At 42.4% G+C, this 70,397-nt stretch overlaps 4 protein-coding genes and 1 long non-coding RNA gene across 5 annotated transcripts; 3 read left to right on the top strand and 2 right to left on the bottom strand.

The window, feature by feature from the left end:
* Nucleotides 1-3,027: 3,027 nt before the first annotated feature.
* Nucleotides 3,028-3,936, bottom strand: LOC115796487 (uncharacterized). The gene is made up of 3 exons (XR_004021305.1): nucleotides 3,867-3,936; nucleotides 3,673-3,788; nucleotides 3,028-3,594 (listed from the first exon to the last, which is right to left on the bottom strand). It is a non-coding gene; the product is annotated as an uncharacterized LOC115796487 (long non-coding RNA).
* A 160-nt stretch (nucleotides 3,937-4,096) lies between these two features.
* LOC115796036 (cysteine-rich secretory protein LCCL domain-containing 1-like) lies at nucleotides 4,097-17,127 on the top strand. Its single transcript, XM_030752242.1, has 15 exons — nucleotides 4,097-4,313; nucleotides 4,950-5,247; nucleotides 11,862-11,980; nucleotides 12,324-12,456; nucleotides 12,840-12,955; nucleotides 13,335-13,435; nucleotides 13,671-13,835; nucleotides 13,914-13,974; nucleotides 14,171-14,237; nucleotides 14,326-14,456; nucleotides 14,598-14,641; nucleotides 14,725-14,797; nucleotides 14,972-15,041; nucleotides 15,673-15,806; nucleotides 15,971-17,127. The coding sequence occupies exons 2-15, from the start codon at nucleotides 4,981-4,983 to the stop codon at nucleotides 16,020-16,022; spliced, it is 1,533 nt and encodes a 510-aa protein (XP_030608102.1). The 5' UTR covers nucleotides 4,097-4,313; nucleotides 4,950-4,980; the 3' UTR covers nucleotides 16,023-17,127.
* A 14,495-nt stretch (nucleotides 17,128-31,622) lies between these two features.
* mrpl37 (mitochondrial ribosomal protein L37) lies at nucleotides 31,623-37,429 on the top strand. The gene is made up of 8 exons (XM_030752080.1): nucleotides 31,623-32,121; nucleotides 32,502-32,685; nucleotides 33,581-33,696; nucleotides 33,798-33,986; nucleotides 34,122-34,276; nucleotides 34,371-34,502; nucleotides 36,102-36,176; nucleotides 37,100-37,429. The coding sequence occupies exons 1-8, from the start codon at nucleotides 31,737-31,739 to the stop codon at nucleotides 37,175-37,177; spliced, it is 1,314 nt and encodes a 437-aa protein (XP_030607940.1). The 5' UTR covers nucleotides 31,623-31,736; the 3' UTR covers nucleotides 37,178-37,429.
* A 1,325-nt stretch (nucleotides 37,430-38,754) lies between these two features.
* acot11a (acyl-CoA thioesterase 11a) lies at nucleotides 38,755-53,704 on the top strand. The gene is made up of 17 exons (XM_030750988.1): nucleotides 38,755-38,835; nucleotides 41,848-42,036; nucleotides 42,138-42,207; nucleotides 42,284-42,344; nucleotides 42,547-42,651; nucleotides 42,906-43,041; nucleotides 45,946-46,037; nucleotides 46,872-46,933; nucleotides 47,422-47,541; nucleotides 47,670-47,808; nucleotides 49,124-49,179; nucleotides 49,346-49,412; nucleotides 49,860-49,943; nucleotides 50,044-50,177; nucleotides 52,569-52,736; nucleotides 52,842-52,968; nucleotides 53,046-53,704. Exons 2-17 carry the CDS (start codon nucleotides 41,856-41,858, stop codon nucleotides 53,205-53,207), a joined length of 1,764 nt encoding a protein of 587 aa, XP_030606848.1. The 5' UTR covers nucleotides 38,755-38,835; nucleotides 41,848-41,855; the 3' UTR covers nucleotides 53,208-53,704.
* A 1,057-nt stretch (nucleotides 53,705-54,761) lies between these two features.
* Nucleotides 54,762-70,119, bottom strand: fam151a (family with sequence similarity 151 member A). The gene is made up of 13 exons (XM_030752741.1): nucleotides 70,055-70,119; nucleotides 69,133-69,290; nucleotides 62,684-62,824; nucleotides 62,377-62,526; nucleotides 61,098-61,260; nucleotides 60,876-60,933; nucleotides 59,808-59,897; nucleotides 59,553-59,629; nucleotides 59,237-59,373; nucleotides 57,387-57,548; nucleotides 56,496-56,602; nucleotides 55,974-56,153; nucleotides 54,762-55,422 (listed from the first exon to the last, which is right to left on the bottom strand). Exons 1-13 carry the CDS (start codon nucleotides 70,117-70,119, stop codon nucleotides 55,114-55,116), a joined length of 1,797 nt encoding a protein of 598 aa, XP_030608601.1. The 3' UTR covers nucleotides 54,762-55,113.
* Nucleotides 70,120-70,397: the final 278 nt, after the last annotated feature.

Below are 70,397 nucleotides of genomic sequence, written 5' to 3'. Positions count from 1 at the left end.
TCGGGCTCGTTTCCTGTGGGTGTTGGACTTTGCCAGGGCTGAGTCGGAAAAGGGTGGAGTGCCCATTCTGGCTCAGGGACAAGTTGCTGCCCCAGGTGGAGGAGTTAAAGTATCTCGGGGTCTTGTTCACGGGGAAGGGAGTGGGAGATTGACAGACGGATTGAAGCTGCGTCTGCAGTGATGTGGACGCTGCACCGGTCTGGCATGGTAAAGTGGGAGCTGAACGTGAACGTGAAGCTGTCGATTTACCGGTCAATCCACGTCCTTACCCTCACCTATGGTCATGAGTAGTGGCTGAAAGAACAAGATCATGAATACAAGCGGCAAAAATGAGCTTCCTTCAGAGGGTGGCTGGCCTCTCCTTTAGGGATAGGTTGAGGAGGGCAGACATTCAGGAGAGACTAAAAGTAGAGCTGCTGTTCCTCCACACCGAAAGGAACCAGTTAAGTTGCTTTGGGCATCGGACGAGGATGCCCTCTGGGTGCCTCTTGGGTGAGGTGTTCCAGGCTCATCCTACTGGAAGGTAGGAGATTATGCCTGGGAACCCCTTGAGGTCCCCCCGGATGAGCTGGTGGAGGTGGCTGGGGAGAGGGAAGTCTGGGCTTCTCTGGTTAGGCTGCTGCCCCTGTGACCCAGCCCCAGATAAGAGGAAGAAAGTGGATGGATGGATGGATGGATGGATGGATGGATGGATGGATGGATGGATGGATGGATGGATGGATGGATATTTTATACTGAAATGAGAACATTAATTAGTTTTATTTTCTGATTACTTTTTTTTTTTTTTACTTTGTTTTAAATTTAGTTTCAGTTAGTGTCCAGAGTGGATTTTCTTGTTTCAGTGTAGTTTTTATTAGTTTCAGTGTTTTAGTCTTTTTAATTAACATAGTATGGAGGGCATCAGGCACAATTAAGGAAAATCATCACAGGCATTCAATTAAAAACAAAAAACTTTTTGAAAGCAGGTGACTCACAGTTTGACTCAGTTTTGTGGACGTGCAGGGTCTACTCTGACTTCTGACAGTAACAAGGCAAGCAGTTTCTAAAATAATCCATCTTTTTGCAGTAGAATAAACTTTAAGTAACTTGAGTTACTAAATAAATATCCTGCTATAGTTTTTGTGCCTGGAAATTTTCTTCATTTGCAACTGTGAGCTTTGTGCTGTTTTTTTTTTTTAACCACATGGAGGTGTTTTTGTTTGGAGGTCCACTTCCATCTAGATTGAAATGTACTAATGATTTAACATCATGTCTCCCTCCGGATGGATTATAATACATTTATAACAACACACTTTTACACAAAGCCTTATTTACTTATTGCTGGCAAATATTATCATGCTAACACAAATAATGATCATGGTAAACATTACACAGGTGTGTGTAATGTTTACCCAACAGTGGGGTGAAGTTAGGACAACAAACACTGCTGTTTACTTTAAGTGAGTTCAGCACAGATTACTGGAAGTTCTATGTAGTGCTAAAAGTCCCACAGATAGATGAGCTGTGCAACGTGGTCAGTTCTTCAGTCAGGTGGGGTTGAGCTTGTTTGAACTGTATGCTGAACTAAAGCTGCAAAACTACAATTAATCTAAGAAGTTCCACATTGTGAGATTGTTATTCTAGCAGAGATCCTCAGAAATGAAGGTGCTAGTTCTCATCCCAGATGCATCACACTTGGTTGCAAACTGGTGGCCTATTGCTAGCTGGTGGTCACTGCTTGATGAATCCAACAGAACTGCATCATCTGCAAAAAGCATAGGTGAGATACTGAGACCATTCAACCTGACACCCTCCATCCCATGGCTGCCTCTACAAATCTGCTTCACAAGAAGTGAACAGAATCAGTGGAGTCCAGCGCGCACTGGGAACGAGCCAGCTAACTATCCATCCATCCATTCTCTTCCGCTTATCCTGTTGAGGGTCGCGGGGTGTGTGTGTGTGTGTGTGTGTGTGTGTGTGTGTGTGTGTGTGTGTGTGTGTGTGTGTGTGTGTGTGTGTGTGTGTGTGTGTGTGTGTGTGTGTGTGTGTGTTTGGGGATGGTTGCAGCAGATTACAATCTAGTGTCTATGAGTAGGAGTGTAGAGAGTTCAGCTTCCTGACAGCCTGGTGGAAGAAGCTGTTGCTCAGTCTAGTGGAGGAGGCCCAGAGGCTCCTGAACTTCCTCCCTGATGGAAGGAGACTGAAGAGGCTGTGTGAGGGGTTGGTGGGGTCGCCCACAATGCTGGGTGCTCTGTGTGCGAGGCAGGTGTTGTATATGTCCTGGAGGGAGGGGAGTGGGGCACCAATGATCTTTCCAGTAGCCTTCACTATGCACTGCAGAGTCTTCTGTTCAGAGGCTGTGCAGCTTCTGAATCACACAGTGATGCAGCTGGTTAGGACGCTCTCAACAATGTATTTAAAGGCTCCTGTAAAAAGTGACCATTAATAATATGGCAGCGGTTGGTTGACCAGGAGAGATCATCTGAGATGTGCACATCCAGAAATTTCATTTTACTCACCATTGCTACTGTATTGCCATGGATGGTTAGAGGGGGGTGCTGGGTGTGTGATCTTCTAAAATCAATGACCCGCTCCTTTGTTTTCCCCACATTTAGGGAGAGGTTGTTGTCTCTGCACCATATGGCCAGTCTGCTCACCTCACTCCTGTAGTCGGTCTCGTTGTTGACAAGCAATTTATAGCCAACAGCCTGTGTTGTTTAAGTATTTAGAACAATCCTACAATTTAAAATTATGTGGTTTGTCCAATCACCTCTGAACCTCTGCAGAACAGCCAGTCTGCTGAAGTTCTCCGAGTCATAACATGTTCGGTCTTTGGAGGTTTTTCAGGTCGCAACGCTCTGCTGCATCCAGGAGAGGGCAGCAGACACAAGGAGAAGACAACAGAATGATACTGTAAACTTATTAATACAAACCTTTGTAGTGATGTCATAGTTACTTTTGTGAGTCAACTGAAACAAAAGTCTTGTTTACACAACTTATTATGTTTTGCCCATCATGAATTTATTTTCATATCTATTTAGTCACATTTATAGGTAGTAACAACTTCAGATGTAGACTCATGAGAGAGAATGACAGGCAATATGATGAGTTTATAGACTGACTAGCCAATCAACAGAAAAATCATGGCAAGAGGGCAACTTAACTATACTAATGACAGTCTTCATGTACATGTATTGCAGTAAATCACCTACAAAGAGTCACTTAAATGATTTGCTCATTGAGTTTTAAAATAGTGGAATCGGGGTTTTCAAACTGAAATATGCCACTGATGTTGCAAGCTTCAAACCTAAATAAATATTTAGCATCACTTTACCCAGGTATCAACTCCACTCAACAGCCTTTTTTGTGCCTTCATAACAAATAAAAATAATACCTGTCTCAGGTTTCCCTGATGAACACTCAGAACAGAGAATGTCAGCTTAAAGTAAGCAAACGCGAGGAGCGCTTACACAAATATACACACACAAACTTTCACAACTGCTCTAGTGTGTGTTCAGGCAGATGAATCGGTGCTTTGTGGTCGTGACGCAAGGGGACAGAGGCCACCCTGCTGGCGGCTGCTGCCGCCATTCTCACACACAGCAGTGAAGCCTCCTAAGAAAAGGAAAACGTTCACTTCAAAGTTGGTGCGCTTGCGCAAACAGTGCAGATAATTAAAATCTATTTTCTTACAGTTTTTTGATGGACCCAGATACAAAGAAGAATGTGGTCAGTGTGCGTATAGAAGCCGTGACTGCAATTCCGCGCGTCCTTAAATGCATCATAACCACACAAATCCTGCTTTTCACCTATCAAAGAAAAAAAAAAATCAAAATGTGCAAAATTTGTAAGTGCGTGGGCTGCTCTCCCAACTCCCACACGTTTACCTTCACGTCACTTCTGGTGCGATCAAGTATCTCCTCAAACAGATCAGCCCTGGAGTCCCCACACTCCGTGTGTGTGTGTGTGTGTGTGTGTGTGTTAGGTAAGTATGAGCGAGCGGGTTTGCAGAGGCGTGGTCCGCTGCGTTGCACGTTGTTAAGCGCAAATTTGGCATATAAGCGCAAAATGCGCAGCAGTCCCGCGTAGCCCGCTGCTTACGGAGCCACCTGAGGAATTCAGCAGGTAGCTAAACGCACTTGCGAGCTCTCTGCGCTCCGGAGTGGATGTAGCATAGTTAGACCGGACTGCCTGCGCTCATTCCGTGTGATGGATGGATGTATTTAAAGGCTCCTTGGACTGGAAAACTGTCATTCTGCAAAAAACTACAGACGATTTAGCTCCTGGAATATTACAGCTGGGAGACAGGTTGATCGATTTGGCCCAATTTAGAGGTACACTGGCGCTATACAGTACTTTACTTCTAAGAGTACTTGGCTATTAAAAAAAGTTTTTAATTTACATTCCTATAGCATCTAGAGAATATTTCTCTATTCTTTAATAGTGATTTTCTCTTCTTGTGTTAAAAATAATAATATATCATCTGAATAAATGGATAATTAGTTTTATTCTAGGGTATATTAACACATGCAGCAATACAATAACTTTTTAGTAATGCATGTGCAGAAGTCTGTGAATACATAAGACGTGAACACTGGGTTTATAATGGTCCTGCTGTGTGCAGTGATGCAATGCACAGTGGGCAGACTTCTGGAAATTCTTAATTATATCATAATTGAATTGAGATGGCAGATACACTAACTGTGCCTTTGGGCTCCTCTATTTTTTTATTTTTTATTTTTTAAATGTTCCAATGTAGGTATATTATAGGCATGTGATTATTATTATCTCTGTATTGCACACATTGAGTTTGAGTATAATGAAATGTGCTATATAAATAAAAATGCTGTTGCCATTAATTGGAACTGTAATATAAGAGCTAAAATGAACATCTTGAACAAAAATGCTGCACTCAGGCTTCGCTCTGACACTCAGCCTCTCAAACTCAAACTGCTCTGTTTGTCCTGCAGTTTTCCTTGTAGCAGCACTGTTTTCCCCACCATGAGGAGGTCTGTGGCTCTACCCGGTTTGCTCAGAGCAGTGAGCCTGTTCCTTTGCTTGAACACGACCGTCCAGGCCATCGCCGTCGCCAACTCCACACGGCTCGAGTCCATCCTGAACAAGTACACGAACAAGGGTGAGGAGTGGTGGAGGGCCAGGTCGAGAGGGAAGAGGGCAATCAGCGAGGGCGACATGCACCTCATTCTGGACCTGCACAACAAACTGCGGGGTCAGGTCTACCCTCCTGCTTCCAACATGGAGTACATGGTGAGCACTGAGGACACAGCTGTCTGTAGGCAAAGTACACTGGGGAATATTTAATTGTTCTGTTACTTAAATGGATAAACAGAACCAATATTAGTTACACTTCTGAAGTTAAAACTCATGGATATGGGGTCGTGATTAAAATCAGTTAACCCTTTAAGGTCTGATGACCTCCACACTAACCCTAACTTAAGCCCTAGGCAATCAGGATATGAAATTTTTGTTTTTATTTTTTTTTTCTGACACACATAAGCAACATTCTAGTATTTTATTGATACTGGTACAAATTTGCAGGTGTGTGGGTATCTATGATGCACCCATACAGTTAGTCTGTGGATGGTCATTGCTAAGCAAGCTTGCTAGAGTTACATATAGTCTGTGTACACAAAAAGTGCATCATATAAATGATTGCATCTTTATAGAATAAATTAGAAGCGAGTTCTCTTTCCAGTGATTCTTTCCAGTGACATTAACGTATTTCTCATAAGAAAGCACTTTCCTGACTCTGCCAGTGCAGCTCTGCCAGCTAAAGACATCAGATTAGGGAATGAACGAAAGAAAACGGGCTCTGCAAGCCAAAGCCACCATCTGGCTTGCTCCACCTCCTGCCTCCTGTTTGCCCGCCCTTGCTGACCCTGGCCCAGGTCCAGCTCTCACCCCTGCAGTGTTTTCCTGCCCTCTACCTCAACCATCCTGCCCTCCCTCCTTCTCTTCCTACCCAGCCTCTCCTTGCTCTAACCCTCCATTTCTCCCCTTGCTGAGTCTTTCTCTCACTGTGCTACTCACTTGATCATCAGCCTCACAAACGTTCTGTCGGGCTTTTCTTCAGCGTCTTCCACTTTCTCTGCCAACCTCTCTTTCTCTCATCGTCCATCGGAGATCATTCAACCCCAGGCCAAAGTTAGCTTTGATGAATTGAATGGGTGCCACAGCAGTGAATCAGTTTCACATAATACGACCCTCATCCTTTGAATGGCGGTGCGTGGTGGTGCTATTGTATGTTATGTACACTAATCCAGTGTTTCTTTAGCAGTGGATACAGTTATTTATGGTTGTGATGTGGTACTGTAAGTCAGAGGACTGATGAGGGCCGAGTGTTTTCAGATTGCAGGCTCTGGTGTCCAAAAGCCATGACTCTTTAATTTCATATAATAACTGTTAAGAAAAACAAAACAAAAAAAGCCTTCAAGCAACCGTGTTCATCCCTTAACCTGAAACACATCACTTCCTGTTTAGCAGATTTTGAGAAATAGAGACCCTTTTTGAAAGTTCCCATAATCAAAGCCACTTTCCATACAGTAGACTTAGAAGCATTTACACAGACTGTTTTGCATACTTTGATATACAAAAACAAATTCTTGATTTTTTTTTTTATTCTTTGCAATGATTCATTTTGACCCCTTCTCCCAAATGTAAGAGTGCAGATCTTGCACTCAGCTGTGTAGCAGAGGTGGTCCTGGTGGATGTCTGGAAGCAGGCCTGTAGCTTAGAAGCTTAATGCTCTTTGGAATGAAGACTGGTAGTTGTTACTGCAGCCAGTCTATCATCCCCACTGCTGGATGATCAAGAGGAAAGAAAAACAAGAAAATGGAGAGAATAATGAGGCGGCACAGATCATTAGTGTCTGCTGTAGAAAACAGAAAAGGTAGAAAAATTCACCAAAATGCAGGACAGAAGTGCATGATAGGCCAAATGTTCCAGACCTACTGCTTGTGACTCACTCAGCGTTATGAGTTTGTTTGTTTGTTTGTTTGTTGTTGTCTCTAGAAATGCAAACAGCAGTTCATTGAAAAACAGCTGAAAGCAGAAAGAGGAAACAATGATTTCTGAGCTGCTACCAATACGTCTGTCTGTGTTTTTGTTTAGGTTTAAATTGTCTAAGAGAATAGCATCATCTTTGTGAAGAAGTAAATTACTTCCACCTGCTGTTACAGTATCTTCTCACTAATAAGATGAAATGGATGAAATGATTGTTGCCGCTACACCCTCTCAGTTGCAGTCCCCATTGTATTATAAACGTGATTTTATGCTATCACTCATTTCTGGGCTCATTTCTCATTTCTGGGCTTTGAAGCCTCAACACTGATGTTTTGGTAGCTGTCATGTTTTTTTTGTTTATTTGTTTGTTCTTAGCCATGTAGGCATGAGGCTGGAGCTAAAGCTGCATCCAGCATATATTTATTTTAACTCACCAAAACTGAAGCACCAGAAAAGCAAGCCATGGTGCTCCAAAAGGCACCGACAGCTCTTGACTTATGATTTCTGAAAAATTCCAAGGGTAACACAGTTTGAAAGACATAAAGTAGTATTTTTGCACCAACAAAGTGATTCCCAAAGAGCTGTTAGCTGAAAACCTGACATATCTCAGGATGGTGTGCAGTGTGTGTGCTGAAAAATGGAAACTGGATAAGTGGAGGACAAAATAAGAAATGCCAGACTTAAAAACTATCTACAGCAAATGAACAGTATCTGAAAATCATGCCTGAAGAAACAGGAAAACATCCAGCTAAGACCTGAGAGATGCACCTGGCCCTTCAGTTGATCCAGCTAGTATTCTTCAAAGCCTCATCAGAAACGGTCTCAGTAGAACAGTGGCCGTCAAGAAGCCATTCTTAAGTCAGGGAAACAAGGAGTAAATGCTGAGGTATGGCACATTGCACAAGAACTGGACTGAAAATCAGTGGCAACAGGTCATATGGGGTGATGAATCCAGATTTGACATTTTTGGTTGTAATTTTCATCAGTGTGTATGGAAGAGGTCAGGAAAAAGGTACAACAGTGAGTGTCTGCAGCCATCTGTAAAGCTGAGGCTCTGTCATGGCTTCAGGCTACATTTCAGTCAGTGGTGTTTGAGATCTTGTTGGTGGAATTATGAATGTAGAAAACTACAGTCAGATTTTGATACCATCTGGAAAGCATCTCATTGGAAACAGCTTTCAACACACTGCCAATGCAGTAAAATCATACCTGAATATAAAAAACACACAATGGAACATCATCAGTCATGGATTGGCCTCCCTAGAGCTCGGACCTCAGTGTTATTGGGATCATCATGACCGAGAACGTGACAGAAAGCAGCCAACATCCAAAGAAGAGCTTTGAATGTCCTTCAAGAAGCCTGGAGAACAATTACTGAAGACTACTTAAAGAAATGACAAGAAAGCTGCCTCAGAGAGTTCAGGCTGTGTTGAAGAATAAAGCGTAGCACCAAATTGTGACTTTCAAGCTTGAGTTGTGTTAAAATTGTGTAAACTTTGGGTTTTCACTTTTCAATAAGTCAGTCTATTTGTCATTTTCTTAGGAAAATATAATGACATGAAGGGTGGCTCAAGACTTTTGCACATTACTGGAGCTCATATCTCATGCTTCCAACGTGGAGCTCAGATATTTCATACAATATCTGAACTTTTAAGTGAAAACACATTCAGAATTGGCTTGACGAGAATCCTACCTAACAACTAAAATACAATTTCAAAACCCTTGAAAAATATCACATAGCTGAAATTAAACAATTCTCTACTTTGGTAAATCAGCCACAGCTGCATTATGGACAAAAACCTCCCGTCCAAATAACACTTTTCCACTCAGGCATGGACAGTAAGCAGTACCACAATGTGCAACAGTGTGTTAGCCTTAGTCTAAACATATGGAACACATTATGGTGGTCAAGCAAAGCAGTTGCAACTCAACACTTAAACATTATCCTATTAGTTTTGACGCACGATAGCTGTAATGCAGCTAAACAGTATCCCAACAGGGTGCACACTGCACCTATTCTTCTCCCTCCCCAACAGAGTCAACAGTAAATTAACTTTGCCGCGACATTTAAATTGCTCAGCCCCATAGCCACAGTCTGCTTTCTTTAAAATAAGAGGTATGTGAGTACTGTAAGTTTCAGGTATTTTGACTTGAGTTCAACTGATTTTCTTAAGCTTTTGCAGAAAAATGGCATCAGCCCTTAAAACAGAAGCTCTCTGTGTTGCTGTGCTGCTTTTTTAGTTCTTTATTTGTTGGCTTTTTTTTTCATCTCTCAGATTGTTTTATGAGACCAGAACTTACTGGAAACAAGCTATGAAACAACCGCGCTGTAGCACAAAGCTGCCAGTTGATGTGGTTGTCTCTCGTATACGTGTCTGTGTGTAAGAGAGTGCATAGACCTAGTTTTGACTATATGGTGTCAAATTTGTGAGAGGCATGCATACAGTCGCGGTACTTTCAAGTAAAGACCAAGACCAGGCTGATTTTTCAGGTTAACTTCACTTCAAGTGTGTATGGTTACCTTCAGATTGATTTTACTGAAATTTATAGTTGTCTACAACCCCAATCCCAATAAAGTCCCATTTTACACAAAGGGAGGTTGTGCTTGCAGTTCAGACCTTTTAACAGCTGAAAACATTTAGCATATCAGATGAAAAATACAGCAAAGAAGACTTTTAGCTGCTAGAATACTGTATCAGACAATGATGGGACAACATTCTTTCCTCAAAAGACCAGCAACAAATGCCATCAAATTCAGAATTATTTATTTTTTTAATTTTCTATTGTGAATAATATGTGGCTTTATGGGATTTGCAGATAATTGCATCGTTTTTATTTACATTTTGCTAAGTATATCAACTTTTTTTGGAACTGGGGTTGTGGGGTTCCTTGAAGAGAAGAGATATCTAAAAAGGTTGTAATGAGTAGCAATTAAAGCCACAACTATTATAAGTGGCCAACTTTAATAAGAAAGGTGATGCAGAGAGGAGTGTTTTATTTTCAATTATTTCAAATACCAAGCAGCTCTGGACTCCCAAAATATATCCATCCATCCATCCATCCATCTTCTTCCACTTATCTGGTGGGGGGCAGCAACATAAGCAGGGAACTCACCCCCAGTGATGGGTGAGTCACCCCTCGTCATTCCCAGACCCTGCTTCCTCTACAGAAGGTGTGTCAGTGGGATTAAGGAGGCCCTCAAAGTATTCCTTCCACCACCTGACTATATCCTCAGTTGAATCAGCAGCGCCCTACCTACACTATGCATGTGTGAGTAGAGCGTCACTTTCCCCTCCTGAGTTGCCTGATGGTCAGAATTGCTTTGAGGCAGTCGGAAATTCTTTTTCCATGTCCTAACTAAACTCCTCCTACACCCAAGTTTTTGCTTCAGCCGCAACCCGAGCCACGTTCTGCTTGGCCTGTCAGTATCCATCAGCTGCCTCCACAGTCTCACAGGCTAATCAAGCCTGATATAACTTTTTCAGTTTAATGAGTCCCTTTACTTCCAGTGCCCACCATTCAGTTCAGGGTTTACGACCACGTTAGGCACCAACCACCTTGTAACCGCAGCTTCATGAAGCAGCCTCAACAATATAGGTGCGGAACCTGGTGTTGTCGAAGTTCTGCTAAGTAGGAGCTGAATATCTCACAGACTGGGACCTCTGCAGGGCATTACACCCTCACTATCCATTTAGGTGTGCCAGATCTGTCCAGCATCCTCCCCCGCCAACTGAACTAACTCACCACCAGGTGGTGATGAGATGAGATCAGTTTTATTTATATAGCACCAAATCACACCAAACAGTTGCCTCAAGGTGCTTTATTTTGTAAGGTAAAGACCATATAATAATTATCCGAGTGTCCAGATTATAAGGGGACAGATTTGATGATAAGACCTGTGACCATGGGTATCCTGGTGCCACGTGCACATATGGACATCCTTATGTTTGAACGTGGTATTCGTCATGGATCAGGCGGGCCGTTTTTCCCAATCACACGTCTCCAAGTCTCACTGTTGTTACCCATGTGAGCACTGAATCTCCCAGTAGGACAGCGGAGTCACAGGATTGAGCACCCTCGAGCACCCCACCCAGTGACTCCTAGAAGCTTGGGTAATCTGAACTGTCATTCAGCACATAAGCACAAAAAACAGCCAGGAACTGTTCCCTGACCCAAAGGTGCAGGGAAACGGGTGAACACTCTGACATACAGGCAGCAAGCCAAAAGGATACAAGGATACCCACCCCAGCCTGCTGCCTCTCACTAAGGGCAACTCCACTGGAACAGAGTCCAGCCCCTCTCCAGGAGACTGGTTCCAGAGCCAAGGCCGTGCATTGAGGTGAGCCTGAATTTATCTAGCTAGTATCTCTCAACCTCATGCACTAGGTCAGGCTCCTTCCTCACCAAAGAGATGACATTCCATGTCCTAATAGCCAGCCTTGATAGCTGGGGACTGGTCCACCAGGGCCTCTGCCCTTAGCTGCACATTACACTCGACCCCTACAACGCCTCCTGTGGGTGGTGGGCCAAAGGAGAGCGAGCCCATGTCTTCTCTTCAGACTGCGCCTGGCCAGGCCCCAAAGGCTAAGGCCCAGCTACCATGGTAGTCCTGTCCCTGCCCAGGATTGCTCGTCTGGCCCCTCACCCAGGACCAATTGGAGACCCAAATAGGAGGCCAACGCCCCCAGACAACATAGTCCCTGGGACATACAAACCCCTCCTCTATGATAAGGGGTTTATCAAACCCAATAACAATGAACTTCCTACCCTAATTTTAAAAGTTCATCTTATCCAAGAACCTGTGCATGGTTCTGTGTTTTCATGACCTCTTTGACATGAAAAATGTCTGTGCTCCTCAGGTATGGGATTATGAGTTGGAGAGAAGTGCAGAGCACTGGGCTCACACCTGCAGATGGGAACATGGACCAAGCCACCTGCTGACACAAATAGGCCAAAACCTTGGAGCACACTGGGGCAGGTGCGTATGCACAAAGTGCAGGGAAGTGTAGCAGTAAAACTATTCTATGTTCCTTTCGACAGCTCTAAACTGCTGTATCTTGGTTTGCATTTAAATATAATGTATATATTTTTAGGCTCCAGACATAGTGAATGTGAAATGTAAACACTTTCCTTATGGCCTCAGTCATTTATTTTGGGTTATAATGCATAAAAAAATGAATCTGTTTTGTAAATCTTGGTAAATCTTCATCTCAAGTGCTCATGTTCAGAATGGCACATCAGAAACAAATGATGATGTCACAGTAGCTACAGCCCTCTTTTATACTTATGTTAATACTTTTATGCTTTTTCTGTCACATCAGGGACCGGCCCCCAACCTATCATGTCCAGGCCTGGTATGATGAGGTGAGGTACTACAGCTACCCCTACTCCCAGGAGTGTAACCCGCACTGTCCATTCAGGTGTTCGGGACCTGTTTGTACTCATTATACTCAGGTAATTGCCTTAAAAGTCCCTAGGGATACATTTCTTTCCTTACAAAAAGAAATCATATTTATTGGCATAAAAATATGTGAAATATCAAAAATTATTCTGTCTGATTACAGTTCTATAAATTAGCTACAGTAAATCTAACCAAGAAAATATGTGTCCCTCGGTTGCTTATTTGCTTTAAAAAGAATATCTAATGATAACAACTCACAAAATTGAGTGTAAAATGTGAAATTATCTAACTATAAATGCTGCATGGATTGAAATCCTATAAAGTCATGCTGTATTACAACACATAATTACAGCTGCCTTGTTGAAATTCAGCATCATGCTCTCAGCTCACATTGTCTGTTTTTCTTTGATTTGCTTTTTGTTTGGTTTGTTTTTAGTTGGTGTGGGCAACCACTAATCGCATTGGCTGTGCCATCAACGTGTGTTACAACATGAACGTGTGGGGAATGATCTGGGCCAAAGCGGTCTATCTGGTCTGCAACTACTCTCCACCGTAAGTTTTCAGCAGGGACAACACATGATAACTCATTCGAAAATGTTCTCAAACTCTTTCCGGAAGTGAGAGGAGTGGCATCAAAGATGAAGAGCATCATTTAAATCACTGAGCACCTCAAATTTCTAACAACAGAGTTCTGCCATCGGTGAATACAGCGTTGCATGCAGAACAAAATAGGATTTAGCAAGAACACGAGTCACACAATCATCCAGTCAGTTCTTTCATTCATATCAGTTTCTCACTACCATTTCTTGCATGTAACAAAATTAAAATATGTAAGAAATATATAAAGAAAATCCAGACAAAAGGTTGTGCACATCCTAGCAGTTGTATTAAAAATGCTGTTACAATTTTTTTGGCTTCTTTTTTTCTCCAGGGGTAACTGGTGGGGTCATGCTCCATACAAATATGGGACTCCCTGCTCTGCTTGTCCAGCGAGCTACGGTGGGGGATGCAGGGACAACCTTTGCTATAAAGGTGGGTTAGAAGCTATGAGGTCGTATCTTACTTTTTTTTTGCACACAAATCTTTATTAAAAAGACCCTATATTTCAGTCATTCATAATCACTGTGCAGGTTTCCCACGAGTTTGCCCATTTTTATAGCACCAATGTGGCATTAAATCAAAATTGACTGCTAATACAATTACAGTGATAAATATGCTCAGAAAATTCTCAAATCAACTGGAAAACTACAGTGGAGTGTGTTTTCAGATGGCGGTGTTGACAGGCGTCCAGCTCCTGAGATCGAGGAGACCAACTACATTGAGCCCGAACCAGAACCAAGAGACAGAGAGCCCCAGCCCAGGGCTCAGGCACCAAGCAGCTTGCCTAATGACAACCTAGAGAGAAACAGGGTTGTCAGCACAGAGCAGATGTGTAAGCATGAACCCATATTACTATATCTCCCTGAATGACACACTTAACAGTACTAATACTGAGTTTGTGTTACTTAAGGCCAACAGGTGGACTGTGAAACCAAGCTGAGGGATCACTGCAAGGGGACAACCTGTAACAGGTATATAATTTGTAGGCATTTTTGTTCGTGTTTGTGAAATCTGGCATTGGTATTGCTTAAAAATGTATACTCACAAAAACTCACGTATCAAATAGGATGCACTTAGTGTTGAAGGGTTAACATATATAATCAGTAGAGAAAACAGAATGGCCTGAGCTTCAGTACCACTATACTTTACTGCGGTGTGTATCCACAGATATGAGTGTCCACCCGGTTGCACTGACAGGCCTGGAAAAGTAGTTGGGACTGGATATTATGACATGGTAAAAGCTCACAAGCAGCAGCCATCAATGTGTTCTTTAATTTATTAGTATTCTATATAAAACAATCTTTACTTGATTGATCCTCCAGCAATCCAGTGTGTGTGGAGCTGCGCTACACTTTGGTGTCATTGACAATGATGGAGGATGGCTGGATGTGACCAGACTGGGCAGAAAGCAACATTTCACCAAGTCATACAAGAATGGTATTCAATCCATTGGGTAGGAATCAGTCTCTGTATTTGTGTGCCTTTATTAAGCATTGTACTTTATAGAGGATTGTCCCTTTCGTGTGAAGGCTCTTTAATTATGACGGATGGCCATAATGCATTAGGTTTAATGCCATTTTTGTCAACTTTACAGGAAAAACAGAAGTGCAAATTCCTTCAAAGTTGACTCTGTGCCTGGTAAGAAGCACATTTCACATTGCCTCTGCACAGAAATACTGTAGAATCATTTTTTGCTGTGCGCTGTCAACTCTTTCTTCCAGTCAAGGCGGTGAGATGTGATACCACAGTGGCGCTCTTCTGTCCCTTCAAGAAACCGGCACGACACTGTCCCAGGTAACGTGTGTAACAGAGGTCAGCACTATGACCCTTGTGGCCAGTAAAAAGAAAAGTAGTATCATCTGCACTTATTTTTTATGCATCTTTTTATGCATTCAAGTTTTTTATGGAAAGAACAGGTGCTTAAAATATTCTTTGACCTGATGTTAGCTCTGGGTTTTTTTTCCCCAGGTTGTACTGTCCCAAAAACTGTTTGCATGAGAGTCAAGCTCGAGTTATTGGAACAAAATACTTCTCAGATGTAAGTTCTTACATTATTGTCCTCACTTAGTGGATGGTACCAACAGTACTTTGTGATTGTCTTTGAAGTCAAAGCAGAAGTCAAAGACTCTTGACAGATAAGTCAGCATGATGTCTAGTAACCTACATCTGTTACGCTTGAATTTAATACAGCCTTAATTACAGACCAGCAAACTACCAAAACTCCTGCTTTAGTAGAGGTGCTCACTCTTGCTGATGATCAATTAATCAAGTGCATTTGATTTGCAGCACCTGGCTGCTACTTACCCTCTAATTTCTATGGAAGAAACGAGGGTGTTCTTAATTTTTCAAGACCGCTGCTGCATTTGATAGCATGAACACATTTGAACACTGAAAATAGGGACTGGAGGTATGGTTAGAGATACAGTTAGAGATGAAGCAGTTGTGAGCTAGCATAGCCAGTGTAAAATGCTGTAATTAAACACTATAATTAAACTGTTAAACGTCTTAGCAGAAAGTCACATTCTGATTATCATGTTGCTATAAATGTCCCGTTTGAAATGTTCACATGGCTTCAAAATGATTATATCAGCTATTTGCAGCAGTCATTAAAGGGTTGATAGGTTATAGGTGCCTTTCTCCCTAACCACGCATTGTCTTGGCCTGTCCAGAAGTCGAGTATCTGCAGAGCAGCCATCCATGCTGGAGTGATCCAGAATGAGTCGGGAGGTTACCTTGATGTGATGCCAGTGGACAAAAGGAGGCATTACAGCGGTAGCTATCAGAATGGCATCACCTCAGAAAGGTAGCGTTTCATTCCAGTTAGTATCATTAACTTGAACAATCTACTGTAGAGTTTTAACGTGTGTATTTTGATTGGTATCAAGGTCGATGCTTTGTTTTAGAGGCACATATTTTGCATGTAACATCTTTTTCCTGCATATCTCTCTTTTTCTCTTCCTCTTCCAGCCAACCAAACCCCACGGTCGGAAAAGCCTTCAGAGTCTTTGCAGTCATCTGAAAACCACTTAAAGGACAAAGTACCGTCAAACATGTCCACTTCATACCCGACATCCCTACTAATTATAAATGTACAAGCTATAATTATGTTCATTCCTAGAATGAGTAAGTCAGCGTTACTGCTACTGTCACTAAAAGTGTAACTCAAGGCTTCCCGTCTATCTTTGGTCATGACTGAATCACTGTCCAGTAATAACGCAGCAAAGGATGTTCAGCGAATGATGTCTGCTGCCTCATATCTTTCCCTAAATATCTACAGCTGACCATAGACATGACATCCTGTTTTCTTAACCATCAAAGTTGTATTTAAACGACCAGATTTATCAACTTTCCAACCGCTTTGTGTCATTTTGAAAGGTGAAGGTAGAAGACTAAAAATCAGATGTGTTTGCTGACTAATTCAAGATGTGCATCCTTTCTATATAGAGAAAAAGCAGATAAAACAACAGAGGACTTAATGCTTCAACTGGCACCAAAATGAGAGGCTGAGTTATAATATAATATAATATAATATAATATAATATAAAACACTATCTCTGTGGAGGCTCAAACTGATCATATTAACAAAATATAAGAATAACTGGATTGTCATGGTATATTGGTATATTGGTATACTGTTTTCACATTTTCAGCATAGAAATCAGATGTTTTTCTTCAAACTTACAAAGTAGAGAGTCTCGTTTTTTTTACTTTCTCATGGCATAAATTTATCCCTTTATCACAATAAGTGAGTAACAATAAAATTTTTAATTAATGTTAGAGAATCCCAGCTTTTACTTAAGTACAGGAATTGTTTGGGTTTTCTAATGCCTCTGGTTGGGGTCTCCAAATATTGTATGTCTGGTTATAATGTTAATATTCACAGTTAAAATGCTTGTTGCATATTTTTGTACATAATGTTGTAAATAATACTGAAAACATGCTTGTAATGCTTTCTATCCTCCTCTTTTTAATTTACAGTTTTAACAGCCATGCAAATCAACGCAATACACAGTAAATGGCATAAAAGCTTCTGTATGAAAAGCATAAATCTACCACTCAAGTATATTCATATATTTGTAAATATTGTGTGTGTGTAACAGATATTTTTTATATTTTATTCTGCATTTCCTAGCTTTTTTTTTTTTTTTTTTACGTTTAAATAAATGGACCCTGGCTGGCCAGGAATGCACATTGGCAAAATCCCAGAATTCTTAAAAAATATTAAATAAGTACAAAAGTATGTTTTGTGTCATTCTTTGACTATATTAGAGACGCTTTGCTGTAAAAAAAAATCAGTAGCCTATATGTTTTTTTCTGCTTTGAAAACATATAACTTGAATGACTCAGCAACCTTAAAGTGTTTAAATCCTGCTAACCCCAAGTTAAAGAGTGGAATCTGCGCTTTAGTTTACATTATATTACATTACACTTTACTTTTTGCGCACATATGGTTGTTAACATATGGTTGAGTGGCCACACAATTTTAATATCAGTCCCTTCAGCTTCCAGATAACCTGAGGAATCCAGGCATTAACATTTCAACATCATCTCAAATTCTGAGAAAACTTTGGAGAGAAATTTCTTTCTAGAAAGCTGTGGGTGTTTCCAGGAACTGGAGAGGAAGATCTACTCCCTGTTTCAATTCCAGGGAGTAGATCTTATCTACTGTACCAGTTGGCTTTGCATGTTTAAAGCACAAGAAAGGCGCCAACTGAAATACATTAACAACCTGTGAGTCCGACTACTTTTTTGTGAGGTTTTTGCATTCTAAGAATAAAAAGGAATCAAAATTTTCACAGGTCCAAATGTCACTGAGGAAGCATTTTAATAAAACCAGCCTGACATTTACATTGTGTCAAAGGTTTTATCTTTCTCTCGTGGTTCTTCATCACCTCTGGTTTTCAGAGCATTTGATCTCAGCTCTGTGATGTCTGCGAGCGCTCGGGCCCCCCCGCTGTGCCCGCTGCCACACACACAAAGAGCAACTTTGTGTTTTGCTGATCTTGATCGGTTCACTTCCCAGAGTGCATTTCCGCTCTTTCCTCTGGACTGGCACAGATGTTTTAAGACTCCAGCTAAAAAGTCCCCATAGGCCGCCTATTTACACTCGAGAAAAGCCACACACACACACACACACACACACACACACACACACACACACACACAGAGGAGTGCACGCATATACACAATGATGCACATTCATATGAGGAAAATGTGCCAAACACTTCTACTTTACAACGGTTTTAAATAATGCATGTGGACTGGATACAACAGAATCTCATAACACTGAAGACAGTTCCACAGGACTGCTGCATGCTGCCCCTTCTGAATGTGCATTACATAAATCAGCTATGAAGCAAGATTATAATCTGCTGACTGGGTTTGGTCCAGGTATCCTGGAGAAAAAAGCCAAGCATCACAGTGCTGTCAAAATTCACGGGACTCTGTTGCAGAGGTGGCCACTGGCATTGGACCCCTGTGAACTGCTCAAGTCAGTTACCCAGCCCGTCAGTCAGAAACAGCAGATTCCAGGTTTATGGCTCCTGGAATAAAGGAAAAAACAGGAAAATCTTCTTTTTAATGTACCTGTATCGACACAGGAAGCATCCAGGCACAGTTTTTGGAAATGTTTAGGAAGCACTCAGTGTGAGGTGTCAGACAATTCAGCCAACACCTTCACTGCATACCTGCTACTGTGCATTTGTACATATCAAACATAAAACTGACTGTACTAATATATTAAGAGTGTAATTAGGCCCTATCTCAGTTTGAGTTACTCCTCTGCTTGACCCTGTCTGCATGTTAAGGATACACTTTTATCATTGTGCAAAAAATGCTTTGAAACCACTCATTGGGCCTTTGGTTGTCTTATTAAGATATTTAATGAAGTCAGAGGAAAGACTGAGCAGCTGGTTTGCTGTAGCAGAGCAAATATGACATCTGCTCCACTCACATATGTCAGATGTAGTCCTCTGTCAGTTTGTGTTGAAGCCACAACTAAATGAAACAACCACCACTCTGACACGTAAGTTAAATGTGTGTAATGCCAACATTTTCCACTGTGAGTCTATGAAAATTGTTGGAGTTCATTTAGAGTTGTGGTTAGATCTCAGACATCATGATGAGGCTTTATTAGACAGCATCAGCTGTCTGTGGAGTCTGAAAAATCTGTCCAAGAATGGGTCATAATTATATGGACAAAAATATTGGGACACGCCTCTTAATCTTTGAATTCAGGTGTTTTCAGAGTATAAAATCAAGCACCTAGCTGTACAGCATGGCTTTACAAACATTTGTGAACTCTGAAATCGAGTGTGGTTATGTAATAAGATGCTACCATTGCAAGAAGTCAGTTCACTACTAGATATTCCATGATTAACTGTAGGTGGTATTATTGCAAAGTGGAACCATGTAAAGTTAGAGAACAGGTTTACCAAGTGCTGAGAGGCATAGTGTCACGTCACCAACGCCCTGCTGACTCAGTAACTGCAGGTTCAAACCTCTGGCATTAACATCAGCACAAAAACTGTGCAGTGTGTGTGTGTGTGTGTGTGTGTGTGTGTGTGTGTGTGTGTGTGTGTGTGTGTGTGTGTGTGATCAAATAGGATTCTAGAGGTGACCTCTGGGTGCTATTAAGAAAACACTTTTTCATCAAAAAGCTGCCACAGGTGCCTTATTAACAAGTGTGCAGTGACTGATGGTGACATGTATTAAAAACAGCACATTTTTATCAACACATCTGTAATACCTCCAAGATGTTTCTGTGAAACATGGCAGACTTTGCAGCATTTAAATAGACTCAGGTGCCCTGGTAAGAAATCTAGGCTCCATGACCGTGATGTGCTGACTGTAGCACAATATAATCTGGCCCCTCTGAGACGGGCCCCACAGACACGGAGGGCGTGGTCTCCCCTCCGTGTGCCACACTTCTCAGCAAGGAGCTGCATACATCCGATGCTTCAGTCAATCTGCATCAGACTCAAAGCCCTCAGATTGTTCACTCTCACACTAAACTTGGTCACCCCACTCGTAGTCATAACTGTCATCTCATGAATCTTTAAATAATGATAGTTGCAGGCCTGGAACGCTTAATCCACAACATTTAACTGTAAAGGAAAGCACGGGTCTTTTCATAGCAAATGAATAAATAGTCCTGGCTTGTGTTTGTGTAAGCCTAACAACATACTCCTGTGTTGCCAGTTTTAGCAATAAAACCTTTTTGATTGTGTGTGTTGGTCAGTAAAATACAGAAACATCAAATGGACGTAGCAATTATGAGGGTTTGTGAGATATGTTGGAAATTTGGACACATCTGGTCACGCCTGAAACACACTGAAATGCATGTGTAAAAATGTGTGTGTGTTTATGTATGCATCCACCTCTATGGACAAATGTGGAATTGTGCGTGTGTAAAAGTGAGGCGCTTTCTAAATATGACTCGTGCAATCGCTCTCATGCTTTATGGCCCATCTCTGCTGGCGGTTGACTCCTGGGTGGACACACACTAAGCATGTGGGCTAGCAATCACTGCAGGGCAGGATGAGAAGCAATGTGTGTGTGTGTGTGTGTGTGTGTGTGTGTGTGTGTGTGTGTGTGTGTGTGTGTGTGTGTGTGTGTGTGTGTGTGTGTGCGCGCTACTGTGCGAGTGTGCGGTTGGACTTCCTCCTCTCAGCCCTCCACCACTCATAGATTTAGACGTTGTTATTATTTTAACATAGTTAGCAGCTGTGTTTTGGTGGCGAAACATGGTAATCATCTCACAGCCGCAGGGTTTCTGACGGCTGAGGTGTATTTATAACAGCGGGGAGTTTCAATCTACGTTCTCATGACACAACACAGATCTGGAAGCTTCTCAAAGTCATACTTGGTCAGCCTTTGTGTCAATCTATTTGGACTTAAGGAATTATTTGGTATAAATCATTAAACTACATTAATAGGTAGGTTATGGTTCAATTTCAGTGTAAATGTATGAGAAGAGTTGGTCCTGGAAACAAACTTTAAATGTTCATTTGTGGCAGAGTTGTGTATGTTTCTTGTACCAAAAATGATACATCAAACTCTGTGTTCTTTTAATATTTATCACAAACTAATGCATAGATCTTTATTTTTACTGGTCAGTTCCAAAACAGAACCTCCAGAATGAATGTGGAAGTGTAAAAAAAAGTCTGTTCCTCTGGCTTTAAAAGTGAGTCAATCCACTCAGACTCCCATGTTGAAAATGTCCAACTGTGCAGCATTAAAAAGCATGTTTGTGCAAAGTTTTGGTCTTTTTGGATAGTTTCCCACCAATAGCAACTCTGAGGGGGGTAAATTATTTTTTTTAAATCTCATCCACCTGGATGACTGAGTTGGGGTGTGGCCACTTTGATTGACAAGTGTCCTGACACAGGCAGCTGGAGTCAACTGGTGTCTATTCGACCAACCTCACTCCACTGAACTGGACCCCTCCAGTGTGTTTGTACTGATGGATTATCTGACTAATATTATGGCTTGCTGTGTAGTACAGACCATCAGTTTTATTAATCTACTAATTATTCTTAGTGTACTAATTAGCTGATGTGTGTATCTATGCAATTCATGTGTATTTGTGTAACCAAACTTGCTAAAATAGCTGATAACTTTGCTCTCCACGCTTCCGTCCAAACATGGTACCTTGTGGTCCCAAAAACTAACGCCAACGTTGAAGCTTCAAAATGCAGACTCCGGAAACAATGAGTGACATCATGGCTGTCACATGCATTGTTTGTACTCACTTTCCTGACTTTGGTAAGATCCTCTTGTCAGGTATCCACTTTGCAGAATTAGAGAATGAATTTTCCCCAGAAATACCGTAAGATTTTTTACAGATGGGCAACTTCTCAGACACTGACAAATCACAGCCCCCCCAACCTAAAGGGTACCAGCAAGACATGCAAGTGTAAGCAGTTGTGTTTTTACTTGCTCTTGTTATTTTCTGTTATTTTACTGGTCGTTGCATCTCTTTGTCTGATACACTTTTGCATTGTTTAGTTGGAGCATCCTTGGTCCTTGGCAGGCTCGTCTGGGACCGACACCCAGAGGGTCTGCTCAGGAAGCTGTTCATGTCCTCATATAACAGAAGACAGTCTAAGCAGGTAGAATATTTTTTGGCAGGAATAAGTATGCGATTGGTGGCAAAGCCTTTCCCACTTGCACACCATTTTCAGCTCATTTCAAACACAGCTTCTGGACATCAGTGAGGCAGTCTCAGCGTATCAAATTATACTTTAAATCTTGATTTACAGATTATTTGAACTGCTTTTATGTTTGTTTTTATATGTTCTATTTTTGCCATTCGAATTGCTGAGATACCTATTTATTTTAGCTAAATCGGTGTCCAAAAACACCACGAGCGGTTTCATTTGCACAGCCTACAGCCTACAGGTTGCACCAGCTGGAAAGAGGGTTGATGCCAATGCTCTCCCCACTCTGGAGGAAAGTGAGTGGGTGATGACAAGTGACAGAAATATGGATGTGAGCGATATATCACTCAGACTGTTTCTAAACTCCCTTAAACAAACATGTGTATTGGACCGCGTACAGTAGAGGATCACACTTCAAAGAAAGTAACTGGTCTTAAATCTTGCCTCATGTTTGGCACAGTCTCCCTGTCCTGCTTTTACTGTTTCAAACTATAACTGGTCTTAGCTTCCTGCATTAAAGTCCCACCAAAAATTCACCACTAGTCTCAGTTTTAGTTATCACCCACTTATTTATTCAATCCTTTTTATTCTTTTTCTCCACATTTTTCTCCCCCAGATTTCCTCTGTAGTGTTTCTTGCTTAGAGGAGTGGTTCGTCTCGTCTATTTTAGTGCAAAATGCACTAAGAAGAACACTGACTTGATTTCTGTCCTTGCAAGTTTTACTACTAGACACTTTTTTTCTTTTGCAGGTGGAAAGCATTTTGAGGATGATGAATTCTGGCTCCGCACCTCCCACCGGCCAAACACGCTCGCACACACACACACACACACTCTCTCACACACACACTGATCCCAAAGTCAAATTATGGGCTTGGCATCCCTCCCTCTCCTGCTGTTTTGTTGGTAACCCACATGCAGACCTTCAGCGCCAGCAGAGTGTTGCAGCGGGTCACTGTTTCCCACAGTCCCCCCAAGAGTCACAGACTTTCTCCTTAATGCCTGATCCTTTGCTGTTGGTCCCCATTCAAAACAAAATTTTCCACTTATACCAAAAATAGTTGTCTGACTGCTGGCCATGCTTGCCTGGAGCCCCCCTGTTGGTCACGGTAGACTGAGTACACACAGTGAATCTTAATATTTTTTTTTTCTATAACGAAAGAACACTCAGTTTTAAGTTAAAGTGTGAAGAAAGACCAAGTGGGATGAAAAAGTTTAAATACTACAGGGTGTTCTGGGGATTGCTGCATGTAGAGTGAGTGGGCATGTCTAAAAAAAAGACGAGGGATGGGGACAAGGAAGGCATTATATGACCTTCAGTGCTACTATACAGTATAGTCGTTCACTAACATATGTAATATTTAATGAAAAGGTAATATTTAGACATAATATGGTTTAAGGATGATTCTGTCTTGAAAGCACTGTTCAGTGTTTAAAAGGGTCTCCAAAGAGGGTTGGTTCAGGAACCCTTGGATTAATAATTCTGTGTATAACATCCGTTTCTTCAGAAGTTTTGAACAGATGAGGACTTGATTATAATTTTCTCAAGTTCAGCTGTCAGACAGATGGCCTCACTTTTGGAATATCTTGATATACAGAGGAGTTTATGCTCTACTCAATGACTGCATCAAGCCCAAATCACCCCCTCGACCACCAAGTTTAACAGTTGCTGTGATGTTTGTGCTGATAAGCTGTGTTTTGTTTTCATCAAACATGGTGGTGTATGTGTATTATGGTCAAACCACTTTGGTCTCATTTCTCCAAAGGACATTGTTCCAGAAGTCTTGTGGTTTGTTCAGATGCAACTTTGCAAACCGAAGCCATGCTGCCAGGTTCCTTTTAGAAAGACGGGTTTGTTGGCATACCTGCTAAACAAACCATGCTAGTTCTGTCTTTGTCTAACTGTATTGTCATAAACATCTAACATGCTAACTGAGGCCTGTAGAGTCTGAGATGTAGCTCTTGGGTTTCTTGCAGTTTCTGTTGTGTCGTCTGACCTTGCGGTGAATTTGCTGGGATGTCCACTCCTGGGAATATTGTTTATCTTGAATGCTTTTCCACTTGTGAATAATCTTTCTCACTGGAGAATTATGGACTTGATTTGGAAACAGCTTGGAAATGTACATATAATCCTTCCCAGACAGCAGCAATGACTTCTTTAAGATGGCTGCTGAGACTTTTCTCCTTGGCATTGTGTTAGCACATCCCAGAATACCCCAGACCAACAAACTGCCAAAATTATTATTGTGTCCCAGCACATTAAACCTCAGGACTGAGAGGGTGTGCTTTCTTTTCATAGTGACTGGAAACTGACTAAATCAAAAATAAATAAATCATTAAATGACTAAATAACCCAATAGGTAATTAATCTATTAACACTGACCTTATTGTAGCCGACACGATGTGTTTCAAATTTTTATTTATATTATTAAAAAGAATGCAGACTTAAGAAATTTCTGTTTCGGCTTCACGTTTCAGATGCAGGAGTAAAGTAATCCTTTGTTCACTACATTGCCAAAAGTATTCACTCACCCATCAAAATCATTGAATTCAGGTGTTCCAATCACTTCCATGGCACAGTGCGCAGAGGCCACCAACTTTCTGTCGAGTTAATCACTACAGACCTCCAAACTTCATGTGGCCTTCGGATCAAGAACAGTGTGCAGAGAGCTTCATTAATGGGTTTCCATGGCTGAGCAGCTGCATCCAAGCCTTACATCACCAAGCACAATGCAAAACGTCAGATGCAATGGTTTAAAGCACACCAGTGGAGACGTGTTCTCTAGAGCGATGAATCACCTTCCCTGTCTGGTAATCCACTGGAAAAGCCTGTGTTTGGTGGTTTCCAGGAGAACGGTACTTGTCTGACTGCATTGTGCCAAGTGTAACGTTTGGTGGAGGGGGGATTATTCTGTGGGGTTGTTTTTGCCCCTTGAAAGGAACTCTTATTGCTTCAGCATACCAAGACATTTTGGACAATTTCATGCTCCCAACTTTGTGGGAACAGTTTGGGGATGGTCCCTTCCTGTTCCAACATGGCTGCAAAGCAGGCCAGTAAAGACACATATGAGGGAGTTTGGTGTGGAAAAACAGGACTGGCCTGCACAGAGTCCTGATCTCAATCTGACAAAACACCTTTGGGATGAATTAGAGGGTAACTGTGAGTCAGGCCTTCTCATCCAACATTAGTGTCATCCTCACAAATGTGCTTCTGGAAGAATGGTAAAAAATTCCCATAAACACTCCTAAATCTTGTGGAAAGCCTTCCCAGAAGAGTTTAAGCTGTTATAGCTGCAAAGAGTGGGTTAAAACCTATGGATTAAGGATAGAATGTCACTCAAGTTCATATGTGTGTGAAGGCAGAGGAGTGAATACTTTTGGCAACACAGTGTATACAAACTTTTTTGTTTCCTTACACACTGAGTTTCAGGTATGCTCCTTCAAAATCCACCAACTATATACTGTAATTTACAAAGTACACTTTTGTTTTTAGGGGGGAAAAAGGCTAAAACTGAAAAAAAAAAAATAGCTTTGCCATGGTAGATAATTAATTTAGGGAAAAAGCAAAAAGTTTTTTAATTAAAAAAAAAAAAACATTTTACAAACTATAGCTTGGAAAAAGTCACACAAAGTCCATGAAAAAACTAAACTAAAAGAATGTTTTTTAATTTTAAATTTGGTCAATCTCCCATTCAAGATCATCCTCTCAGGAATATTCAAAGAGATCTGATCTTGGAACCTTTTGATCATAGGTCACATATACTCCACTGAAGCAGCAGGTTTATACAGTACCATTGAAACCTTTCAATAAGGCATTTTGGACATCACCATCATGTCTGTTTCTTTAGCACTCTAAGTCATGTTGGTACTAAACCTAACACTACCCTAACCCCACATCTTGGAGGAACACAAAACTAACTTTTTCAGAAAACATTTAAATGGTTAAATGATGTGTGGAATCATTATTTTTATTTGTTCTCGATTGCAAAGACACTGGAGTACATTAAAAAAAAAAGGTTACATATTCTGATTGCATTGGTTATGGTTGGGGCCATCACCAATGATGACTCCGACCTCAAATGATTAAAGTCAATTAGACTGTTCAATGTGTCATGGTAATAAATGGAAAATGCTTTATGTGACCAAAAAACTAAAATACCCTTAACCCCCTTATAACAATAATAAGGGTCGATATAAACTAACACAGCACAGCTACAGTGAGTTCACTGTACTCAGATGCCATCCACAGTCACCAGATCTCCAACAGAGCACCTTTGGGATGTGTAACAGGAGATTAACATCATGGATGTGCAGCCAACAGATCTGCAGCAACTGTGTGATGCTATTATGTCAATATGGACCAAAATCACTGAGGAATGTTTCCAGCACCTTGTTGAATCTGTTCCACAAAGAATTAAGACAGTTCAGTGAAGGAAAACTGGACCAACCAGGTACTAGCAAGATGCAGATTACCTAATAAAAGGGTTAATGTATTCAGTGTCCAATACGCAATCTCAGTAACAAACTTGCTTTAGTTAGAAGGAATTACTGTTCATTGGATATTGGTATACAAAATCAGAATTATTATTTCATATTAAATATCTTTAGAAGTCATCAAATCCTGTGAGGAACATGAGTTCTGCTGCTCTTGATGTTGCGTTTGGGGTCTCTCATCACAGTGCAGGCAGCTGAAATTTATCCTTTGTGCAATGTCACAAGAGTTCATCCAAACCCTCCAGTGTGTTTGTGCAGCTACCTGGTTTTGGAGTGGGGGAGTCAGTAAACAGGTAAAATGCTACAAATAGAATCTATACCCACTTAAGAATATAGTCTTGAGGGAGGACAGCCTGCTCCCGGGTCTGCGTCAGCACTGACCTTTTTACTGTTTGCTAAAGGGATTTGATTTCACCTCTGCTTCTCTGGGTTTTACCTTTTTTTTTTTCAGCATTCACACATGAGCCATCTGAGGGGGATAAAATAGCAGTTTTGTCTAGGAAGGAGAAGCTGTGGTAGTTCAGTCATGGGTCAAATGATACGAGATCGCACACAAATGAGACGTGAGGAAATAACAGGCGTTTTTAGGTAGAGGTGCAAGTTTTGCAACTCACCTCTTTGAGGAAACATGGATACTTTCAAATGCATTCTGATCAGTGACTGGATGCCGTTTTCTGCAGTCATCTATTCAGATTCTTTGCTCTCTGCTCCATCCTGTTGTGGACCAAAATTTATTTGCAGCCATACCACCACTGGCTGCTTGCAAAATATAAATATCCTTCCCTGTGACTTGCCATCTCTTCACAATTCACTGCCAGTGTGAATGTTTACCCCTCATGAACCTACAGCACCCTCTGCTGGCATTATATGGTGAGACCCAGACACTTAACTGTTTCTGATTCAGCGTTTGGTCAAAGAGAGGAAAAATGTCTTTTCTCAGAGACAGCATGACTGGTGTGAATCTTCTGTTTCCTTTTCTTTTGTGGTCAGGGCAGCTGATATCAGGCCAACTGTGGAAAGGAAGTCTGCAGATTAAGCATCAACCATATTTGCTTTCATCCCATTACTCCAGCGCAATTCTGTTAGTGTGCAGATTTCATGACATTTTATGTTTCACGCTGGCCTGGAAACAGATTTTTTTGAAACTACAAAGACAAACATCTGGACATCATGTATTTTAAAGTTGCACAAGATCCCAATTTTTGCTAATGTTTTGTGGGAAAAAAATCTTGTTGACTTTTGATGAGATTAGTCCGCTTTGTTACAAAAAATAGGCAGGAAGACAAACAGCCAAGGAAAGTTACTGGGTGACAGCAGAAGAGGTGCAAAACTAATGAACGATCGCACGCACACATGCACGCAGTGATTTTTTTTGTGAGGCTTTTGAAGTGATCAGCAAGGATACAAAATAATACAAAGTATGCAGGAATGACAGCCTCTCCGTGACCATTCATTATTCTAAGATTTCAAACATTTGCTCACATTATTGTAGACACAAAATTTCATGTAGAGGCTTAGCCAAGCTAGCTGCCTGTTTTACCATGAATACATCCACTATATTGCCAAAAGTATTCACTTGTCTGCCTTCACTTGCGTATTTATTTATTTTTTTATTAGAGGGACAGTACAACTAAACATTGTCGCACATGGGCAACCGATGCTGTGTACTCAAAAGGCTTCTAGCCACAGGCTAATTAGCAGTCCCCATCTTTGGTTAGGCTTTTGAATCCAAGCAAAGAACTTGCGTCACATCTTATTTTTAATCCATAGGGTTTAATGTGATGTCAGCCCACTCTTTGCAGCTATAATGGCTTCAGCTCTTCTGGGAAGGCTTTCCACAAGGTTTAGAAGTGTTTACTGGAATTTTTTACCATTCTTCCAGAAACACATTTGTGACGTCTCACAGTCTGCGCTCTAATGTTTTATCAGGTTGAGGTCAGGACTCTGCACAGGCCAGTCAAGTTCTTCCACACCAAACTCCCTCATCCATGTCTTTATGGACCTGCTTTGTGCACTGGTGTGCAGCCATGATGGAACAGAAAGGCGCCATCCCCAAACTGTTCCCACAAAGTTAGGAGCATAAAATTGTCCAAAATGTCTTGGTATACTGAAGCATTAAGAGTTCCTTTCACTGGAACTAAGGGGCTGAGCCCAACTCCTGAAAAATAGTTCTGGAGCTTGAAAAGCTGAGAGGCCAGCAGCCTTTTCTGGTTAAACCTACGGACCCAGTTTCCCATACAGGGATTATGTCTAATCCTGGACAGGCAGCAGGAGGCGGTCAGCATATTTTTAAAAAACAAAAAAAAGATAGGCAGCAAAAACAATGTGTTAGAAATAATTTGATAAAATGCAAGGTTTGCTGTGCCTTGGCTGGAATTTGTTCTATTTCTTAATAATAGGACTTTCAGATACTGTTTTTGAGGCCTGACACTTCTTCGTTCCTCCTCCACTTGTCCAGTTTCCTCATTTTTTTAAGAAGGCACTGGACACCATGCTGAGATATCCCAAGTTTTTGGGAATAACCTCGTTGTGGCAAAAATACAATGTTATTCCTGTCAAACTCCATTATCTTCATAGATGAAGCTAAAAGTATGGGGACATAGTCCCTTCAGTTTGCACACTGAAAGCATCCACTCAGACGGCTTTTTGCCTGCAATAATGTTGCAGCAGGCTAAGGTCAACCAGCTGGCTGTAAGTCATCTACACTTCATGAATCCAGTCATGGTTAGTCTGATTTAGCAGCCAGATCAGCCCCAGAGGTAAGTTAACCTTACTCATGAGACAGCTCATAATATGAATGACAGTAATCAGGTTTGTTTTTACATCACAAAAATCAGTGTTAAAAATGCTTTACAAAAACACACAATACACATAATAAAATGCAAACTGAAAAAATGTTGGAATAATGAAAAACACAACTGTGAGGGCCACTGGGCTGGCCTTGTTTTCTTATTGCTGGTGTCTACCTTTTTCAGGTAACTACTGGGTGGAGCCCACCCAATTTCAGATGCAGCACACCTGAGCATGTCGAGCTGAGCTGCTCTATAAAGCAGCCCTGCCTGAACCTACGGGAGACTCCTTTTTGATCCTCTTGGAGGCTGCTTGGCTGACAAAGTGTTTTGGTACATTCTCATTTCATTTCTTTCACTGACTGCATCACTCAAAAGTTGAATTCTTTAGGATGATATTCTTATATATTCATTGTTTGTGCAGTGATGTGGCCTCTGAACAGCGACTCTGCTGTTTCTGGATGTTGTAGCAGTGCTTGAAGAGCACAGAAGTAGCAGGGAGGCTTCTACACTTTGAACTCTGTCTTTATGTTTCTCAGCAAATCTTCTTCAGTGCATTAAAGCCTTCTTCACTTTCTGTAAAGTCCCTGCTTTACCCCTGTTTACTGACAGAATTGTTCATACAAATTTCATGTGAAGTTCATCATAGTGGGCAAACGCTAACCTGCACACATCAGTTGCACACATCAGTTCAGGGAGACAGGGACCCTGCAACACATAGATTGGGCAGCACAGTCCTAATAGGCTGAGGCCAGAGGTCAAGAGGTTATGGTCTTTCTGTGGGAGCCACCTAGATTGGAAACAAAAGCTAGAGAGGCTGAGCTGGTTTGGACATGTGCTGAGCATGGAGTGTTGATACACTGCAGGACCTCAGAGTAGGTTCATGGATTAGGTGGAGGAGAAGATTACTAGGGACAGTAGGATATAGATGATGAAAGATATTTTAAACACACTTTTATTGAATCACCAGACATATTTTATGCCGACCTCTTGTAAAAAACACAAAGCCTGCTGTGTACACTCATTTTGTTATTATATCTACAACAAACACCAAGGATTTATTGCAATCAGAGCAACACTCTTTTTATCAGTTACATCTAAGCATCTGTATTTAATGTCTCTGTGACATGAAGGGAAATAATCAGTACTTTGGATGTTTTAGGGTTAAACAGTGTTAGCTGCATAGTTTGTTTTTCAGAGACACTCATAATGTTTCAGAAACTGTGAGCACAGAGACAGAACTTCAGAAATTCAGACTTTTGAGTCAGTGCAGCTTATTAAAGTTATTGGGTCAATTTAATGTTTACTCCAGGAGAAACTCTGAAATAAAAACCTACTTTAATTAAAAATCATATTAGTAATAGATATTTTATTAAGTTAGGGTTAGTAGATAGTGTCAGGATACATTCAGCTGCCCACCTCAAAAACTGTAGCATATAAGCCATATTCTTAATAGTCAGCATTAAAACAACAATATACATATTATTTGCTCTTTTTGTAAGGTAAGCTCAGAAGACATGTTCCATTTATTTTGATCTTGCACCCTCTCTTCTCAATTCTGGAAAAATATTTGCACTTTAATCTCTACTTTTATTGAACCGGATGTCTCCCTTTGCTTTGAATACGTAGTGTTTGGCTTCATTGATTACCCAGTAACTGAAAAAAAAATTAATACTATATTATTAACCTTATTATATACTTAGCCAAAAGGCATTTTCACAAATGCTTCTACACTAATCAAATACCTCTTGTTTCCATTTTTTAAAATGAGGTCAAACAATATATTAAAATTATTAGAAACTCCACCAGTACTAAAGCTATTAAAACTTGCTCCTTATGTGCTCTCTTTAATGTATTCATGTAATATGTTTCTGTAAATGATTGTTTCAATACTTGTATCCCCCTGGCGGACGTTATGACACCATATTGTAATTCGTTATACTGTTCTGTTCTTTATTTTTCAAAAAAAATAAATAAAAAAAAAAAATATATATATATATATATATATATATATATATATATATATATATATATATATATATATATATATATATATATATATATATATATATTTGCTTCACAAGCTGCGAAACACACGAGTGGTGTCAGCATTAAAAAAACGCAACAGCAGGTGGCGTTGTACTCCGTTGTTTACAATTCAACACAGATTGAAAGACGAAGAAGAAGTGTCATGGCGGTGTCCTACAGCTTAGTTACTGACAGGGAATGAGTTAGGGGAGAGTTGCCGCTTTATTCTTGAAGACTCAACAAGAAGCAAAACGAGAGGCGATATGTTTTGTGAAACGGCTCAGTGTTTAAAAACGGCGGCTCCGCTGCTCTCTCACACCGCCTTTGTGAGGGATTTGAGACGGCTGTCGGCACATGGGGGAGCCGGCTGCCTGCAGGCCCGGAGACACCTCACTGTCAGCCGCTGTCTTACAGCCAAGGTCCCCCCTCCGCGGAAACCCAGGGAGAAGGTCGAAATCCCCGGACTGGAGATGGTCACATACGAAGAGAGGATGCACTATATCCCGGGGCTGGCTAAGCCTGCTTACAAGGACTGGGAGAGGGACTACAAGGACCCTCGATATTACAAGTCTCCCCCTGCTCACGAAATGGCGTTGTATAAAGACAAACCGTGTTATATATTCAACCAGAGGACCAGCGCGCTGGAAGGTAACAAACTGTATGACGCTAAAAGCACGTCACTGCTGTGATTAAACTACCCAGTATTGGGCATATATGAATGATGCTCAGTGTACATTAGGTCTAAATGAGTTCAGGCGATGCTCGGTTGCTAATTGATGGGCCTAATCACAAAATCCCACCAATTCGTACCACATGCTTATGTGTCTGCACCTTCTTTTACGATCAAGATTTCAATAAATGTTCACAATGTAAAAGTAAATGTCAGAATAACTTTACTTTAAAGAAGCTTAGAAAAACCTGAAAGTCTGTGTTGTTGCTAAACGGAAACGTATCATCATTCAGGTCTGATTCATGAAAACTCTCATTTATTTTCTGTCACTTGCACTCTTCCTCTCTCAAACTCTCAGGTGTGCGTCAGGCTGCATGGTTGACCAAAACCAAGGTGATTGCAGGTCTCCCTCCACAGATCCTCTCCCTTGCAGAGAATCCCGAAAATCAGATACCAAATCAGGAAGAGCGTGTACAGAACGCCATCAGACATGCTCGCTTCTGGGACACGACAGAGGATCGACCACGTAAAGAGAAATACAGGTTGGGTGACAGCTATGCATATGCATGTGTGTAATAGTCTGCTTGCTTACAGTTATGCTTGAGCCAAGTGGCCGCTGGAGGCTGGCCACAAAAGAGAGTTTGGCCTGATTTAGACTTCCACAATAATCACAATTTTTGCAGGCTGCGTGAACCAGACATGCAGTTAGGTTTCTTGAGAGGTGCACATCAGGTTACAGTGTAGGGTTCAGAGGGGATTACCAGTTATGTACGTAGACCACACAAAGACCCGACGCAGAAGTCTTGAGTCTCCATAGACTCAATGGGAAGTTCATCTTGTTTTCAGACTGACCATAAACTCATCAGGAGGGTTTTTCTTTTATAGCTTGGCCTAGTTTCCTTGCCCATGAGTACGCTGGGGTCTGTGATGTCATTGCATGGTGAGTGCGAGTCTCTGTGCAAACTTCCACATGCCTGCCAATTTCTTGTGACTGTGCATCCACAGAGACACTAGACTACACTTTATCAACTATGGGTGCATCCTCTGGGTGGACTTCAAAGCAGCACAACAGTAATGACTATTCATCCACGGTGTCTGCATCAGACTGTGTCCTTGTCGATTTAGATTAAACAGCATGTGTTTTTGAAGGAAGCAGGTTTAAAGCACTTTCACATTGGTTTCATTTTTCCGATCTGAAAGCTTTTGTATACAGTGTGTGAGTCCGAGACATTATTAGGTATTTGGTGGAGTAGCATTTTGAGAAGCTTCCTTGACAAATCAAAAGACTTTAGCAAATGATATAAAATCGCAACGGTGCCGTAAACCTCAGCCTAATGATTCTATGACATTGTTCACAATGAAAGTTAAAGTTAAAAGGCGTATAAACTGTTTGCCTTGTGAACTAAAATAACTCTCCCTTTGTTGCTCGTTCCTCAGCAACACTCTGCTCCTCAACCTGCTGCATCTGTGTGCGACTCTACAGTCCAGTCACCCGGCCATCAGCAGGAGGATGCTTGAAGAGAACTACTCGTTGGCAGCCACATGGAAGAGAGGTATTGAACCCTCATGCTTATTGTACTTGCTCGTGTTTAGCAAGATAGTTTTTACTATGAGTTATGGCTACTTAAATCAAACATTTCTTCCACTTCCTCAGGTGAGGACCTCTTCCAGATAAGGGGTCAGAACGGTTTACTGCACAACAGCATGGATCCTCTCCCAGAGGTTTCTGGTAAACAGGAGGTGGCCGACACAGCAGATCACATCCTGGACACCTTCTACCCTGTCTCCCCCACCATTGACCTCCAGAAGGTACATGTGTACAAGGAGGAGGTAAACTGCACAGGTGAGCGCTTGCCCAGTCCTCATCCTTTTTTATGGAAGTGCTATTTTAATGGATCCAGGTTTCCCTGTAGCACAAGCAGTGTGGTTATGTCTGCTCGTCATGCCTCAGTGACAGAAGTCTCTCATGTTGAATCAGGTTTCAGAGGCGACTACCCTTACCCTCATGCCCACACGCTTTACTTCCTGGAGTCAGTCGATCCTCGCTGTAAGCTCCACCCTGAGCCGTTCAGAACCAAGATGATCATGTTCACCTTTGGAAACGCTCTGGCCCGTGCACACAAGCTATACGGGGTAAGAGTATCCAAAAAGCATGACTATTTAACTCTGTTTAACTATATTACATTTCTTAGTTATCCTTTTTTCTTGCACTGCGAATGTGTTTCAGATTCAGCCCCAGCGAGTTTTGGACCGTCCTGTCACAGTGCAGGCAATCGGGACCAACGGTAGAATTTTCCAGTTTATGGTTTTCCAGCTGAATACCACAGACTTGTCAGGAGATGACGGAATTAAAAACCAGGTAAGCTCTGTGTGAGAGAATTGGTGTTAATACTGTGCTATATACAGTTGTGGTCAGAAGTGAACATACACTGATCATGGGTGTGAATGATTTCCCAGTTTTTTTCTGGGTTGGAATGATTGTACAGCTTTACAATTAGAGCACTGTAGAGTCTATCCCAGCTGTCATAGGGTGAAGGGCAGAGACAACCATTCAGTCACATCCACTATGGGCCTATTAACCTAATCCCACTAACTGCATGTCTTGTGTGGGAGACTGTGTGAGGAAACCACACAAACGCCACACAGAAAGATTGATTCGAACCCAGGCCATCTAGCTGTGAGGCAGCAGTGCTAACCACTGCGCCACCATGCTGCCCCAAAAATTATACATACAGGCTCAAATATATACTTAAGCCATAATAAGCTGTGCTGAAGGCCAAAGCATATTAACTTCTTGTTAGTGATCATGGAAAGTCCAAAAACCTCAATGAAGATCTTCGAAGGAGGATTGTAGATTTACAAGTTGGGAAGGTCTCTTTGAGCCATTTCTAAACAACTGCTGATTCCAAGATCATCAGTTCAAACAACTGTACATGAGTACAAGTTATCTGCATCACCACTTTGCTGAGATCTAGAAGAAGACCCAAAATGTCACCCTTAGATGAGAGGAAATGGGTTAGGATGTTCAGGAACCACCAAGGCTGGAAACTGCTGGCTGTAAATGTCCACAGAGTGAAGCGGGTTTTATAAAACCAGGGACTGGGAGAGTGCTGATCAAGAAAGAAGCCCCTACTCCAAAATCACTCCAGCTCGACTGAAATTGGCAGATGCCCACATGGACAAGCCAAATGGCTCGTTTTGTGGTCAGATGAGACCGATTGAGCTATTTGGCTACAATGACAAGAGGTATATATGGAGGAATAAAGATGAGGCTTTCAAACCAATCCATTTAAATTAACTCTACCAATTCTGCAAAGAAGAGTGGTTAAATATCCAGCCAGAATTATGCCAGAAGCTTGTTGACGGCTAACAAAAGCATGTGGTCGAGGTGGAACAAGAGACATTTAACCCAAATATTTTCTCTAATCCTGTGTGGATCGGAGAACACCCGTGATTTATTTTTTTTGTCATTAAAGATGTGTGCTGTATGATCATTCCACCCTGGAAAAAGAACATTTCACTTAAACTACCATCACATTCATGAATGTATGTAAAATTCTGACCTCAGCTGTAAATGCAGTCCATTTACAATGTAACTCAAGAAATTCACTATTGATTTGCAGATGCAGCACATTGAATTTGTTCACTATGATTTAGTTCATATTAATTTCTTACTGTTGCGCTAAGTATCTGTTTCAAAGCCTGTCAGTATGGCACCAAAGCAGAACTGGCTCCACACCACTAACAGCTGTCTACAAGCCAAGCTTCCTCTGGCAGTGAAGAGTCAGGACTGGAACAAGCTTTTATAACTCAGTAACTTGGCAAACTAGTTTAGTCCATGAATGTGACTCCAGACTGCTTTGAAGATATTGGAACCATAATTTTTCACCTGAATACTGGTTAATGAAACCTTAAAATCCAACATCAGTTTTATTTTCCCCATTTTGTTCACCTGCAGTTGTGGCTGGATGAAGATGTTGAGCTGTATGATTTTGCAAAAGTCCGGCCGCTCATCAAAAAGAAGCAAGTGAAGGTATAGAGTTGATTCTGTTACCATTATTTCAATAATTATATTTATGAATGAGATTGCATTTGCACAGTATTGGTTGTATGTGGTAGTTTGTATGAGAATGTGTCCCGATCTCCAAAATAAATGTCACATCTAATGTTAAAGCAGAAAATTATGGCAAGACTATTAATATTTGAGGTAAAATCAGTATAAGAATTTGGATTTGGAGAAATAGACTTAATAAATGTAATTGTCCTATATATCAAAATACATGGAATCCATCAGAATCTGAAAATCAGATGGTGGCTAAGGAGATATGCTAAGCTAGCGCCTTTTAGCAAGCATTGAGCTTTTATTTTTGTTACCTCAAGTTTAGCTGCTGCCTTTGATAATTATGTGAAACAGTTAACTGAAATATCAGGTCATCATGTACATTAATATTTTATTTATCTAATGTTACAATTAGGAGCAAAACTCAGCATTTTCTTTTCTTTTCTTTTTTTTAATTTAAAGCAAAGGCTAGCAGCTAGCTATTACATAAAACAAGTTTTTACCTAAATTATGTTTTTTTTTTTTTTTTTTTTTTGTTTGTTTTTGTGGTTTTCTGTGATTTCAGCTGTGTAGTTTTCACTATGAATTTAGTAGTGTAGTTGTATTCGTTACCTTGTTGGTAGAAGTCTTTCAGTAACTTTAGCTGTGTAGCTAGCAGCCTATGTGCTGACAAGTCCGAGAGACGATCAGACCTCAGTACAGTAACTGTAGACTGCAGTAATAGTCTGCATGGAGTTTTAGCACTTTTGATGCATTGTTAAGCTGCACTCTATTGCGAGCAACAGTTAGTGCGTCGTGCTTTTTCACACAAGTATTGCATGTGTGTCTATTGTTGACTAGGAGGGGAATGAGCCACAGGGGAATGATTCTGATTGGTTGCTTTGTGTCTCCTGCAGATACCAGCTGGTCTGGCAGGATACAAGCCTGAAACATTCAGGAAGTTCTTGGCACTGTACCTGCATGGAGCTGTATAGGCCTCCTGCACACCTCATAAATCTGTTGTGTGTTTGTGTGGATGGACACACGATTAGCAGTGAGTTGCTTGTAAAGCAGCATCTAATGAAAACAACTCATTTTCCTTTAGCTTGTTGTGTTTCATGGACAGTTCAAACTGACTAGAATGAACTCTGTCATTCTCACACACAGACTCCATCTCCAGCTTAATAACTTCTGAATATGGCTTCTTGCGCTCCACATTTCATCTGAATAAAAGCTGCTTTTCTTAACAGTTTGTTTCTCATTAAGTTTATTAAGTTGTTCATATGTAAATTCTCATAGTTAAACTCTAATGCCGTTAGTACTTTTCATGTGAGTACACAGCAGTAACAGGTTTTCTCTGCCTAGACATATTTTTCCTGCCACATCAAATTAGTGCTGTAAATGAAGGTCTTACTGAGATACACTATATTGCAAAAATTATTCACTCACCCATCCGGATCATTGGGGATGGCTCCTTCCGGTTCCAACATGACTGCACAATAGCACACTAAGCAGGTCCATAAAGACACGGATGAGGGAGTTTGGTGTGAAAGAACGACCTTGACCGGCCTGCACAGAGTCCTGACCTAAACCTGACAGAACACCTTTAGGATGAATTAGAGCGGAGGCTGTGAGCCGGGCCTTCTCATCCAACATCAGTGTCTGACCTCACACATGTGCTTCTGGAAGAATGGTCAAAAGTTCCTATAAACACTCCTAAACCTGTGGAAAGCCTTCCCAGAATAGTTGAAGCTGTTGCTTCAAAGGATGGGCCGACATCATATTAAACCCTATGGATTAAGAATGGGATGCCACTCAAGTTCATATGCATGTGAAGGCAGACGATGATCTGATAGAATGAGCACATCCTGACAGAAGCTCTCAAGTAACAGGAGTAGAGCAGTTTGAGGAGACTTACAGCCCACAGTGGGAGCTGCAAACAGGTAAATCAATGGGTTATCACGGTATGTTGCTTTTTCCTCTCCAAAGCTCATGTTAAATTATAGTTTTGTCTGTAATTTTGACAGACTAGCTGAAGATACAAATGCTCACCACAGACATTAAAAGTGAGACAGGGCACCCAAAGAGTGCTACAGTGAAGATGTGATTTTACTATGACTTACAGGGGAAACAGGTCATTAAGATTTTTCTGATGATTCAATACATGCAGTTTTTATGTCCAGTCACCATTTACATAATACTACAGTCAATATGTACATCAATTTAATGGCCCAAATAAGTGTTTAAAGATGGCTGTGGAGTGACAGGACCTATTTCTACATCTACTACTTTAGTCATAAATCATGGAATCCTTGCTTGTGTTTTTTTCTATAGTAAACCTAGCTTTCATGCTTTTCTACATTATTTCTGTTGTATTTCTGCATTTAATTTTTTACTTTTTTTTTTTTTTACTTTTCCACTTTTCTCAAAATATCCTCTTCCAGCATACTTCTATAGACGGGAAACCACAGTTTACTTTCAAATATAATTATTTCCCCCTCGAGGTCTCAAAGAGGAGCTAACACATCACACACAAACAGCTGGACCAGAGTACGTTTGGGGGGCTTTTATTTTGAAAGGTACTAGCCATATACGTGTTGAACGCGTTTCACACCCCTCTGCTGTGCTTGACGCTGTGAGTGGCCGCTGCCAGGTTTGTGTATTTTAATGTAAACTAACATGTTCAAGTTAACTGTGGTTTTATTTCGGTGTGAGTTTAGGAAGCTAATTTAACCGGGTAACCAAGCTGGCTATCAAGTGCGGTGTACTGGGACTGGGAAGACACGCAAACCTTCTGAACGAAGAGGTGTTGTCCATTTCTGAAGTTCGGTCAGCAAAATCTAGTTTTTAGACTACTAGGCGAAGCCGTCGGTCTTTGTTAGTGTGTTTTCCGTGCAGGAGGAAACAAATGTACTGCTCTTCATATGGAGCCACTGACTCTTGTTTAAAGAGAGAGTGCAGCTGACAGTTAAACATGCAGACTACAGGTATGTAGCGTTCAGGTCAATGACGTGAACGCATCACTGTTCATATGAGGAGAAAACACGCCAGCATCTGAGAGCAGACTGTGTGTTTGGTAGCGACCCATCAGTCAGCGCTATAACACACTCCTACAATGACTCTCTATGAGTTATGGTTGTTTGTGAGAAGCTTATTGTGACAAAGCTTTCCAGTCCAAAACAAAATGAGTTATTGTCCAGGAAACTGATGCAGTAACTGTGTCGCAATCATTAACAGTGTCGTAAACGTAACTCACAATTTATAGTGTGAAGATTCATCGTATACTGCAGCTTAGACTCGGCAAACGCTGCTTCTTGTTGTGTCAATAGTGCATGACCAGCTTGTGTAACTGCTCAGCTGTGTCACAGCCCAAACGTAAGAGCGGCGGTCCATCCACCCAGCAGTGGAAACAGCCAAGTATCTCCCGGTTGTCATTATTAAACATGAACTTAAGAGCCAGGTAATTAACAAGAATGGTTAGACTGTAATTAAAAGATGGTCATAGCCACCGTGACATCACACTTTGGTCCCACTCTGAAGCCTCGAGCTGAGCATATTCACCTTCCCCATCTTGGTGTTGAGAAACCAGATGTGCCGAGTGAGTTGGATGTGACTGTTAAAGCACACATTAGCCAATGAGTGTACCTCAGACAGTCCTCTCTGATACACAGAATAGGTAAGATTTATGAAATGTCTTCATTTTTTATTCAGTGTTACATGAAAAACCCAGAAGCCATCTTCAGCTTTTATACTGTACTGGCTGTGAAGGCCCTGAAATTAGTTTGGAATTGTACTTAAGCGTTATTTTCATCCAGTCTTCCAGAGGATTGGTTTAGTATTTATTTGGTATTTTGTAGAATTTTCTGATTTTTTTCCCATGACCACCCCTCGCTGCTCTCCTCTGGAATCACCCCTGCTTCTTTGTTTTTGCATTTAGTCATTAACCCGAGCCACATCTCCAGACTGTCCTTGGCTGAACTCCTTTTCAGTAAAGATGCAAGAGATGAGTTTTAACAAGTAGGAACAAGTCTGGATCTGCATGTTTCACATGCTCCTTTTTACCAGTCAGACGAATAACAGTCCTGTGTTGCTCACTGGCTGTCTTGTATAAATAAATGAAATGAGTGAAAAGAGGTGAATGAAAAAGAAATGCATCATGGGAACCCCCCCCCCCCCCCTCCCCCAACAGCCTAGGCCTATTGCAGCATAACATCAATTTTATTGCATCTTAAGAAAATACTCTGAAATCATACAGAGACCAACAAAACGAAGAAAACAACCGTCACAGCCACCATCAGTTGTATCTAGATTTTAGTCCTGGTGATTTATAGATCTATAGTTATGTGTGTGTGTGTGTGGGGGGGGGGGGGGGGTGTTTGCAGGACTCTATGCAGTATAATTCAGTAGTTTATAGAACATTTCTTTGGTCGCGATGACATAAAGCAATAATTTCCTGTGTGACATCATCAGTCTCTCACATCGTTGCAGAGGAATTTTTATCCACTCTTCTTTACAATGTTGTTTCTGTTCATTGAGGTTTGCAGCCACACACACACACACACACACACACACACACACACACACACACACACACACACACACACACACACACACACAGCATTTTAGTCAGGTTTTGGACGGTGACGTGGCCGCTGCAGACCCAATTTCAGCCAAGCTTTAGCTGTTGGACAGATGGTCTCACAGATGACTCTTGAATATTTTGATATACAGAGGAGTTCATGAGTTTTTCATAGAACTGCACAGAGTCCTGTATATCACCGTTCAGCTCTCTTTAGTGCTTCTGGTTTAAAATATTTAATAGAAAATTGCTACTTCCTTTGAAATGTTATTGTAATTAATACATATTTGAAGGAAGAACTTCTTCAAAACCAAGTTTGCTTAGTGGGTTACCTTTGAGAGTTTCCTTTAATCTGTGGAGAAAAGTGTTGGTAGTCTGAATCTGCTGTGGCAGGAAGTACACCAACTCCAGTTTGAGCAAAATAAAAAGTTCAGACATGTACGGCTAATCTGAAAATACGCTCCTTCCTTCATAAGCCGAGGTATGAAGTATTGAACATGGAAGGATGTTCACTGTTTACATGCACCTGTGAAAATAAAGCATAATGACATAACATTTTCAGTCAATATCCAACGATGCTTTATACCTTTAAAATACTGGTATCAGCCCCAGAACCTGCCCTGTGTTGGAATAACAGTACATGTTAAGATCTTCAGACTAGAGGTGTGAAAATGCAGCATAGACACCCTGATCTAAAGTTTCATTTCCACTGATAATGTGCTGATGTGGAGCCAGTTCTGCTTTGGTATCTTTTGAGAACCAACCAACATTTAAACAGGTCTGAGATCCAAACATCAGCGTTACCTGATGAAACCCTTCAGTCATTTTAAAGTTGGTTCTTTTCCTAAATTGTCTGTTATGTGTAGACACAACACTGGTTCAGTGATGCCTTTTTTATGCTTGAATGATTCATTGGTCAGTTTTAAGCAACTTAAACAAAAAAGCCTTCCTGTTGCTCAAGACCAGTGTAAATTATTACAGGAAGTCTGGCCCATCGGAGACAAAATATAAAGAAATGAGGGGTGGCTCGAGACTTTTGCACAGTACTGTTAACTCCACTATCTTTGCTTTAATCTCTTTCCACAGCTTTCAAAATGAGTTTCAAAGTTTCAGGTAATCTGGAGGAGGAGGAGGAGGAAGAGGAAGAAGGAGAGAACTGCAGTCTGACAGAAGTGAAGATGAGTCAGATAGTGATGCCCTGTCACAGCAACCATCGGCAGGAGCTCAGCGTGGGACAGCTGCTCAAATGGATAGACTGTACCGCCTGCCTCGCTGGTGAGTCCTGTAGTTTCTCAGGAGTGTGTGCTGAAATGTTGTAATTTCAGTTGTGAGCATGTAGTGCGTGTTGTAATGACTTCTCTATTTCATGTGGGCAGCGGAGAGGCATGCTGGAAGTCCCTGCGTCACTGCGTCGATGGATGACATCCACTTTGAACATACCATTGGGTAAGCGAGGGCGTGTGTGAGTGTGTGCAGGAGGGTTGGTCTCAATGTAGTAACTCCTTTGCATGTCCCTGCTCAGTGTGGGTCAGGTGGTGAACATCAGGGCAAAGGTCAACAGAGCCTTTAACACCAGCATGGAGGTCAGTGAAGTTCACAGATAAGTTTCCACTTACAGTCACCTCAGGGTGCTTTATATTGTAAGGTAAAGACCACACAATGAGAGAATGGTATGATATGATTCAACACCATTCATTCAGCTTCTTCTACTTTTACTGTAGTAGAACAATGTGTATTTACCTTAACATGTATTGACTGTATTGACCCTTCCATCTTCCACCTCAGGTAGACATACAGGTGAGCTGTGAGGACCTGTTCTCTGATCGTCACTGGAGGGTTTGCCACGCCTACGCCACCTTTGTTACTCAGCGCACAAGCACAGGACAAAAGGTATGGAGTGTGTTAATTAGCATAGGATGTCACGGTCATGATAAAGACACTTTGAGGAGTGTGTGGAAGTTTGCCATATTACTGATAATTAGATGGAAATCACAATTTAAAAGAAAAATGTAAGCACGTCTTTTATGTGTTATATGACTCAAATGAGAATCTATAGAAATTTGCTTCATGTCTTTTAGTGCTGTCATGGTCTGGTCTGTGCAGCAAAGTGTGTGTCTTGTATTTCCTGACACCTCACCTCACAGGTGACCTTGAAGCCCATTGTTCCTGGCACTGAGAAGGAGCAGGTTGAATACAGCGTGGCAGCTGAAAGGCGGAGGGTCCGTATGCTGCACGATGACATCATCAATGATTTACTTTCCAATGGCTCCGTCCAGCAGGGTAGGTTTGATGCACCTTGTCACATCCCAGCATGGAGCGTACCACTCTAGTAGTTTCATTGCTAGACCACCCTCAAACTTCTGATGCAAACCCAGACATTTTGTTCTGTAAGCAGGCCTGAAATATGACAGAAACTGCTCAGTTCCTAAAAGTCTTTTAAGCGGTAAAGAGTTAAAGTAGAGGGCAGCACCTGAACATGAAGTTCTGTGTTCAAACACAGAGACACAGTGATGAGAAAGCTGAGGCGGACAGCTTGAATTGTTTAGTGTGATGTAATTTGCTCAAAACAGCAAACGAGTGAGCTCATACTTAACTCATACTTGTACTTGCTAGCCAGTTGTATCATTGTTATGCTCCCAAATAAAGCCATAAACTAGCAGGGGGCCACAAGCTAGTGTATTCCTAGTACTTAGTCCCAAGCCCGGGTAAATGGCAAGCATTGTGTCAGGATTTGCATCTGGCATAAAATCTTGGCCAAGTCAAACATGCGGATCATAAAGAATGGATTGCTCAGGGCCTGAGTTAACGACGGCCTCCGGTGCTTTTGGCCAACGGGGTGCCGGTGGATACTGTGCTACTGTTGGGCCAAGACAAAGGAAGAGGAAAAGGGGAAGGTGTGTTAGAAGGTAGTGAGAGAAAAGGAAAGTCAGGAATGTGGAGGTGAGAGTAGGGACTTTGACTGGTAAAGGGAGAGAGTTGACTGATATACACCTGAAGTACAGGTAATCTTGAAGAGTGTGAGAATAGTGTTGTAGAGGTGAACAGTGTCAGACAGGCTCATGAGTTTGAAGCTGGAAATCAGAGAATGATGTTGAATGCTGTCAGTGCCCACAGGTCGGTCAGTTGCCCCATATGTCTGTTAGAAGAAAAGGAGGAAATTCTGGATTAAGTTGAATGAAGTGGTAGAGAGTGTCCCCAGTGGGGAAAGATTGGTAATCGGAGCAGACTTTAATGAACATGCAGGTGAAGGGAACAGAAGCAATGAGGAGGTGTTGTGTAGGTATGGTATTAAGGAGAGAATGGCAGGAGGACAGATGGGGGTGGATGTTGCAAAAAGGATGAAAATGGCTGTGGTGAGCACATATTTCAAGAAGGGAAGGATCTTCTGAAAGAGAACGAGGAGACTTGATGGTGAAATGAGGAAGTACAGGAAAGGAGGAATTTAGACAAGGAAAAGTGGGCTAGTCAGTAAATTAAGAAAGGCATATGGCAAAGAGAGAGGTGCCAAAAGCAAAGGAAAAAGCTCAGGATGTACGTGATGCTGGACACTAAGGAAGGAGAAAGGGTGAAGACAGAGTGTTGAGAGGATGGAAGGAGAACTTTGAGGAGCTGATGAACGTAGAAAATGAGAGCGAGGAGGACAGTTAGTGAATCAGGAATAGCAGAGGATTAGTAAGGAGGCAGTGAGGGCCAGCTATGAAGAGGATGGAGAGTGGAAAGGCAGTTGGTCCAGAAGACATACCTGTGGAGGTATGGAGATGTTTATGAGGGAGGGCAGTGGACTTTTTGACCAGACTGTTTAACACAATTTAGGACAGTGAGAGGATCTCTGAGGAATGGAGGAGACGTGCACTTCTACCAATTTTCAAGAAGAAGGGTGACGTGCAGAGCTGTATGAACTACAGAGGGATAAAGCTGATGAGTTGATGATGGGAAATAGTTGTTGAAGCTAGATTAAAAAGAGAGGTGAATGTATGGCTTCATGCCAAGAAAGGGCACTACAGATGTGATGTTTGCTTTGAGTGTTGATGGAGAAGTATAAAGAAGGTCAGAAGGAAATTCATTGTGTCTTTGTGGATCTAGAGAAAGTATATGATAGGGTGCCAAGAGTGGAGCTGTGGTACTGCATGAAGAAGTCAGGACTGGCAGAGAAGTGTGTGAGGGTGGGGCAGGACATGTACGAGGACAGTGAGACAGTGGTGAGGTGTGTGGTAGGCGTTTCAGATGGGTTAAAGTTGGGGGTGGGATTACATCAGGGATGGGCTCTGACCCCCTTCTTGTTTGCTGTGGTGATGGACAAACTGGCAGATGAGGTCAGGCAGGAGTCTCCATGGACTATGATGTTTGCAGATGATATTGTGATCTATAGGGAGAGTAGGGAACAGGTGGAAGAGAGCCTGGAGAGGTGGAGGTATGCTTTGGAGAGAAGAGGAATGAGAGTTGGTAGAAGCCAGACAGAATATGTGTTTGTGAATGAATGAGAAGGAGGAAAAGTGAACATAGTGAAGGTGGATGAGTTTAAATACCTGAGGTCAGCCATTCAAAGCAGCAGACAAGTGAAGAAGAGAGTGGAGGCAGGGTGGAGTGGGTGAAGACGAGTGTAAGGGGGGATTTATGCCAGAAGGAAGAGTGAAAGGGAAGGTTTATAAGATGGTAGTCAGCGCTGCTATGATGGATGGTTTGGAGATGGTGGCACTGACAAAAAGACAGGAGACTGAGCTGAAGATGTTCAGATTTTCACTGGGAGTGACCAGAATGGACAAGATTAGAAATGAGTGTATCAGAGGGACAGCTCAGGTTGGAGACAAAGTTAGAGAGGCGAGGCTGAGCTGGTTTGCACATGTGCAGAGGAGAGGTAGTGGATATATTGGAGCTGGCAGGCAGGAGAAAATGAAGGAGACCTCAGAGGAGGTTCATGGATGTGGTGAAGGAGGACATGCTGAGGGCTGGTGTGACAGAAGAGGATGCTGGGACAGGGTGAGATGCAGACAGATGATCCACTGTGGCGAGTCCAAAGGGAGCAGATAATGTGTTCCATTGTTTGCTGATATCACTGATCAAGATAGTTTAACACTAAATTACTGGCTACATATCTTAACACTGTATAATTTCAAACCTCAAATTAGTAGTTTCCTTACATAAAAGACTGACTGAACGTCCCAACTTGACTTGTTTTTGTATCAGCTGACAGCACACCAGGGTGCAATGCAGTGGCAGCCGAGAGGACCAGGGTGGAGAGTGTGGAGCTGGTTCTACCTCCACATGCAAACCATCAGGTGAGTTATTAAAGTACAATTCTGTCTGCCACTTTATCTCTTTGTCTTACTGAGCCAGGATGAGGTTAGCAGTTATTCACTGACTAGATTGTACTCTTTCTGGTACTGTTATACTTAGAATATTTGAATTGGATTCCATTTTTTGTCCTACTATTAGTAGCAAAACTGCTGTGAGCAACCTGGTGTGAGTCTAAACATCTGGGCTCTCATTTATTACTCGTGTGTACAAACAGTACACGTTTTTGTTTAATAGGAATGTCGGGAAATGGAGTGAAAGAAAGCAGAATGGCATGAAGTAATAGTCAGGCCAGCTGGAAGTCAAACAGGGATTTAACTGCTGAATTAATTTTAACCCATATGATGTCATTTAGCTGTTGTGTTTCAAAGTAAATTTTGATTTTGTAAAGATCTGTGGCGCATATTCATTTCACCTCATAACAAAATAAATATTTTTCTTGAACACCCTGCAAAGGATAAATGGAAGAAAATGGATGGATGGATGGATAAATATTCAAGACCAAGGTCATCTTATGTGTTTGTGCATATAATGAGATACTAACTATCTAATAACACCACCTCTTCCACTGGAACAGTAGAATGTTTTCCATAGATTTGTTTTAGTCATTTTTTGGGGGAAAAAATCATCTAAAGGTTTCCGATAGCTGGTTAAATCCAGAGACAGTCACCAAATTAGAAACAGTATGGTGAAGTGAAGTGTGACGATCACACTTTATAAATGAGGTCCCAGTTGTTGGATGAATTTGCTGTTGATGTTCAGTATATCATTGTGTCATCATAGTGTTGAGCTTCACTGTCTGTGTGTTCAAATACCAGGTGAATACGTTTGGAGGACAGATCATGGCCTGGATGGTGAATGTAGCTACAATTGCTGCCAGGTATAGACGCGCACACACACACACACACACACACACACACACACACACACACACACACACACATTCCTTTTCTTGTATTTTTACTTGATACTCTGCACATGCTGACCACATCTCTCCCGCCTTGACCTTTCAGCCTTTGTGGGCATTTGTGTGAAATTTATATACCCAAGATTAGAGTTGGAGTTACAGCCCAGTTCAAGTCACTGATCCTTGAGTATTGATGGATTGCATTCACAAAAATAGAGCATATCACTGTGACCTTTGACCGCCATGTTCTAATCAGTTTATTCTTTAGTCCAGGTCAGTCCAACTTGTGCCAAATTAAAGGAATTCTCCAGATGCCTTCAAGCTACATATTAGGTTCAAGAATATAAGAGCTACAGAGTGAGACAACCCAAGTAGTTGACAGCAAGTATCTTGTGGGTGTATGTCAGGGAAACACAAAACTCAATGTGTCTTTATATTTCTATCTTTGTGCTCGTGTGCAGTCGTCTGTGTCAGGCTCACCCCACTCTTCGGGCCATCGACATGTTCACCTTCAGAGGACCTTCTCAAGTCGGAGACAGAGTGCTGCTGAAGGCTATAGTGAACAATGCTTTCAGAAACAGGTATTCATGCATCCAAGAACACTCATAAAGATAGGATTGGATAAGATGTGAAAAAAAAAAAAAAAGGGTGCAGCACAGAAGACGTAAGAATCGCTGGTTTGCAAATTGATGTGGTATGCTTCTTGCAGCATGGAGGTGGGGGTGCGCGCAGAGGCCTACCAGGAGGAGGGGGCTAACCGACACATAAACTCAGCCTTCATGACCTTTGAGGTGCTCGATGATGGGGGGAAGCCACGCAAATTACCACGGATACGGCCCGAACCCTTGGTGAGAGGACCGTAGCCCTGTGGGAACAGTAACAGCTGTTCAGGTGGAAAGTTGTTACAAGCTTGTTTAGCATGCTGCAGCCATAAACTGTCCAGGTGTGACACACTTATCAGTTAATTAATGCTAAGCAACAGACTAGAATAACATACTAGAATTTCACTCTTTCAAAAAAGCACCAACACCACAAACATGGAAACAGGGTCCATTTCAGTAGCTTGAATTAGAGGTGAGCTGGAACAGGCAGCTGTGGCATAGCTTTCAATCTAAGCGACCAAGCCCCTGACTTGAAGTTGGACGGATTTAATGAGCCATTGTGTAGCTGAACTCATAGAAAGTGGAGAGATGGTGTTACCTGCCTCTACGATCCAGCCCCATGTTTCCAAATGGCAGCAGGGAAACTTGGAGCAGCTGTGGCTCAGAAGGTTGAGCGGGTGATTGCAGAGTCAACAGCTTCTGCAGTCCACATGGCCCCGTGTTCTAGGGCAAAATACCCCAAACAGTGTATGTGTGCGTTTGTGTGTGTGACAGGTAATCATTTTAGACCCTATAGAAAGAAGCTTAAGATGCTTCAGTGTCCTTGGACCATGCAAAGGATGCAGAGAAAATTTAATATCTGCCAAACAAATATGTTGCTTCCTTTCTAATTGATAAAATGGGGGTAGTTTTATGAATGAATTGTAAATAAATAAATAAAAATATGCAAATCTACTTCAGCCTGAATTCTTCTAAGATCCAGGATATCTCTGCTAAGCTATTAAGCTCCCAAGTGACCTTACTTTCTATAAAAATTCATAAAGCTGTTTAAAAACAAACACACGCTTGATTAACTATTAATTTCTGTTTTATTTGTTTTGGAAATGAGGAGGTATGAAGGCTTGGCTGAACAAAGATCAGAGCTGTAAACTTAACAAGTTTGAGTTGGCGGCCTTTGTGTCGATTGAAGCAGCCATTATCACGCTGACCTACTCTGACAAACATAAAGGTATCAGTTACAGGGTGAAAGGTGGGCCGCTTACTCCATGGGTTACTATAGTGTGAGATCATCATTATCAACATAAACAGGCAGCCACCACTAATTAAAAGTGCACTCCACCAATTTATACCCCAAGATCAGCGTACTAGTTAAGAAGAGTAGAAAATGGTTGTCTTGTAGATAAACAATCTCACTGATGTCATCTGATGTTTCAGCTTGTCCCTGTGTTACAGACTGCTGGAGTCTGAAAGATCTGAGTACTTGCAAGGCAGCAAAGACTTAAAAAAAGAAACATAACTATATATGAATGAAGCTTTTTAACCCATACCCTCTTATTTACAGGAAGGAGAGAGGAGGTTCCAAGAGGCAATAGCCAGAAAAAAGATCAGACTGGACAGGTATAATTGTCTACTCTTTATGGTTTATTTTTGCTTAAAATTCAAGAAAAAAAAAAAAATGCAGCTCTTTATAATGTTGAGAATCACAGCAGCTCTCCTGCTGAGACATCAGCCTACAGCGCCACTGTTTTAATGCAGCATCCTTACAATTCTTTTGTGTTTTTAGGAAGTACATCATTTCCCACAAACAGGGGGAGGTCCCTCTGTCTGTACCCTGGGATCCCATGAACCAGGTGAGGAGAAGCGTCAGGACTCATCGGGTCACAGTATCACATTATTTACTGCTCATTTTGGTCCACATGGACCCGCATGGAGAGAAATCAGACTTTTATCTATTAAAGTGATGTAAAATAGATTGTAATTATTTCATTTAAACATGCCCTAGTACAGATCTTTGAGTCCATAATTACTTTGTAGAATATGAATTTAGCTGATTAAAATACAGGACTGTCTTAAGCCACCCCTCGTTTCATTTACTTCCAAAGAACCAGATGTTTCCAGGCTATCTTTGAACACTGATCCTCACATGCCTTCTACTAACACTGAGCTTTGGAGATGAGTTCGTCATATTTCTTCTTTGACAGTCCAGTGCAGTTTAAAATGTTACAGGGTTTTTGTGGAATATTGTATTAGTGCTCATTTTCTCTAAACAGGGAGACAAATTGCTTGTGTGCTTCTAGGTGTATCTGAGCTACAACAATGTCTCAGCTCTGAAGATGCTGGCAGCTAGAAACAACTGGTGCCTCAACTCTGAGAAAGACAAGGTATCTGCTTTCTTCTAAGCATTTTTGTTTCTTTATGTGAGGTTTTCCCCTCCTGCTGTACACGAGGAGCTGAGTTTTTTATGTAATGTTTTGTTCCCAGGTTTGTCTTTACACCCTGGAGCAGAAGTCCATGCTGAGCTTCAAGATTGAATGTGAGGTGGACGTTCCTGCTCACAGGGCCTTTGATTTACTCGCTGAGCTGAGCAACAGACCGAGCTGGGACTCGTATTATAAGTAATACTCACACACAAACACATTTTGTGACAAATCTGTTAAAGCGTGACCTGAGGCCTTTATTATGATGCAAGTTCTGCATACCTAGGATATCTTTTCTTTATCTGGCTCCACTTATCCTAACAGCAGTCAGGCTAAGTGGTCACATGGGGTGGTTATCAAAGCTGGATTCACTGGCAGCATATAGCCAATCAAAAACATGGACAGGTTTACTGGCAGCAAAGCAGCATATTTTAAAAAACAAGTACATGCCCATAATAACATATTGTTTGGCCTATTCATGCTGTTAGCAAACAGATACTTGTAATCAGGTTGGTGGATTTTGTTTACATCATAAAAATGGGTCATCTTAACCAGTTGCTACTGTAGGTGGTAGCTAGGCGTGCATAATTTAACTTATAAATGAGATGTTATTGGGATCACATTTTGGAGGTAATTTCTGTGTCAAAGCCCAAAACTGAAGCTCATGGAAACATTATTAGAGGCTTTGAACTGGGCTGTACGTCCAGGAAGACACTCAGTTGGTGCAAATCTTCTATAACAAGCTATTTCTACCGATGAGGCAATGCTAGCGTCTGACTCTGCAGGTGTGCTTTATCTAGGTCAGAGTGTAATATGTGACCGGTCCTGTTTAGGGCCAGGGCAACAACCTTCTGAAACCAGGAAATCACTCCAAACTTTAGGAGGTGTCCTTTAAAAAAGCGCTTTAAGAGTTTTATCCTCAGTTCATTTTCAGCTTACTGCTCCTTTCTGTTTTTACTGCCTTTATTCAAATAATGGATTCAAAAACAAGAAGTTGTGCAGTGTGGTTAAAGTTCATGATGTCATGATGTTTACATTATTCTGAGGCCCAGCGATCATGTTTGTTGATGAGTCTGGACTCTGGTTTCTGGCAGGCAGCTGTAAGAGTGTAGCCAAACAGAGACAGGTCACACTTTTTGATGGACAGCACACACTGACGTGAATCAGCACAGTGTGTTTACAGTTCAGGTGATGAAAGTGGTTTAAAAGTGAACCAGACATGATTATAGTCAGTATCTGTGCTGAGATATCATTGACATTAAGTTTAAAATCACATCAGGTGCCAGCACGCAGCCAAGACAGACTGAGACTGACTGACCATCCATCCATCCATCCATACTCTTATCTTCCATCCATCCATCCATCCATCCTCTTATCTTCCATCCATCCATCCATCCATCCTCTTATCTTTTACAAAAAAAAAAATACAAAAACAACAAGCCCCTTCTTGTCCGTCCATCTGTCCACAATTCAAAAGAACCTCTTCCCCTTTATTGGTATTGGTCAGAGCTGATCACCCAACAGGTATATTTTCAAATTGTTTGAGGTCACATTTGTTGCATTTGTTCCATTTTCACAGCATAACTTTGATGCACGCTACTTAAAATTTTACCAAATTCATCCATGCATCTATCCATCATCCTTGTCTTATCTGAAGTTAGGCCTAGTGGCAGGAAGCTAAGCACATGTCCTTCTCCCCAGCAACACTTTCCAGTTCCTTCTGGGGGATCCCGAGGTGTTCACAGGCCAAACGAGATGTATAAACTCTCCAGTGGATTTTGGGCCTAACCTGAGGTCTCTTCCCAGTTGAGCATGCCTGGAAAACCTCCAAAGGGAGGTGCCCAAGAAGCATGCCTGAACAACTGCTCTTTTTGACACAAAGGAGCAGCAGCTCTTCTCTAAGATCACTCCAGGTTCCTCATCCTCATTCTCTAAAGTTGAGCTGAATTCGCAACCCTACTCTTTAGGCCCCAGATCCCATGACCAACGGGTGGTGGAAAGACCATTTTGAGGAGCTCTTGAACTTCCTTGCGACTGGGAACTAGCTGACAGCCAGCTGGGAGCAGCGGTGGCTGTGTCTGTAGCTCTGCTGGCTTCATCAGTGTGACGGTGTTCAGCCAGCTGGGAGGAGAACCTGATCCCATGGTTCTCTGCTGGAAAATGGTGGTATGCTCTCTCTCTGTTGGAGGAGAGGGGTTGCCCCACAAGTGAGGGAATTTAAATAACTTAGGATCTTATATACAGTTGATGGGAAGGTGGAGTGTGGCCTAACCCTCACATATAATCATGAGATCTGGGTAATGGCCCCCATTACCCAGCCCCTTATTTATTTGTTTTTTTTCCCTTGAGTCTCCCCACAGTATGCCACTGTACATCACTCAGTGGGTGAGATACAGAAAGCTGAGAGTGGCTGCTGGTGACAGCTGTGTAGTCTGTCGTATCAATCTGCCAAGAATTTCTGACTTGGGATTAGCAAAATCATGAATATGTGTATTTTCCAAAATGCAGCCTCAGTCTTTAAGCTGTGTAGTCAGTATGTCAGTGATCTTTTAACAGTGTACTCATCATTGTATGCAATTCTTTAACCAGGATGTGCGAGCTAATTCAGTGGGTAGACGACGATGACGTCATATATCGTGTGGTGGCTCCGTCGGTCCGTCATGGCGTGATGGGGTCCCCCGTTGCAGCCAATCAGGCAGAAGGGATGTTCCAGGATTTCATCTTGTTGGCTTCCAAAAGGAAGCCATGTGGCAGCAGGTCAGTAGAACCAGCTGTACAGTCTCACTGAAAGTCAAAGGTCATCCATCTCCATCCTACAGGACTTACTGATGGTTTTTGTTTTATTTTGTTTTTTCTCTTCAGAGATCCATATGTCATCGCTCTACGCTCAGTGTCCCTGCCCACACACCCCCCCACTGAAGGCTATAAGAGAGGAGAGGTTCTGTGTGCTGGATTTACCATACTGGAGACCAAAGACAACATGTCACTGGTGAGAGAAGTAACCATTTTAGCACCTTAACATATAATCTTAACAAACCGTTATTATTTTGTGCTTTTTTTTTCCAGATCAGTTACTATAACCAGGCATCTCCAGAGGTTTTTCCCTACATCTCCACAGATATTGCCGGCCTCTCCTCCTTTTACTACCACAACTTCTGCTCCTGCAGACAGTACTTGACCAGGAACCGGCTTCAGTCTGCCTCTGAAGAGCAAGACTGCAAAAACTAACAGTGTCAGCAGTGTGTCAGAGGCCAAGCTGTAGACACTCAGTGGTACTGTCCAGCTCATTTCTCCTCGCTTATATTCTGATTATAGTGACATCAGTCTGCTTTTTTTTTAATATGATGGCTCAATTAAAGTCACAGGTGTTCACAGTGGAAAAACTTGGACAAAATATTATTTTATGTTTTGATACATTAGGACTGAAAATCTTTGATTTTTAACAGTCACAATTAAGCGAGTAAAGAAAAACTGACACATTTACTGTGTCGGGTCAGTCGTGCTGTTCCTGTTTGCAGATGTAAGTTACATAAATGTAATAGATTTTGACCTTGTGTGGGGCTTGTAGTGTGGGGCTCGTAGTGTGGGGCTCGTAGTGTGGGGCTCGTATGAAATGGAGGTTAATTAAAACACTAACAGGAGTCTGCAGTTAGCACAAGATAACATGTTTGTTGTGATCAAATATGGATGGTTTTTTCACATCAAATAAAATATTTTTAAGAACATATTTGTGTGGTTTTAATCAGATTCTTATGGCATTAGTTTACACTACTAAAAACAACTAAGGGAACAATTTTAACTTTTCGGCGTGGTTTTTGAGTGATTGTTGCTGACCGTTGTTGGAGCATTTTGTTCTTAATAAATTACACAATGCATATGAATAAAGAGTTTACACCTGAATATTTCAGTCACCAAGATCCCATGTGTGATTTAAGGGTTAATTTTTTGAGCAGTATAGAATCAAACCATTTTGCTGTGGAGCTTTGTCCTGAAGTCACTTTGATGATTAACTTATTGTCCTGTAAAAATGGCCCCGATTTGTTCATTTTTCTTCTTCCACAGTGACGTTTGTGTTTTGGTTCCTTATTTTTTGATGCCATCGACTCGCTTTCTACAGCTACGAGTAGTAACATTTTCCACAGAGACCAACCAGACTGAAGCACCACACATGCTAACCATGTAGCAGCCAGTCGAGAACGGCTCTTAGTGAACCTAACGTCTGGCTCTAACTCCCGGCTCCTCAGCACAGCTGTCTCCGGCTGTCATGTAGGAAATGACATACAAAACAAACACTGCTCAGCTGCTCTGCCCACATTTGCAGCTGTAAGTCAGACACACACACACAGATTAACTGTTACTGTCACATTAGTCCCATGAAAAAGATTTCAAACTCTACACAACATCTTTTTGATACATTAATACAAATCTTTTCTTTACCCGACTGAAGCTGGTTTTAGCTGAATTTAGTGTCAGGAGGTTGGTTGAATAGAAGGCTTATTTTTTGTGATATATGGAATTAAAAATGTTATAACCGGAAACATCTAGAAATCCAGAGCTCTCAGATTTGGGGTTTCTTTGATCTGAACATCCAAAAATTACAGCAAAACTCTGCAAAGTAAGACTGAGCAAGATGATGGCAGCAGGCACGACTCACAAGCCCAGATGCACCTACAACTTTTTTTTTTTTTTTAAGCCATCTATGGATGCAAATAAATACAATTTGAAGTGCTACATAGTCATTGTGAAATGTGAAACTTTGCTGAGCTAAATATAACAGCGTTATATTTACAGTTATATTTATTAATAAAGTGTTTAAGTGTCTGTGTCCCCTCCAGCTGCTGCTCTAGATCAAATCACAGACACGTTTGACTTGCTAACAAGGGCTAAGAGGCTAATTGACTATTATTAATATTATAATATCAATTATATATCAGTATTGTAACCTTAGTTTCAATAACCCAAAGCAGTGTTCATGTTAGAATCCTCACTGTATGTCTTTTAGTAAGACAATCAGGTAAAATTACTGTTGTGGTCACAGGTATCTGGTGGCTTCAGTATAACAGCATGAATTTCTCATCAGGCAGGACTGACAAACCTGGACCAGCCCCTCACAGGGCTTCCTGATGATGCTCAGTCAGGACAGGTGAGATATATACAGGTTTTTCTTTGCTCTCTCCGTACACTGTGGAACGAGTGCCTTCAACACTGTGAGCACTTCAGCACTTTTCTTTGTGTCCATCTCGATTATGAAGTCATATCTGTCCATCATTCCCATTAAAGAGTGAAGCTCCTCCTGCCCTTTGGGCAGCGATGCTGTGTTGAGGTGTAGAGCCACCCTCTGGGACACGTCCGTCACTGCTGCTGGGATCTGAGGAGGCCAATTCTGCTCAGCCAGGACCAGAGTGACGTATGGGAACAGGCTCTCGACTGTGGACACGAAGATCTGAAAGAACGAGAAGACTATGAAAAGGCACTGAAGCACATTAAGAAAACTTTAGTGCCTAATGATGATACTGTGCCATTTCCTAATTACATGTGGCATCACCTCTAATTAGATGCGTGCATATGAAAATTTCTAACACTGGAAGCTTTTGGGGTTTGCAGTCAACTTTGTAGAGTTGTTCTGCCCAAAGCTAAGCAGGCTTTGACTGCATGCAGCTCCTGTGTGAAGAGCATAAGAGGGATTGTATTTGTATGACTATCATCCGACAAAGATGAAGCTCTTTATTTTTTTCCATCCACCCATTTTCTTAACAGTTTATACAACTCAATGTTATGACAATTAAAGATTAATTTTAAATCATTTTTGAGAGCTTCATAAATCCCCTGTCAGTGTCATCGACAACCATTTTCAGGCTTAGAGCTCTCTATATATATCTGGGCACACTGACACCTCAAACTTCACAGTCTGGATGACAAATTTAAATGAGCGGACTTTATCTACAGGTAGTGTTTCAATTAGGATTAAATGTCTGGTGTCTTGACTGTATTTACCTTTGTGCTGTCACTGCTCTGTAAACCCTCCATGCTGATCCACACAGGCCTGTGGAGCTTCTCAGACTTGTAGGCAGAGCTCAGTAGACTAAGAGAGGCCTCCAGAAGCTGCTGATTCTGGACCCTCAGGTAAATACCCCAGGGGGTATCAGCAATCTGCCCAAGGATCTGAAGAATGTCCTGAGAACACACACACACACACACTAGGCCTTATTAACACACATTTTTTTTTCAGGAGTCCTTCCAGGATAAGAAAAAAAAACAAAAACGGGGGGGGGGGGGGCAAGGGATGACCACAAACGTGTCAGAGAGCAGGGGAAATCAAGGTAACGAGGATATCCTTATTATCCCCAAGTGGCACGCTGTTGTACAGTCAGCAGAAATCATATAACCACCAAGCAAGCAGTACTAAATAAACCAATTCAGTAAAATACAATAAAAGAACATTAAATTATGAGTCCAAAATAGGATTGGGGTTAATCCTGACCACCAACTAACAGCCAGGACTGTGGACAGATTTACCTGCAGTGTGAGGAGCTCTGAGCTCCTTCCAGAACCTTCTACCAGAGGGACTTCAGGTTGACTGCTGTCAGAAGCCACATGAATGACCAGCATCCCACCATCCCCATCTGATAGAAATAGGATAAAGTCAGGGATTAATGTGCCACTGCCCTCACTGTGACTGGTAGTTTCATATGACAGCAGCATGCACAGGTTTACATTTATTTGGCATTAACAATTGATTTGTTATATGGTTCACATCATGGAGCGAATAGAACTGGAAGTTAATGCAGTCGTGTTCAGTACAGCTGTAAAAACTGATTATCTGAGTAAGCTCCTTTTCTGTCTGGACAGTCTCCTCTGAGCTCTCTCACCAACTGGATGTTTCTGTCAGCAGAACTTCCGTCAAACCCCACTGGATGGTTTTTGATTTCACAATTGTAAGCAACCTCCAAACAGGAGATCAGCAGTTTGAGGAGCTCTCAAACCAGCTTTTCTGCCACTAACAATCATGTCACAGTCAAAGTCACCGTGACCACATTTTTACCCCATTCTGATGACCGATGTGGACATGAACCAAAGGTCGTGCCCTGCATCTGCAGGGCATTTACTGCACTGCTGAGAGATGATTTCAGTTTGAGTCACTGGGTTTTACACTTCAGTCTACACATCGTTAAGTGCTGTTTGAAAATGGCTTAAAAAAAGCTCTCATAAAGAATTTCTGTCATTGATCAAATGAGAGTGCTGCTGGCACGTCATTGCTGCTGTCATTCTTAATGTTACCACCAGATGTCGCCAAAGTGAAATGATTTTCAATTCCTACAAACGGTATCCGTGAAGTGTCAGCCACACTAAACCAGACCAGATTATGAGAACCTGAGGTGTGAAAAGTTGTTTTGTGTGTCAGTATACCTGAAAGCTGAGCCAGCAGGGAGGCCTGATCAGTGACTGGAAACCAACGCACTCCCAGGCTGTTCATTTGTGTGGCTCCATTGATGAAGCTGGTGTCTGAGCTGTGGGCTGGATGAAGAAACTCCATCAGGTCTCCACCAGGATAGAATCGCCTCTTCTTACCTGGGAACACACACAATGAACACAAAGAACGCAGCAATAAGTAAACAAAAGTGAACTCTTTTCCTTCTGTTAAGGATGTTTCTCAAAAAATACATCAGGTATTACATACATACACACATGCCCACCCTGCTGGGATAATATGTTGGCCAAAGGAGGAAATACAAGTCACTGATGTCAAGACAAGAAAGCTCCTTACCATGCATGGAGGGTTTCACCCCAAATCCAGCACCCTGAGACTGTACTCTAAGCAGAAGGAAGGTGGCCGAGGACTAGTGAGTGTCTGAACCACTATCCAGGATGAAACAACAAAGATCCATGAATACATCAGGAAGATGGCCACAAAGGATCGTGTGCTTTGTGAGTACCTCAGGCAGCAGAAACCCAGGAATGAAGAGGAGCAAGAACAGGAACCATCATGGAAGGACAAGCCTCTGCATGGCATGAACCACCGCCAGATAGAAGAAGTAACTAGTATCAAAAAAATCCTACCAATGGCTAGACAAGGCTGGGCTCACAGACAGCACAGAGGTAACTAGTATCAAAAAAATCCTACCAATGGCTAGACAAGGCTGGGCTCACAGACAGCACAGAGGCACTAATCATGCCAGCACAGGAACGAGCTCTGAGCAGAAGGAAGGTGGCCGAGGACTAGTGAGTGTCTGAACCACTATCCAGGATGAAACAACAAAGATCCATGAATACATCAGGAAGATGGCCACAAAGGATCGTGTGCTTTGTGAGTACCTCAGGCAGCAGAAACCCAGGAATGAAGAGGAGCAAGAACAGGAACCCTCATGGAAGGACAAGCCTCTGCATGGCATGAACCACCGCCAGATAGAAGAAGTAACTAGTATCAAAAAAATCCTACCAATGGCTAGACAAGGCTGGGCTCAGAGACAGCACAGAGGCACTAATCATGCCAGCACAGGAACGAGCTCTGAGCACAAGATTGATAGAGGCTGGGGTCTACCACACCAGGCAAGGTCCAAGGTGCAGGCTGTGCAGAGATGCCCCTGAGACAATCCAGCACATAACAGCAAGGTGCAAGATGCTAGCAGGCAGGGCATACATGAATGCCATAACCAAGTGGGCAGCATAGTGTACTGGAACATCTGTGCCGAGTACGACCTGGAAGTCCCGAGGTCAAAATGGGATACGTTCCCAAGGGTGGTTGAGAATGACAGAGCTAAGATCCTGTGGGACTTCCAGATACAGACAGACAAACTTGTGATGGCTAACCAACCGGACATTGTAGTGGTGGACAAACAAAGGAAGAAGGTCGTAGTGATAGACGTTGCAATACCAAGTGACGGCAACATCAGGAAGAAAGAACATGAGAAGTTCAATAAATACCAAGGGCTCAGAGAAGAGCTGGAAAGGATGTGGAAGGCGAAGGTAACAGTGGTCCCCGTGGAAATCGGAACACTCGGGGCAGTGACCCCTAAACTTGAAGAGTGGCTCCAGCAGATTCCTGGAACGACATCCGAGATCTCTGTCCAGAAGAGTGCAATACTGGGAACAGCTAAGATACTGCGCAGGACCCTCAAGTTCCCAGACCTCTGGTAGAGGACCTGAGCTTGGAGGACAAAGACCGCCCACAGGGCGAGCTGGGATTATTTAAACTGTGTGATTACTTCCATTTGAATGTAAACATTTATCATTTTCTGTCTGTGTTTGTTGCTCTTTACCTGCAGCTGCTTTAAATTCCGACAGTGTGGGTTCATATATGTCGTAGTAGACTTGTGATGGGTGGGTGTTATCACGGACAAACAGCAGGTCGCTAACACTTGGGTGATCAGAACCCTGCCACAAAGTCAGGCTGAACCTAGACACAAAATCAAAACATCAAAGCAGTCATGGAAAAATAAACAGTCCCACAGCTGCTGCTGTAGTCTGTCATTTTCAAAAGGCTGAAGAGGAATAAGCAGTAAACTGTATATATGCCCGAATACTTTATTCCAGATTATCAGTCACTGCCAGAGTGGAGACGGAAGTTTCTGTTACCGTGGCGACTGGTTGAGGAGCCAGCTCAAGTGCTGCCAGCCGCTGCGAACCAACATAGCATGGACTGGAAATGTCACCTAAACACAGAGAAAACATTTATGGTGCTTCCTCGGTCAGACACTGCTAACATATTCATCAGCATTTGGAATAGTGAAGTTCTGCCTTTGACCAACACCAACTGCAGAAATTCACACATTTGATAATAATACTGGATTTGCATATTTTCACACTGATGTTATTTTGCATGTTACTCACCCTTTGAGGTACATCTTTGATCATGTTATACATTTCTTCCACCATGGCCCTGGAGTAGGTTCCATTTGTAACTTGGTGAATATAGAGTACCTGTCAGAAACAATGCAGCTGTGACTGTGAATCAAAATCATTCAATCAAAAATACACTGCTCAAAAATATTTACAGGAACACAGTTCAGCATCAAGGCAATTAAACCTCTGTGATACTGATCTGGTCAGTAAGTATCAGAGTTGATCAGTTTCAGCTGCTTTGGTGGCTTTGGCATTTGGCTAGGGTCATCTAGTCATAAGGTAGCATCTACAGAGGTTGCACAGGTAGTCCAACTCCTCCAGGATGGCACATCAATATGTGTCATTGCCAGAAGGTTTGCTGTGTCTCCCAGCACAGTCTCAAGAGCATGTTGGAGATTCCAGGAGACAGGCAGTTACTGTAGGAGAGCTGAACAGGGCCGTAGAAGGTCCTTGACCCATCAGCAGGACCGTTATCTGCTCCTTTGTGCACGAAGGAACAGGATGCGCACTGCCAGAGCTACAAAATGACCTCCAGCAGCCACTGGTGTGAAAGTCTCTGGCCAAACAATCAGAAACAGACTTCATGAGGGTGGCCTGAGGACATTCTCTAGTGGGCCCTGTGCTCACTGCCCAGCACCGTGGAGTCTGATTGGCATTAACCATAGAATACCAGAATTAGCAGGTCCACCACTGGAGCCCTGTGTTTTTCACAGATGAGAGCAGGTTCACCCTGAGTATGCAAGTGCACGCATGAAGTCCCTATTCATAAAATCTTAGTTAACTATGAACTATTTTTTTAACCTATGAAATCACAGTTCTGTTCACCTCAGCGCCCTATCAAATAAATTTGTTATTAAATGTTGACTTTAATTTCAGAGATCACCAAAGCTGGTGTGTTGATTTTGTCTCAAAATAATTTTTTTTTAAAAAGCCAGAAGTTAAACTTCTACCCTCATCTTTGGGAATTCTCCCCTAAATTTCAATTCAGATAAAAAGCCGGTGGAGAAAATACTGTGGTTTAATGGGTTTCTTACTAAGATCATGAGCATGTTATACCTGCCATCCAGGAGACAAAGTCACATGAGGAAACTTCTCCTGAATTAACTGCAGAAATCTGAAAAAGGAGGAAGACAAAGAAGGGTTTACCCTCTTCAGTAAACTACTAACAATTAATTTTTTTTTAAATTTCTGTTCTACATTTTGTTTCCTAATTCTAAACTCCTGATCTGACCAAGTACATAATCAGCAGATCTCGTGTATCTGGCTGGGATTTCATACCTGCTTCCATTGATTGGAGGCACAAAGCTTGGCACATTGGGACCTCGGAGGATGTCTGCGTTAATCCACACAGGTCTGTTTATTCCTGTGATAATCTCCTTTTGTTTAAGCAGGTCCAGTGACAAACCCACTGATTCCACAGCCTTAAAGTCCAACTTGATGCCTGCAGACAGACGCACAGCATCAAAACCTGTGCTTAGATGACCATATCACCAGGACTAATCTGATCTGTTCTCTTCTGTACTCTCTGGAGCTTGAAAAAGGCGACTGGACTTCTTTTTGTTTCTTGAAGACGTTTCACCTCTCATCCGAAAGGCTTCTTCAGTTCTCAACCAAATGGTGGAGAGACCCAGGTATTTAAACCCCTGTGGGCGTAGTCCCCTGGAGGTGGTTATGACCCTCTATTGATCATGTGCTTGAACACATGTGCCCAGGTGTGAAGGGGGGCGTGGGTCATATTTAATCAGTGGTTTCAGTTGAAACCAATTTAGGACTCCGCTCCATTGTTTCCTGTGGCCTATTGAGGTCACTGGAACAAAGGTGTGAATGGGGGTTGAGACGTCTGGGAAGGGAGCTCAGGACAGCACTGTAAGCGGGGGAAAGTTGGTGACGTAATCCACCTCCTCTGTTCAATGATGGTTGTTCACAGTGGACATAGATGGCTTCTTTCACTCCTCTTTCAAACCATCTGTTTTCCCTGTCCAAAATGTGGACATTGGCATCCTCAAAAGAGTGCCCTTTTTCCTTCAGATGCAGATGTACTGCTGAATCTTGTCCTGTCGAGGTGGCTCTTCTATGTTGTGCCATTCGTTTGTGAAGAGGCTGTTTGGTTTCACCAATGTAGAGGTCCGAGCACTCTTCACTGCACTGAACAGCATACACTACATCGCTGATCTTGTGTTTGGCGGGTTTGTCCTTGGGATGAACCAGTTTTTGTCTTAGGGTGTGACTTGGGCCACAGGAAACAATGGAGCGGAGTCCTAAATTGGTTTCAACTGAAACCACTGATTAAATATGACCCACGCCCCCCTTCACACCTGGGCACATGTGTTCAAGCACATGATCAATAGAGGGTCATAACCACCTCCAGGGGACTACGCCCACAGGGGTTTAAATACCTGGGTCTCTCCACCATTTGGTTGAGAACTGAAGAAGCCTTTCGGATGAGAGGTGAAACGTCTTCAAGAAACAAAAAGAAGTCCAGTCGCCTTTTTCAAGCTCCAGAGACTACTATGACCTGGATAACTGAGAATCTACACAGACATCTTCTCTTCTGTACCTTTTCCAGAGGCTAGAACAGCATCCAACCACTCATCAAGGGTGTTGTCACTGTATATGTCAGGAGGGTGTGCCATGATAGGGACCGGCTGCTGATCGGGCGTTCCGTAACCCCTGAGAGTGACATCAGCTTCCAAGATCATGGAATCACCTGAAAAGATGAGAAAATGGGGCACAGGTTTTGCCATACTGTCCTTGAGTGTAATGTTACCGTGTTTCAGTGCAGGATGTTAAACACCATCGCTTCAGGGAGAAAGAACATCAAAGAATGCAATTTTGTCTGTGTGTCAGTTTGGGTGTGTTTTTACTTGTGAGGGCTTTGTTCATATCCTCCTTGCTGTTGGCTCTGTGAAACCAGGTGGCCAACAGGCCGTCCGGTTCGCTGATGTTCCCCGACTGCACCAAGTACTCCAGCATGTCTCCACCAGAAAAGGCGGCAGAGGAAAGAGCTGAGGAGTATGATTGGACAGGAAGACAAAGACAGACTCCTAAGTAGAGGCAAGTAAAAATATACTACTTTAACTCATTCACACAAGCCAAGATACAAGCTAGAGAGAGTAGGTAAGTGAATATAGAATAGAATAGAATGCCTTTATTGTCATTATACAGGATGTACAATGAGATTGGAGGGCCACTCCTGTTCAGTGCCATGTAACAGAAAATCAAACTCTCTAAAATAAAATTATAAAAATATTATAATCTAGTATGATCAATATAATCAAGAGATATACAGAAATAAACAATGTGTAAAATATACAAAAAATAGAATGTATAAAAATATATACATACATTGGTGCATCTGTACATTGTAAGAAAAGTAAATATGTGTATACATATAATAATGAAGATGATGAATATTGCACTTGGTGAATGAATATTGCACTAGTGAATGAATACTGGATATTACACAATATAGGAATGTCAGATATTGTTCAGTATGAATAATATAATATTGCACAGTTACAGCGGGTGAGTGTGTGAGTTCAGGGTGGTGATTGCTCTGGCGAAGAAACTGTTCTTGAGTCTGTTTGTTCTGGCTTTGATGCACCTGTAGCGCCTGCCAGAGGGCAGCAGGTCAAACAGGTCAAAGCCAGGGTTTGAGCTGTCCTTGATGATGTTCCTGGCTCTGCTGATGCAGCGGGAGGTGTAGATGTCCATCAGGGAGGGGAGAGGGCAGCCAACGATTCTTTGTGCTGTCTTGACTACCCTCTGAAGCCTGACCCTGTCTGCCTCAGTGCAGCTGCCGTACCATACTGTGATACAGTACGTCAGCAGGCTCTCAATGGATGAGCGGTAGAAGGTCAGCAGCAGGTTTGAGTCCAAGTTGTTCTTCCTGAGGACCCTCAGGAAGTGAAGTCGCTGCTGAGCCTTCTTGACTGGTGGCTGGGGCCCAGCCTGTCCCCACACCTGTCTCAGTTACCAGGGTGAGCACAGTCAGGCTCCAGCTGCAGTCCCTGGAATTAGCAGTGGGCCCTGCCAAGCAGCCCCAGCATCCTTTGGAGCCTGTGCATACCCCTGGCCAGCCCTAGCATCTCAACAATCCCGAGGGTCCCGACAATCCTGAGGCAACTTAGCCTCTGGCAACCTCAGAACAGACTGCATGCTCTGCACAGTCCCAATCAGAGTATCTTGTGAGTCCCAAGTATCCTGTGTATCCTGAGTTGGAGCTGCTGCAGTGTCCCGAGTGTCCCCAACTCGTGCCAGTGGGTCCTGCTCTGCCTGAGTGTCCAAAGCTCGTGCCAGATAGTCCCGCTGTGCCTGAGCCAGAGCTGCCTGAATGTGAGCCTGAGCCTGTCGACCCTGTGTATCCTGTTCATCCCAAGAGTCCAGAGCCCAAGGGTTCAATGCCGCCTGAGTCAGAGGTGCCCCATCTCCTCCATCTGGCCCCCTGAGGTGGAGTCTGTGGTCACCCTGCAGGCCTCCAGAGCTCCTTTGTGTTCAATGCTGGGCAGTCTTTGTGGCTGGTATCTGCCCCTGAGTGTTGCCCGCGCAGACCTCCAGAACTGGCTTTTGTTGTTGGATTCTTGATTTTTGTTTTGTCGAGTCATCCCCTCATGGTAGTGTCTCCCTATTCCATGTTTTGTTGTGACTCTCAGTTTGAATATTAATTCCAGTTTGGATGACATCTTTGTTTAAATACTGACTAATATTAAAATTTGTTTCATGATCTGAAACACTTAACCTTGAGAAATATGGAAAAAAAAACCTTAACAAATCAGGAAGGGGGCAAATACTTCTTCACTGCACTGTAATATAAAATTGAATCAGAATCTTTACTGTCATTGTACACAGAAGTTGCACAACGAAATTTAAAATGCATTCCTTTCTAGGTGCCTCAGACAATAAATAATAAAATAATAAAAATATGAGTGATAAAAATGATTACTAAAATACAGTGCACAATAGTAAATTAAGACGAATCTAGCCCCAATACACACACCAACGCACGCACACAGTCAGCACTACCACCCCACATCACTGTCCAAACCACACAGAGTTCAGTTCAATGATAGCCCTGGCATAAAAGCTGTTCCTCAGTCTGTTTGTTCTGGCCTTCATTGTCCTGAAACGTCTGCCTGATGGCAGTAGCTGAAACAAGGAGTGTCCAGGGTGTGAGGGGTCCTGGAGGATGTTCTGTGCCCTCCTCTGGCAGCGGGCATTGAACAGTTCCTGGAGGGAGGGCAGGGGACAGCCTATGATCTTTTGAGCCGTGTTGATGATTCGCTGGAGTGTTTTCCTGTCTGCTGCTGTGCAGCTGTTGAACCACACGCACAGACAGTAGGTCAGGATGCTCTCTACAGAGCAACGGTAGAAGGACACCAGCAGATTCTGGGTCAGATGGTTGCTCCTAAGAACCCTCAGGAAATGCAGTCTCTGTTGGGCCTTCCTGACAATGCTGGTCATATTGATACTCCAGGTCAAATCATCCTGCAGATGTACTCCCAGGAACCTAAAATCTGAAACCAGCTCCACTTCATCCCCCTCGATGAACAGAGGTTGAATGACATGTGTTGTCCTCCTAAAGTCTACTACCATCTCCTTTGTCTTAGTGGTGTTCAGGATCAAGTTATTCTCACTGCACCACCTTGACAGCTGCTGCACCTCGTCCCGGTATGCTGACTCATCCCCGCCTGATATGAGCCCCACCACAGTGGTGTCATCCGCAAACTTAATGATGCAGTTACTGGCATGTATGGAAGTGCAGTCATGTGTGTAGAGGGTGAAGAGTAGGGGACTCAGCACACAGCCCTGTGGAGAGCCGGTGCTGAGGCTGATGGCTGAAGAGAGGTGGGGACCTACTCTTACCCTCTGGGAACGGTCTGTCAGGAGGTCCTTGATCCAAAGACAGGTGGAGCGTGGTATCCCCAGATCTGACAGTTTAGTCACCAGTCTGCCAGGAAGGATGGTGTTAAACGCCGAGCTGAAGTCCACAAAGAGCAGCCGAGCGTAGTTCCCCCCCTGCTCCAGGTGAGAGAAGGCAGAGTGGAGGGCCGTGGCAATGGCGTCCTCTGTGGACCGGTTGGCTCTGTAGGCAAACTGGTGGGGGTCTAGTCTGGGAGAGAGACTGGAGATGACGTGAGCCCGGACAAGCTTTTCAAAGCACTTCATAACAATTGGTGTTAGTGCTACTGGCCTGTAGTCATTCAAACCTCTGATAGTGTTCTTCTTGGGGATGGGGACGATAATGGAGGACTTCAGGCAGGAAGGGACAGCAGCCTGGCTCAGGGACTGGTTAAAAATGCTGGTAAAAATACCAGCCAGCTGAGCCGCACAGACCTTCAGTATCCGTCCAGAGACACCATCGGGCCCCACAGCTTTCCTGGGGTTCACAGTTTCCAGCATACGCCTCACCTCTTGCTCTTGCAGCCTGAGGATGCTGCTGCTGCCTGCTGAGGGATGTTGGATGGCTGTCTCTGATTGCTGTACCTCAAAGCGTGCAAAGAAGCTGTTCAGCTCCTCTGCCAGATTGATGTTACGCTGATCAACTAACAGGCTGGGTTTGTAGTTCAAAATATGCCGAACCCCTTGCCACACCTGCCTGAAGTCGTGGCTCTGGAAACAGTCCTCAATCCTCCTCTTATACACAGCCTTGGCCTCCCTGATGCCCCTCTTCAGGTTGGCTCTGGCAGCGCTGTAAAGCGCCCCATCACCAGCTCTGAAAGCGATGTTCCTTTCTCTGAGTAAGCTCTGCACCTTTCCATTCATCCATGGCTTTCTATTTGGAAAAACCCGGATATTCTTGTCCACAGTTACAGTGTCGGTGCAGAACTTGATGTAGTCCAGAACAGCCGAGGTATACTGCTCCAGGTCCTGGTGCTTGAATACGTCCCAGTCAGTTGTTTCAAAGCAGTCCTGCAGCTGTTGAGAGGCACCTTCAGGCCAGGTCTGAACAGTCTTAGATGTAGAAAGAGCAGTTTTGCTGAGGGGGGTGTATGCTGGAATCATAAGCAGGGACAGATGGTCTGACTGGCCCAGATGTGGCAGTGGCACAGCCCTGAAACCCAGCTTGATGTTAGAGTAGACTTTATCCAGTGTGTTGTTCCCTCTTGTAGGGCATTTAACATGCTGATGGAACTTGGGTAGAACAGTCTTTAAATCGACATGGTTAAAGTCTCCTGCAATGATGTGTACAGCCTCAGGATATCTGCTCTGTTGACTGCAAACCGTGTCATGTAAGAGACTAACAGCCGAGTTAGCATTAGCATCAGGGGGAAGATAAACAACAGTGATCAAAACAGCTGTAAACTCACGGGGCAGATAGATGGGCCTGCATTTAACAGTCATGTACTCCAGGTCCGGAGAGCAGTGGCTGTTCACAGTCATACTGTCTGTACACCAGCTGTTGTTTACATACAAGCACACACCCCCTCCTCTGCTCTTACCGGAGGTCCGCATTCTGTCATGCCGGTGCGTTGTCCTGCCGGCTAGCTCGATGGCTGCATCAGGAATGGATGAATGAAGCCAGGTCTCAGTGAAGAGCAAAACGCAGCAGTCCTTCACGGTCCTGTTTGTAGCCACCAGCAGTCTCAACTCATCCATTTTAATTTCTGATTCTGATTCTGATTCTGATTCTGAAATGGCTGAAAAGGCAGCCAATATCCAAGGAAAAACTTGGAAAGACCTTAAGAAAGCCTGGAGAAGTAGTGCTCAAGACTGGCTGAAAAAAAAAAAATACAGGAATGTCTGGAAGCAAACTGTAAAGAAATGAGGGGTGATTATAGATGTTTGCACAGTGCTCTACTGTATGTTAGGTTAATGTTTAATGTTTGTGTTTTTTAAAGACGCAACCATTGAAGATTACCTGATGGGACTAATCTCTAATAGCACTAAACATGTACTACTATCTTCAGCAGTTTTTTTTGTCTGCACTTGAGACCAGTTGATTTAATCTAAACAGATCTAAAGGAATCATACTTTTTCTAGTAGTACCTACTGTCAATAGAAGAGAAGCCTAATGATGAGTACTGATGCATTATCCCGTGCATCGTGGTGTGATATCAAATAAACTTTGATCACTGTAATCAAATAAAGCTCCATACAAGAGCATTATAAAATTATTATGCTAACGCAGCAGCTATTTAAGTGTCAAGCATGGAGAAAGCACACTCCTCAAAGCTGCAGAACGCTCTATTAAATTACTCAGCAGCTCCAGAGTGGAAAAATCACTGCAGACTTAAACACAGAGGCTTATTTGGCTCTGCAAAGGAAGCAAAAAATGACATATCTCATCTTCTTACTATCACTGCATTCTTCAGCTGAGTTTTGCATGCAGTATACATGCAGCAGGTACGTACTGTGTCACAACACTAACAGCCTTGAACTTTGAGCTTCTAGCTGTATGTGTAGCTGGCACAGAGGGTTGTGGACCTGATCTCTCTACTGGTTTTATATATGTGGACAGATGGGTTCTTAACTTTCTACATACTCTGGCATTTTTCAGCCATACCGACTTAGCTCACAGTGAAAGCTTAGAGTGGAAATAGCACTGTTAGGTGTTGCCCTTGGCTGCCTTTCTTGAATTTTCTGTTACATTTAGTTTTATTTATACAATGCCACTTCACATGAACAGTTGTTTTGAGGTTCTTTATATTGTAATATAAAGATCCTACAATATTAGAGAGAACCCCATGAGCAGAGGGGGAGGAAAAAAAATCCTTTTTAACAGGAAGAGGCATGAAGGGAAAGATGTGGCAGCACTTGGTGACAGTGGGGGTCAAACATAAAAAGTTGACCATAGAGAGACAAAGACTACAGTGTCCTGTCTCTCTCCCCTCACCCCCAACCATTTGCAGCAGATGACTGCCCCTCCCTGAGCCTGGTTCTGCTGGAGGTTTCTTCCTGTTAAAAGGGAGTTTTTCCTTCCCACTGTCACCAAGTGCTGCTCATAGGGGGTCATGTTGACTGTTGGGTTTTCTCTGTAATTATTGTAGGGTCTTTACCCTTACAGTATAAAGCGCCTTGAGGTGACTGTTTGTTGTGATTTGGTGCTATATAAATGAAACTGAATTGAACCAGATACAGCCTGGTACTGGTAACAGTTAAGTAAGAGCGGTCATAGTACAGTTAAATATATAATACTTCAAAGCATGTTAGAGTCCTGCAGTAAAAGGCTTACTGGTGGTATGATAGATATTATCAGAGAGAGTAATGGCAGTTAAAGAATCCTGAACTGAGCTCTATGGGAGAAATCATTTGAGAATCATATTCAGAATAAATAAAGTTACATCAGTACATGTAAATGTCTTTACAAATGTACCTGACTTTTTAGTGAGCACCACTGCTGTGACAGTGATGATAATCAGCAGGATGATGAGTATCACAGACACAGATATCATTACCAGGTGTTGTTTGGTTAGAACGCAGAGCTTCTTTCGACCCCGCTCCAAACCTTCATCACAAGACTGTGGCTTCATCCTGCAGGAAGACAGGATAAAGAATGGGCTGCTTGTCTGTCTATACAGTCTTATAAGCAGCATATACTTTAGCGTTTAACATATTCTAGTGGTTTACCTGACAATACAGATACATGTCTCACATGTGTACATGCTGCATGATATAAACTGCTCAAAAAAATTAAAGCACATCAGATCTCAACTCTAAATGGTACTCAGTAGTTTGTATGGTCCCCACGTGCTTGCCGAGGCATGCTCATAATGAGACCAGGGCATCACTGAGCGCTTGGACAGTCTGAGGTACAACCTGGCAGCATCAGAGGGCCTGAAACATAGTGTCCCAGAGGTGATCTACTGGATTTAGGCAAGTGTGTGGGCCAGTCACAGGTATCAATTCCTTCTTCCTCCAGGAAGTGTCTGCATACTCTCGCCACATGAGGTCGGGTTTTGTTGTACACCAGGAGGAACCCAGGACCCACTGCAGCAGCGTAGCTCTGACAATGAGGATTTTAGTGAAAAACAGTCCGAAAAGATGAGGAGGGAAAAATGTGAGTGTCTTCCACCTGTCAAACCATTCTTGTTTTGGGGGTTGTCTCATTGTTGCCCCTCTAGTGCAGCTGTTGTTAATTTCATGAACACCAAAGCAGCTGAAACTGATTAACACCCCCTTCCGATACTTACTGACCAGATCAATATCCCAGAGGTTTAACTGACTTGATGCTGAACTCTGATTAAAAAGTAATTTTTATATTATATATTATAAGAGAGAAACTGTTTGTCACCAACCTGTTTTGCATTTCTTTTGCTCCTCCAGTGATTTTTTCATCTCTCCAGTTATCCTCTTCTCCCATTCTCCTCTGCCAAGTGTTTCTACTGTCCTATAGATTCAAAAGCCTAACACTCACAACAAGTAGGAGACCCAGGGCAGAACGCTCTCTTATTTTATATGACCCCTTATCTAAAGTGCAGAGAACACAGTTTTCCATCTGATAAGACACATACTCTTCGGTCTCTACTTGCTGCCTGAGGACGTTTGAGGCTTCTGCTTTTGAAATTAGACACTGTGCCGTGCTTGATCTCTTTCTCAGCTGTGCTCTGGAGCTTCTCGGTTCTCTTGATATTCTGGTTA

Source organism: Archocentrus centrarchus, chromosome 17, assembly GCF_007364275.1.
Source record: "Archocentrus centrarchus isolate MPI-CPG fArcCen1 chromosome 17, fArcCen1, whole genome shotgun sequence".
Classification (NCBI taxonomy): Eukaryota; Metazoa; Chordata; class Actinopteri; order Cichliformes; family Cichlidae; genus Archocentrus; species Archocentrus centrarchus.
This window is presented reverse-complemented; position numbering and strand designations above follow the sequence as displayed.

Excerpts from the sequence above, each read along its gene's own strand:
- LOC115796036 (XM_030752242.1), top strand. The coding sequence starts at position 4,981 with ATGAGGAGGTCTGTGGCTCTACCCGGTTTGCTCAGAGCAGTGAGCCTG. Across the intron at positions 12,956-13,334 it reads GTCTGCAACTACTCTCCACC|GGGTAACTGGTGGGGTCATG; the intron begins GTAAGTTTTCAG and ends TTTTTTCTCCAG. Across the intron at positions 14,798-14,971 it reads CCGGCACGACACTGTCCCAG|GTTGTACTGTCCCAAAAACT; the intron begins GTAACGTGTGTA and ends TTTTTTCCCCAG.
- mrpl37 (XM_030752080.1), top strand. The coding sequence starts at position 31,737 with ATGTTTTGTGAAACGGCTCAGTGTTTAAAAACGGCGGCTCCGCTGCTC. Across the intron at positions 33,987-34,121 it reads GGAGGAGGTAAACTGCACAG|GTTTCAGAGGCGACTACCCT; the intron begins GTGAGCGCTTGC and ends ATGTTGAATCAG. Across the intron at positions 36,177-37,099 it reads TCAAAAAGAAGCAAGTGAAG|ATACCAGCTGGTCTGGCAGG; the intron begins GTATAGAGTTGA and ends TGTCTCCTGCAG.
- acot11a (XM_030750988.1), top strand. The coding sequence starts at position 41,856 with ATGAGTTTCAAAGTTTCAGGTAATCTGGAGGAGGAGGAGGAGGAAGAG. Across the intron at positions 47,809-49,123 it reads GGATACGGCCCGAACCCTTG|GAAGGAGAGAGGAGGTTCCA; the intron begins GTGAGAGGACCG and ends TCTTATTTACAG. Across the intron at positions 49,413-49,859 it reads CCTGGGATCCCATGAACCAG|GTGTATCTGAGCTACAACAA; the intron begins GTGAGGAGAAGC and ends GTGTGCTTCTAG.
- fam151a (XM_030752741.1), bottom strand. The coding sequence starts at position 70,119 with ATGGGAGAAGAGGATAACTGGAGAGATGAAAAAATCACTGGAGGAGCA. Across the intron at positions 60,934-61,097 it reads CCTCCAATCAATGGAAGCAG|ATTTCTGCAGTTAATTCAGG; the intron begins GTATGAAATCCC and ends CTCCTTTTTCAG. Across the intron at positions 59,630-59,807 it reads TCAAAGATGTACCTCAAAGG|GTGACATTTCCAGTCCATGC; the intron begins GTGAGTAACATG and ends CTCTGTGTTTAG.